The sequence below is a fragment of the Amblyomma maculatum genome, chromosome 6 (assembly GCF_055883805.1).
Source record: "Amblyomma maculatum isolate TAMU_Amacu chromosome 6, ASM5588380v1, whole genome shotgun sequence".
Taxonomy (NCBI): domain Eukaryota; kingdom Metazoa; phylum Arthropoda; class Arachnida; order Ixodida; family Ixodidae; genus Amblyomma; species Amblyomma maculatum.
This window is the reverse complement of record NC_139349.1, coordinates 36,477,786-36,538,733: the sequence shown is the minus strand read 5'-3', so window position 1 is coordinate 36,538,733 and position 60,948 is coordinate 36,477,786. Positions and strand designations below refer to the sequence as shown.

Genomic DNA, 60,948 nt, shown 5'->3' with positions numbered 1-60,948 from the left:
TTATTAGTGAAGAGGCGAACTGTGGATGAAATGCCTGTAGGGAGGTCGTCGATGAGAACTGGATATAGAATTGGTCTAGTGACCGAGCTCGGTGATACACTTGAAATAAGATCAGATGTTTTGGAACGATCGATGGTTGCCAATAACAGCAAACTGACCCAGTCGGAAAAAACTACAGAAATTTTTTTGATGTTACGACAGAATTTCTGTGCGGTTTTTGACGGGAAACCTGTTGTGACAACAGAACGTTCTGTCGTAGCATCAGACATTTCTCTAGTTACAACCAAAAAGTGCTACAGAACTACAGACAACAGAAATATACTACAGAAAAACTACAGAACTACAGAAAAGTACTACAGAACTACAGAAAAATCTGATGATTACGACATAACTGCAGGATATTGTGTCGTATTCTGGACAGAGTTCTGTAGTTTTTTTCGACTGGGGAGTGCGGTCTTAGAGGAAGGAAGAAATCCACGACAGTATTAAGGGGTCCATGGAGAGATACGGGAGTTTAGCCATCAGACGCTCGTGTAGGACCCGGTCGAATGGTTTAGAGAAATCTAGATAAATTATATCAGTTTGGAAACAAGAATCCAGGTTGAGGTGCAGGTCTGCAGTAAATTCGCACAGCATGGGGCAGAGGGTTGACGTCTTTTTGAGATATAGCGTTCAGGTGGCAAATGTACACAAAATGTGATAGAGACATCATTCTCGCGAACCAGGCCCAAACGGAGACCATGGGCTATTTGAAGATCGTACAATCTCGCACTCCAACATGTCGTCCACTTGCTCGGTGATGACACGGCGCTCTGGTGATGAAACACGATACGGTCGCTGTCGCAGGGGTTGATGGAAGCCGGTACCAATGCTATGGTTGACGACTGCATCACGGAAATTGGCAGGCATAAAGAGAAGAGCGGAATTCGTCAATAGGTCGAACAACTCGTCACGGTGAACCTTGATCCGGATCGGTAGCACGGGACAAAACATCAGACGTTAGCAGTTATGATTGGCATGCAGGCTTAAGAGCAGCGAGCAGAGGAGGATGAACAGTTTTCTTCTGTCAGACTTGGAGCAGCTCAGTAGGTTCGACGCACCCAAGGCATTCGCCATAAAACATAGTCACAAAGGAGGCATGAGGCTGACGACAAACATGACCGTAGTGCCAGAAGTCACCATACGAAAAGCGAAAGAAAGCGGCAGCTGTTTGCGGCGAATGAATAACTTCGATGGGGTAGCAGCACAGATGTGTTGGTGAGGGCGGTAGACGAGGCGCACGTCAAGGGGACGAGGACTAACGAGTGACCAGGAAGGTACACATCGAGAGCGACAAGAAGTTTTCCGGGCGCTAAGCTGGCAGTTCGTCCAAAGGAACGTCGTGGGGATCAAAGAGGCTAGTTTCGGCTCGGGCACAATCGAAACCCGTAGAGGGCTCATACAGAAAGTCTCATCCTAGAATAACGCCGTGCGATCAAGAGAAGAACACCTGAAACTCAATCGCGTATAAGACATCTTGTATATTGACCGAGACTGTGCACGATGCAAGCAGTTCGACTTATTGGGCGTTAGCGGTGCGAAGCGGAAATCTCCTGCATGGCGTCATCACTTTCTGCAGTCGTCGACAGAGATTCGCGTCCATTATTGGCACAGCGGCACCAGTATATACGAGAGCACAAGTTGCGACACCCTCCACAAACACTCCAATAACATTGAGGGATACATGACACCGGAGCCCTTTTAGATTTCGGCTTATACGGAGCTCTTGCCTCAAGAACTGCGCGCTATAGTTTTCCGCTCAAGCAGATGACACGGAACTATGCCGCAGCGAAGGGGAGCGGGAATTGTGACGGTCACTTGAAGTGCATGGCGAGTCAGCTTGGACGCGTTGTGGTGGCATGGGAGGTCCATATCCTTATGGAGACAAAACATCTGCAGACGTGAAAGAACAGCTTCGGCAAAAGCGCAACACCTGGCCGGCAACACCGCAAGCATAGCAAATCAGCCTGTTATCCATGTGCTTGACTGACGATCATAGTTGAAGCCCACCGTTACGAAGGGAGGCGATGCTAGTGCCGGTGGAGCGCGATACGAGCGATGACAATGCCGGAGCGCCGACTGCGGCGTAGCTGGAGGAACTACAGAAAAAGAGCCCCTCAGTGGTAGATGTGGTGGTCTGGCCAGAAGCGCAGCGTGCGTGAGAGGGTTAGAAAGTTTGAGAAACACTATTGCCAACCAAAAATATTTATTAAAACCCGATGTTTAAGGACCAACTCGGTACCTTCCTTAGGGGCGACTGAAGTGTTAGGCCGCAGTAGCAAGCAGCGTCCTTTGCTTCCCTTTTCCCAACGCGTGGTGGAGTCCAATTGTGTATGCGGAGGATATACCGTTCCCAGGTTTCCTGTTCACTGCTGCTGCTGTCAGCTGGATAAACCAAGACTCGACGTGTCGTCTTTTGAAAGGATTGGTTTCCACGGCAAGGACGCTCACCTCCTCAATAAGCGATTTTGGGGTCGGCGCGTTCGCAGTGCTCGGCGAGGGGTTTGCTTTCTGAGTTCATTTGCCGGACGTCATTTTTGCGTTGTAATATTCAATGACAGAGGTTTTTTGTTTCGCCGATTATAAGGCCGGGCACTCGGAGCACGGGATTTTGTAAAAACCGCCACGTTGTTTACAAAAAGACGCCCTGAGTCTGGTCAATGCATTCGCGACCAGCCATATACTCTATTCGGCACCTTAATGCGTTGAGAACGTCCTGGAGGTGATCGTTCGCTAAATCTAAAGCGCGCCCTTGACCTCCTCATAACGACTTCCAATCAAAAGCTCATTGCTTTAGGTATGGCCAACACGTTTGCAGAGTTGCAGGAGGCGCACTTGAGCAACCAATACTTACGGTTAAACAAATCGTCTGCAGACAAACGCTTCATAGACCACCTGCATATTGCTTACAATGCGCAAACAGAGGAATGAACCAAAGTTCCAGAGGACTGGCGCTACGCGCCCAAGGTTTGACCTTTGCCCCAGAATATGACAAAAGAGACTCACGGATCCACTCACGGCGGCGGATTCAAAAAACGTTACGACTCTCGTTACGGACTCTTCTACACGGATGCTGCTGACCCACACCATGCAGGATGGTACACGGCCGTGTTTTAGGAATTCCCATTCCATTCTATCCATTTCATGTTTACTACCTTGAAGAAAGAGGCCCACTTTCAGTTAATATAAGGTATATTTAAGAACGTGTTTGTCTTTAATAGTGCCGTAGTAGTTTGTCATCCAGGAATTAGTGCTAGCGTATTGAATAACGTCTCCAGCAGGAGCGCTAAGAAAAAGTAGCCTCAGTTCGCTGCGCTGCCTGTGTGCAGGGGTCGCCGCTGACATCGATCGCATGCCACATCGTTGTGGCCACTACCGAAACAACGCTGGAAGCGGTCGGCGGTTGGCGCGAGTGTCTTTACGACGAGAGCCTTGATTGAAGGGGGGCGTTTCGGACACGCCCCCTCCAAGGAAAGCAGCCGAGAGGACGTCGTCGGCCGCTCCAGCAAGCCACACTAGGCTGTATCAACAGGCTGCGCTGATTGAATCATTGTCTCGTTCAGTCGACAGAGGGTATGTAGCTGGAACAGAGCGGACGGATAAAAGGAGGGAGTGCGTCGGCCGTGCCAAACATCTAACGTCACGCACACGGCTGAACAGCAAATATGAAAACAAAACAAAAGAAATCTTGATTTATCTAAAGTTAACCTCGCATGTGTAGCCCGAATTTAGCTTGCAATGAATATTTATCGCACTCTGTACCACTTTGCATGTTAGACAAAAAGTGAGGCATGGTTGAAATTTGGGGGCAAAATCGTTATTCATACATGGCGGAAGAGGGCAGGCATATATATAGCAAGCGCTTGAAACACTGCTTTAATCGACTTTTTACTGCTGCTGATCCCAGGAGTATAGTACTCAACATTTGCATTCTTACGGAGACAGGCTGTACGTTATCCGATTGCACAAAATGACGCCAGCTGACCAAGGCAACCTATACACGTCATGAGCAAGTTGTCTGTAACGTGCTCTTCTTTTACGAAGTATACACGGCGCTCCTTTTTTTCCCTGGTTTCTATGGCTCTTCCATACCAGCGGCAGCTTACCATTAATACATAGTTTCATATACGCATCTTCGCCCTCCCAATTTACTACGACAAAGTCGTTTTCATTTATAGCTGCTCCTTTATGATTTGCTTTGATTCATGAATCTTATACCTCTGTCACACCGTCACTTTCGATTCTCATTTAATTCGATCTGCATTGAGGTTTTCAAGAAGGATTGAAGAGTCCCGTGCTACACGGGCGTTTTCAATGAGCATCGAGGAATTTTCCTCGTGTGCGCTTTAGAGCTCACTGATTCTGCAGCACTGTAACGAGGGTGTCGACGACCGCTTTCGAGTGTGCTTAAAATCTCAAGAGCAATTGAGGAAGCCGCTTGAAGTCAAGCAGGCTCGAGCTCGATTGCACTATAAAGTTGCCGTGTGAAAACCTCGTTCTGTGCTGTGCGATGTCAGCGCACGTTAAAGATCCCCAGGTGGTCGAAATTACTCCGTAGCCCTCCACTACGACCCCCCTTTCTCTCTATCCACTTTCACTCCCACCCTCATCCCTTCCCTTACGGCGCGGTTCAGGTGTCCACAGAGCAAGTGTGACAGATACTGCGCCTTTCCCTTCCTATGAACCAACCAACCAACCAACCAACCAACCAACCAACCAACCAACCAACCAACCATTAAGTTCAATGCAGATCGAGTTCAATGAGGATTGAAACTGTCTGTGTGACAGGGGTATTATATAATGCGACCGTATTTAGCCACAACAGTATGCCTCAGCATTATTTTATGGACGATACGATAGCAGTGATGATGCTACATTTTAATTTCATAAATTTAATTATGCCTTGGTTTGTTACTATCGCTGTTATTTCGCCCTCTTCGTGCCCATTTTGTCAGGTGTGTAGAAAACTGGTGTTTTAAAGGCACACAGCTGTGACGTTTGCTTCAGAATAACACACGCGCATGTGAACCTCCCTCATCACAACTCTTCCGACTCTTCGGTTCACAAGGTCTGATTCAGAGTCGTTTACTAGAGCTCTAACAGTATAGAGGCATTAAAATTTTAGGACTAAGGTCCTCGTTATGCGGCATAGATTTTAAGCTTTGTCATAAGCGGCAACCTTGAAGTGTTTGAAGCATACGGCGGGGCTTGATGGCTTTAGACATACGCGTATATTTAAATCCCAATTAACCTTTGCAGCCATTCTCCGAGAGTCTTGATGACCCTATTAAATATCATAGGATTTCGTAACACTTGCTTTAAATGATAGGGTATGCATATGGTATTACAATCGTGCAGGAAATCCCTTCAGTCACTACGCTCGTGGTCCCTGGTTGTCTAAACAAACTGTGCACGTCGTACCACTCGCCACCCTCGCTTAATCCATTTCCAATAAATAAGCATCATCGTCTGCACATCCACATTTCTGTAACAAAAATAAATTAGAGGGTGTCTTAGATGTCTCTTAATAGTAGAATGGCGAAAGCCTACCTTCCTCTCCTATCATTTGCCTCTTATCGGCGTTCGTTCCAGTGCTACATACACTTATATTGCTTTAAAAGAAAGGAAAGGCGCAGTATCGGTCACACTTTCTCCGGCAAGTGTGAGTTTGGACGGTACACCATTCACTCCAGTCGCGTGGCGTTCCTTGGCGCGCGTTCAAGTGTGGGATTGCGGATGGAGGAACACATCCCGCGGAATCTTGTGGAGTATGACAGATCTCGCGCACAACTCTCACGCACGGGATTTCGTTCCATGAGCCTATAGAAAACCTTTCGGCTTAATAATGCGGCTCACACTCAGTTCTTTGCAGTGTACCAGCGTAAACAAAGAAACGGTTACAGGCACGTCGTGTACAGTTGTAAGCGAAAGTGGTATACAGTATACAACACCCAGACGGTGGTGGAGCTCGGGAAAGCTGCACTGCAACGACGAACTACCTATAGCATCGAGATAGATAGATGGATTTATTGAAAGGAAAAGGCAGAGAGGTTGGCCCGAATAATTCAAATCTGGCCTGCTACTCTGCACTGGGGAAGGTGAAGGAGAGAAGAAAGAAGGTCATGATGGGTGACGATGTGGGAGAAGGTATATGAAATATATATACAGACACAGCAGCATCGAGACAATCATGGCGGGTTGTCATTTTATCGATATGCATGCGTAGCTGTCGCTGTCCCTGTCACCATGTGGTTCTTCGATGCGGTTGTCCCGAGCTCCGCCACCGGCTGCTTGTTGTATACCGAATTTTCTCGCGACTTTACATTTAGCACTGCGAAATGTACTGTGCACATCCAGACTTCCGCTGTAAGGTCGTTGAATGCACCTTCTTTTGTGAACGAGTGGATCATTATTGAGGTCCCGGGTTCAGGCGTCTGAATGCAGTGAACGCACCAAACAATTAAGGCCCACGCACAAAATAATCGTATTCAATCCCTCCGCACCCGCTAGTGCAAATGTGTTGTGGAATAAATTATCGGGTGGGAACGTATAGCACATGCGGGAGGCGTATAAGCCTTTTGCACGTCATGTTTAGGCGTGACTTGCGTTTCAACAGGGTCAGGTCTTGAGCGCGAAAACAATGGAACGGAAAACTGCCTGACGCCTTTCTCCTTTTGCCTATTTTTGTGCGTATAGCGTGTGGGAGACACGTCAATGACGTTACCTGGCGGCCTTCTTCAGGGGAAACAAATTCTAAATGAATGCAGAACATTTGTATTAATATGTTTAGTGCGAGCAGTGAGCTATATTCTCAGAATAAGAATATTTGAGAAGGAATGCTGTTTTATTGCGACAGGCAGGAAAATGCCATGAGCTTAAGCTTGCAATTTGCTATGCGAGCAGTTAAAGGTGACTATCTTATCCATGCCGCAGAGGTGTAACAAATTGATCTTACTCGCAGGTACAAAGGCTGAGCCACGGTAAATGATATGTGAGCTTTGGTTTTTTCTTTCTTTTTTTGTGTGTGTTGCTTTAACTCAGGTTACGAGAGACGCTGTAGTGCAGAGCCTCCCGAAATTTATATTATCTTGGTGTTTTTTGACGTGCACTGACATCGCACAGCACACGGTCGCATTGCCTTTCGCCTCCATCAAAAAGCGGCTGCCGCGGCCATGGGGCCCGTATTCCGAGTTTGCGTCGTTATCAAAAGTGTCGATATCTCCCCGACCTCGAGTCATCTAATTGGTGGAAACGCCGGAACATGATGTTGCCACCTCTTCCAGTTCCGCAGTTGCAACACTAAGTTCCGGCATTTCGACCAATCAGATGGCTCGAGGTCACGTGAGATAGCGACACTTCGATAACGACGCAAACTCAGAATACGGGCCCAGATTTCGATCCGCGTCCTTGCAAACAGTGGTCGTGCGCCCCAACCACTGCACCATCGTGACGAGGCAGTAAGTGGAATATGTATTTGGGTGAATGCTTCAATGAACAGCAGAAACATCCCTTGTTTATGAAAGACTCTGTGGTATTTCGGGAGGCATGGTTCATACCTATTCTTCCTTTGGTCTGCGGTGCAGGGCAGCAAACCAGTTTCTTTACCGGTTAACCTCCCTGCCTTTCCTTCTCATCTTCCTCCTCCTCCTCCTCCTCCTTGCATTGACCTGCCTCATTTTCTGCATTGTTTGCTAGGGTGATTTGACCCAAGAAAATTATTTCGTTTCCGTCAGAAGTGATAAGAACCGAAGTGCACATTTATTCGAGGCTCCTTACCAACGATGGCGCAGAGGAATGCGGCGACGGTGTCACCAGAATGGTCATAGTGCAGGTCCCGTAATTTACTACGACAGTTAGCGTATTAAGGTGCACAACATAATGCGTAATATAGCTACCCAAAGACGCTACGGATGTCGTAAACGGAGTCCCATGACATGTTTGTTGAATGTAAGTTACCCAAGAAATGTGTATTCCTATATAACCAGATTCGTGAGCTTTTGTGGAGATATTCTGTTCATATATGGTTTACTTATCATGAGAAAGGTAGCTTAAGTAGCACATATTGGACTGACGCTATCAATTGTGTAATAGATTGAGAAACGTTTCGCTAGCATACCTTGATTTTATTCTTTAGGAATGGAGTATATAATTATGAAGTAATAGCTAAACTAGCACTGCACTACACACTTCATCTTTCATTCTTTCTGTTCTTGCATGCTCACGGATGCGCCGCAGTGCGAGATGGGAATTTCGCTCCTCAAGACACCTATATCTACCTATAAACATCATTTTACTTGTGTTTAATGTTCACATGATTGATAGCATGATACTCAACATGCTACTGACAAAATCATTGTCCCTGACGCCCAGCCGTGGAGCAATGTGGTCACTGGGCACTGCTGCAATAAAGTAGGACTTGAATGTTGTCACCGATTAGCTCCGAATTAAATGTCTTCATCATCAGCCTGACTATATACTCACTGCAGGGCGAAGGTCTCTCCGATATTACTCGAAAATTAACCCGGTCCTGTACTAGCTGTATATTTCACTTCACTCATGCGAACTCCTTCACCTCATCCGCCCACCTAACTTTCTGCCAACCCCTGCTAAGCTTTCCTTCCCTTGGAATCCAGTTTGTTACCCTCAGCGACCATCGGTTATCCTCTATTCGCGCTACACGCCCTGCCTATTCCCATTTTGTCTTCTTGATTTCCACTAGAATGTCAGTAACTTGAGTTACTCTGGTGTTTGATTTCTCTGGCCGGCTTTGAACGCTTGCTATCGCTTAGCTTTACACCTACCATTTTAGGTTCCATAGCTCTGTGCGTTGTCCTCAACTTAAGTATAACCCGTTTCGTTAGCCTCCGTTATCCTTTTAGTTAGGACTAATGTAACCAGACAGTAGTCATAGGTTGTGTATATGACAAGCTGCTCTCGATTACAAGGGCTACATTCTTAGGAACCTTGCAGAGTATACCAGCACTGGCTAATATTATAAAAGCTGTGGCGAAGCTATGCTAGGCTATGCTACGCTATGCTACGCTATGCTACGCTATGCTACGCTATGCTACGCTATGCTACGCTATGCCACAGTGCCATCTAACCGGACTAGAGAAAAATGGAAAAGTTTGGGAGCATATGGGCTCCTAATTGCTGTGATCGTCCCGGCACGTTTCACGCTTACTCTGCTCATCGAGAGTTTTCCATCCAGAAAGCACGTTTTTGGCGACCAGAGACACTGTAGATGAATCGCTTACGGCTGCCGCATCACATGCAGTCGGGCTTGTTTGCTTTAAATGTAGCTTGAAATTTCTGTTTGAGAAGTATACATGCGTAGCTTGGCTGGTTGTCTGTGTATCATGAAGCGACTAACCTACCGCATGAACACAGTTAGGTTCACAAAATATATATATATATATATATATATATATATATATATATATATATATATATATATATATATATATATATATATATATATATATATATATATATATATATATATATATATATATATATACGGACATGTGTACGGCACAAATAATTTCGTATGGACTGGCGTTTTGGGACGGACGATATACGCCATCACAATGCCGACTAAGTTCTGATTTGTCGATTTGTTATAACGAGGCTTGCTTTGACGACTGCGGACGGACCACATGTTTGTTCTTCGGCGTGCACTGGTTTCGAATATTCGCTGCATTGCAAACATTTAACGGTATAATACCCAGAAATGTGCCGCAACAAACACAAACACATGCGAAGAGACACAACATACGCGCACACTACCAACTGTAATATGGATCTGAACACACACTTCCTCTTCACCACTCCCCTTCTTATTATGCAGCACCAACTAGCCCCTCAAGCTGTCATTTTGATTTAACGGCGTGCACGGTGACTTCACGTGAGGGCGGCAGTTCAAAGGAAAAGCCTATGGTTGATAAACCCTTTAATATCTCTCTGTCATTTGGTACACACAGCCCACGTACGCGCATCACAAGACCGCGTATCAGAGCTGCTTCGCTCTTAATACGTGTCTCTGACGGCCGATATCTTTACTGGTTCAGTGGTTCCGGCACGAGCGTCCGACATAAACGCATCGAACCAGATGCGAAGCTTTTTAGTCATGAAATGCAAGTTAAATAGGTTTTACGCGTGCGTATAACTTTATTCTTGTCCATCGCACCGTGTTTAGGGCACATATTGCTCTCCGAACAGTTCGCCGTGCCTTTATTCAGATGCATCGGTGTTCTTCCCTCATTGCACTCACTATGCACCGAGTGCAGTGTTTCTAGCTTTAAGGTGCACTAGTACAACTACACCCGTGTTGTCCTGCGGTGATGTCCAAAGGTTCAGCTGCGTGCACTGCTTTTCCGGTTCGACGATGTTCACTCCATCTGGTATACACATATAACCGATGGTTTTGCTATACATGTGCGTGCTTCGCCCATCGATGCTGTCCCGTTCACGTGCCGTGGTCTCCTATAGTGCAACAGTAGATGTCGCTGAGGAGGCGCGACGGACAGCGCGCACTCTGGTGGTGAGCACTACAAAACCATGTTGCGCTGACAGTTCGTTTTGCTGCTGGACAGTGGCTTGGGTGACTGCATGCACTGACGAAGACTTTATAGCATTGTCTGCCAGGAGTCGCTAGTCTTGTCTCTTCTGGCGAGGTTCACACACGCTTCATACTGGCTCAGGAGCGCTGAATGCTGTTCCCTGGGACGGCGCCAGCCGCCCGGGTAGTCTTGTTGGTGTCAATCCGATTGGGATGCCTGGTACGGGAGTCGCCAGCGCTCTGCGTTGAAATAAAGCAGAGCATAAAGATTAACAATATATCGCTGGCACACTGTCTAAAGTGTTCTCAACGATATTCGTAATTTAGACAAGAAAAGATGCAATCTGTAGATAAAGATGCGTAAAAATAAGCGCTTTAACATATCTGGCTACCGGTATGAATAAACATGCTTTATATATGACAGAACATGCATGCAGAAAAAGGCTGAAACTCTGATCAAGCTACACAACATTGTGTTTGTCCTGCTGACAGCTTGTTGATATACTTATTTAAAGCGTGGTTTTGACAATGTAGGCATCGCAGACTAGGTTGCGTAGCATTCAGTTTGTGAGCAGTCACAATACATTGACCCGATATTCATCACGGACGAATAGCTAATATGCCACGAACAGAAAAATTCAACAGCTCTCGACAATGGCATCGTGGGAAAAGCTTCTACAAGCGCATAGCCGCGGAACAAATGAAGTAAATAACTACTGGCTTCCAGCCAAACATTTCGACATGTTTAGACAATTCCAGCCGTTCACGTTGATACACATAGCCGTTCACATTGATTGATTGATAAAGGTTATACTATCACGTACAATACCAAGGCCTTATATACTACCTATACCAATATCTGGTGAATAAGCTTTTCACAGGTCAGAGGACTGTGTCGCTTCTATTTTGTGATTTAACAGATACGCGTGCTCTGCCTGGATAGGATGCCGCATAAGGCTCAATTCGCACACCAGGGGCATCACAGAACACGTTTTAAGCTAGCTAGCCAACCCAAGTTACTGCGCAGATGCGGCACTGACTAAAGGCGAACTGACATCAGCTCGTCATCTGTTCGGCGCATTTAAAAGCAGGACATCGAAGAGCGTACACGTCTGCCGAGTACGCTCCCTTGGCGTGGTGTGAGCGGTGTGTGTTAAAGCAACTGGGCCTGTACACTGCGGGCAAGAAACCCCTTCCTTGTCTCTTTTTCCGCGCCGGCGGCGTCGCCTACACGCGCCACTGGAGCGGGCGCACCATTTGCATGCGTCGGCGCACCCCTTGAGTCCTCCCATTTCGGATCGGCGCCGTAATTGAGCCTTCGGCGCCGGATGACGCCCGCATGTCTTCCCGGTGTTGGGAGACGATGACACCCTGCCGGGCAGGCGCCGCGTCTGCCAGAATGGCGCCCTATCACGCCCACCCGGCCGGCGCCGCCAACACTGTGTGTGTGTCTTCTCTGAGGAGCACATCTCTCGAAGAGTGCACATAAGAACGCTGTACGCGCAATCAGAACTGATGTGGCCTCTCCGTTGTCTACGAGGAAGAGAAAGGGTTCTTTTTAGAACGTGTATTTGTCGGGTTTCTCTCTTATCGAACACCACTGTATAAACAGAAATCAGACGGGACATGGAGCGAACAAATTTTAATAAAAAGTGTGCCGGCTTCTGCACACTGCGCCTTTTTTGTGTATGGCACTGTGCCTGAAGTTGTGCAGTCAAGCCATGTACAACGGTTTTGTTTCCGGAGGTATACTCTCCATCGCCGTAGCATTACGGAACAAAGCCTTGGCGAAGAAATTTAAATGCTTCAGAACCAAGCCGTATTGCCTGAGCTGTTCTCATTCCTAGTATGATTCGCATATTAAAAATTTGGCTGCATTTATTAATTGCAGGCCACACGCGACGCAAGAAAGGAGATGAAATGATTGTTTTAATATGGCGTTCCATTTATTTTGACTACTGATCTATCATAAGGCACCATGCAAGCTCGTCACAACGCGCCAGAATCAGGTGCTGCGACAAGAGGAGTCGGGAAGTGACAGAGCAGCACTGCTCTTGACTGTATATGGTGTAAACGCTCATGCGCATGACTTCAGTCGGAGCCACTCGAGCACCGTATGCGAGTCCAAGCAGGTACTACCGGATGTTACTTTGTTCACGTAGTAGCTGCACATGCAGTAGAGTTGCTACCGGGTATATCGAAGTCGAAGGGGATTGCGAATAGTTCGACATATCGATAATTCGGTGTATGCATACCACGCCGTCAGGTAAGCCTCTCTTTAGAAATCTAAATACGGTGCACTCAGGTTAGTGCTGCGCTTCTATAGCAGCAACGCGCTGTTAGTGAGCGTGTACGTCAGCCATCCGATCGCCACAGGTACGGCAGCGACCCGCAAGGCGCAGGCGGCGCACCGCAACCGAAACGTCGCCCCCCTCCCCCCCCCCCCCCTCCCTCCCAAGCGTCGAATGAGGGACTACACTGGACGCACATTCGTTTGCTGCTCTTTGGCGCGAACTCGCGCACCGAAGATGCGACAGAGCAGACATAAGCTCGGAGTTTGCACTGCCCGCATGTCTTGCCGCACGGCACAAATGCGCTTATAGTTGGGACTCGCACGAGAGCTAGGGACGTCCCCCTGAGAAAGGCAACCGCAGATCATGTCTAATTTGGTAGTGGTACCTGTAAACAAAATAATAAGTCAATTGAAATCATTGCAGAATTTATTTCCGCGTCGCCTTCAGCAGCGAAGCAGGCCACCCTAGAGCCGCCTCAAGCATTCGGTTAGCCTTCACCGCATAACAACTGTGCACCGAACTCTGGCTTCCCGGCGTGACAGCAGTGTTGCGATGAAAAAAAAAAAAAAAAAAAAAAAAAAAAAAAAAAGCCTGCCAGGCTGAAGACTATTTTCAAGCAGACCAGGCGATCTCGTCGCCCAGCGAGTTTACCGCGTTAGCGCAGTCAGCAGGTGTTAATGGCCGCGTATATGCAACCCGCCGCCATGCGCGGAAAGTGATCTTAAGAGAGCTGTTAGGAGAAGCTCCCTTCGCCGTGGCAGGCCATGCAGTTCGATATATCAAATGTCCGTTCAACGGTAGTGCGGCAAACGCGAACGTTGCTATACTTCAGCTATACAGTCTGTGCGTCGGTTAAAAAGGTGTGGAGATATGCTGGAGTGCTTCGAGGACCGACGAATGCAGAAGGAACTTGGTGTTGGATGATACGGACGTCAATGTAAAAGGTGATGAGAGAAAACAGCGGCTAATAAGCCGCTTCGTCATTTTCATCACTAGATGTGACTTTTGTGGTGCCCATGCGCAGGGAAAGAAACTTGGTGGACCTATACGCACGAGAAACCAAAGGAAGAATTGTTGTGACGTCACCGCAGCCCGCTCGCGAAATTGATAAGGGCTGGCGGCACATGTGTTTAACTTGTTAACTTTTTCAAGCTTGTAAAAGCTCGAACCCCCCCCCCCTCCCCCTCCTCCTCCTTCCAGGTGGGCCCAAACCCAGTTTCGAAAATTGCAGCCTGCAAAGGTGGTTCATGTTTGTCTTGGTGGTTGTTACAATGGTTGGTTGGCGGTAATGAGCAGAATATTTTGCTGTTGTTTTTGTTTCTCTGTTTTGATGCTATACCTAATATATTTAAGTTAATGTTCTTGTTGTAATTGTTGTTGACGATTGCATTGTGTTCTTTACAATTGTATCACCCCCCCCCCCTCCACCTCTATGTAATACCCTCCTTTGGAGGGCCTTTATGGGGTAACCTGAATAAATATAAATAAATAAAGGTGCGGTTGCGTGTCATTGAAGAGCGGTGCTCCATTTATGCGAGCCAGTTGGAAATATTGCTCCCTTTAGCTTCGTGATATTATCAGAAGCTTGAAAGCGCCTATTTGGTTGTATATTCGTGGCTCTCATGTGACGTGTTCTACATTACATTGCGTTTATTTACCTCTGAAAAGCAATCATAAGCGATTCTTACAAAATCATTTCACCTGGGCGGAAAAAAAGTAGGAAGCTTCGGTTTGTAAACGGGCATCCACTGTTGCCGTTCTTCCGATCCGTCACTGAAGCAAGCATCACCTTGCGTGTTCCACTCTCTTCCAATCAACATAAAGGCCGCTTTCCTTTCCTTGCTCGGCTCGCAGCCCGCGCTAACAATCAAGCTGACAACAGCTGCTGCATGCAAGACGCCCGGCCACCTCGCAAGGTTTCCTCCAGAGAAAAAAAAAAAGACTATAGTGACCGCGGTACCACCTCTGCTTGTCTTGCTAGCCTCCTCTTCTCGGCCGTCCACTTCTCGCCCGAGGTGGCAAAAGCTTTATTAGCGAGCGAGGGAGCTCAATTGGACAGCGACGGCTCGCAAAGTGCGATTACGGGCTGGCGGCCCCCTCCCCTCCCTCCGGCCATGGCGAAGATGGACCTCTGCCGACAGCGGCGTCGGCAGCCAAGGGTCCTTGAGGAGTCGCCCGCGGCGCCCGATGGCCGTTCAACCCGGCAATTACAGACACTGTATAACGACCTGCCGACAGATGGTCACCCCCACGGCGCAGGAGGGCGGCGAAGTCCACGAGGGGAAGGACGGGATGGAAGAGAGGAAGCCACTTTTAGGCGCTTTGAGGTGGAATCGACGCGCTCGGCACTGCTGCCGCTGCAGCAGCGCAGAGGAATCTCGCGCTCTAAGAAGCGCGCTGCCACCGGTAGCCGCCACCGCTACTACCACCTCCTGCGGGCGCCGAGCACCTCCTGCTCTCTGCTTTCGCGGCTTCCGTTCCCACTTTGCCTCCAGGGGCCGGAGGTGTAACCTGACTCTCTCGCGGCGACGAAGCGACGCACATTAGCGCAGAGATAACAAGGTGCCGAGAGCCGCCGCCTGCTCGCTCTCTCACCCTCCTCTATCTCTGTGCGCACGGGGCGGGCGCGGTAGGTCCGATTTGTCCGGCACGCCAGCTGATTAGCGACGTCGGCTCCTGGCAGGGAGGAGGCGGACTGCGCATACTACGTCGCCGCCATTCCACTAATCCTTTGTAGAAGAGCCAGAGAAGAGGAGGTGTTGAGACGGCGCAAACCGGCAGTTACATATGCCAACACTTCGTTTCCTCCTTTGGGCTGCTTTGTGTCCCTGTTTACTGCGACGTTTTTCTGGGCCGTATTCTTCCTCCTGTTCCCTCGCTGTGTGTGCGAGTGTCTCGTTTCTTTTGCGCTGATTAACGGGCTGCAACAACAACCAAAAAGGAGAGCGCCTCTCCACTCGCCCGTGTGAGCAGTAGAATGGGGCGCTGAGTCCCTTGTGCTGTGCACCTGTCCCCCGAATGAACGCGGAGAGAACGTACGCTCAAGGCAAGTAGCATCTCTCGGGGCTTTGCTTTCTTTTGTCAGCCGTTGTCGTGACCTCCGTGTGGGCTTGGAGGACGACAAACAGCGAATTATAGGAGGACTCCTGTATTCCGCGCAGCAGTGCAATTTGACGGCCGCGGAGCCATTGCGCTCTGGTCGAAGGCTGATTTCAGGCTGGACGGAGGAAGCTTTCAATGCGCGTAATTACGCCCGGACAATTTAGGCCGATGGACCATTGGTCGCCGTGATGCTGCGCACACCAAAACAAACAAATCTGTGGAAACACTACCACTGATGGCCGCAGCGGTAGTTGAGGACTCACGGCAGTGTTTGTGCAGGTTTTCAGCAAAAATGTGGCAGCGACGGTTGTCAGTGCTTTGTGATTATCTAAAGAGCAGAACGTCCTCTTGCACAGGCGCCACGTATATAGCAAAGCACACATTCCCATCTCCTCGCTAGCCATGTGGATGAATTTATGCTGAGGCGGACGCTTCTCTAAACACAGTTATTGTTAACGAATGCCTAGCATACTATACATTACTCTAGAAAAAGAAAGCAAATTCGCGGCCATCTTGAACAGTAGCCTCCTTCCTTTCCGATTTGTGGTGGACACAGATGTCTGCATGCATATGTTGCTATTTCGTTGAAGTCTATATCTCTCCTTACATGGCTTGGAGCATGAACGGGATCCGCATTTTCCCCGCATCACCTGATGGAAAATGAATTAGGCTTCAGAAAACCTACAGCCGCATCTTTACTTTCCACGTACAGGGACACAGCTGACGTCGCAGTATATGCCCGAGTGATGGACGTATTACGTGTCAAAAGAAACCTGTAATCTGTCAGCCTCCCATTTGGAGGGCTTCCAAATAGTTTGGCCAACTGGAGTCTGACATGTATCTGGAACATCAACATATGGCTGTATCTAGATTGCACCGCCGTCCAAATGTATATGGTCGGCCCGATGACCGTAACAGATTATTCTTTATCTGCTGATCGCGTTACTGGTCAAGATATTGTTGCTGATATTGTTGCTGGTCAAGGCCCGCTGGCCTTCTACAACCTCTTCCTTGTCCCGCCACGCCATTCGACGTAGTCGGCATCGACTTATATGGTCCCCTACCTCTCTCCGATGGGGGTAACCATTGGATTATAACGGCTGTCGACCACCTCACACGCTACGCTGAGACAGCACCTGTACCGACTGGTTCCGCTGAAGAAGAAGCAAATTTCTTTTTGCGATCAATTGTATTGCGTCATGGCGCTCCTCGGGTGCTCCTAAGTGACCGCGCGGTACAGCCTTCTTATCGAAAGTCGTTGCCGAAGTTCTTCACGCGTCATCCACCCTTCATAAGACAACCTCAAGCTACCATCCCCAGACTAACGGTCTCACTGAACGATTGCATATATCCATGTACATCACACCAGATCATCGAAATTGGGATACTGTTCTACCATTCGTCACATTCGCCTATAATACAGCAGTACAGCGAACTACCGGTTACTCTACATTTTTCCTTGTTTATGGCCGTCCTCCCACTACAATTCTCGACGCTTCCTTCTTCTCTACGCCCGACTACTCCACATCAGTACCTGCCCATTTTTTATCTCGTGTGGCCAGATGCCGTCATCTTACCCGCCTCAACACGGCAGCGTGCCAGGAAGACCGCAAGACTCGCTATGATTCTACACATCGAGTGGTCTCTTTTCGTCCTGGTGACGAAGTACTGCTTTATACACCATTGCGCACCCCTGGCCTTAGTGACAAATTCCACCACCGCTACGTAGGTCCCTATGAGGTCATAAGCCAAACTTCCCCAGTGAACTACAAAGTGACGCCTGTTAATCCCCCAGCTGATCGACGCCACCGTGGAACTGAAATTGTTCATGTGTCTCGCTTGAAACCATTTGTGCGCCGCGATGCATCGGTTAGTCAGGAGCGGCCAGGCTGGCCGCTTCCGACCCCCCGGGCAGATTGTGTGAGCCTTCTGTGGACGTTCTTTAATTTGTGCATGCCATCATCTTCCTTTCATTTGTACATACCATCATCATCGTCCCGCGGCGCCGGGTCCGGCACGCGCCTGGGCTTTGTCATCGGAGTAAAACGCCAGACACGGCATCCCTTGCCTTGCCGTCTCGACCTTGCCGTCTCGACCTGGCCTTCTTCCACAATATATATATCGGTTGTAATGGCTAACGGCATTAACACTTCCTTGTAATTAGACACCCTTTTTCTCTTTCCTTCTGGATAAATGTTCTATTAGAGCACTGGTGGTCGTTTATTCAACAACAGAAATCACTTGTAAGAAAGTTGGTGTAATATATCCCTCCTCTATATTATTTTCCGCAGTTTAAATATTGGCACCGCTTTCGCTCCGTGAATCCCGTGAATGCTCTCTATATACCTACTATGTCTCAACTTCATAGCAGCTTCAAACGACCCCCGCCACCCTGCGCGCTGCCCTAACAGCAAAACCGAGGAGCAGTCGTGTCTAATAGGCAAGACACAAGCTGCTCGGGACCTCCCGAACGGTGCCTTTCTCAAAGAGTTTTCTCCAAGGTGGTCTTTTTATGCAATTTGAGGCTTCCTCAGTGGTGTGCAAGGGTGCTACGGACGCGCGAATTTTTATGTAACTCTTAATTTGCCACGAGGGCGCCCCTTTCACGTCACGCACCGTTCTATGGTCAGTCGGTCCCTTCCATTCCTTGAAGTTGCGTGTACGCCCTGTATACAATGTCGCAAACAGATTTGAAGACTCTCTCAACTTCCCCTTTGTTACCATTTCATTAATCACCTTTCCTCCACGGCTATTGTCCTGGCTGAGAGCAAACGCAAGAAACTATAGTAAACAGCAGGGTACAGGGAAGAAGAAAAGGCAGGAGAATAAACAACGTCGGACAATGGGCGAGCCATGTGCGCAAAGGCGACATACCGCAAACGCTGTAGCATTATAAAGCTAGCTTGCTAGAGCGTCCCTTGAACAAACTTTGTTCCTTGTTCGATGATTCATGTTATTAAAATTTTGGGCGTCTTCTGGACAAAAGAAAGTCCGCTGTAGCTCGTTGCAGGTGAGGAAAAGAAGTCAGTTGCGTGAGTTTTTCAGCCAAGCTCATCATTTGCAAATTGTTGCATACACCACGCTTTGTTCGTCGCAAGGCGGATGCTGTTTGCCTGTTTGCCGCTCTTACTGGACGGACACATATACGGGTGCTATGAAAGATATGTGCGTATACGAATAACCAATTCTTACCCTACAAGAAGCGTTTCATGAAACAATGTGCACGCAGTTCCACAATCCGCGCCGAGGTACATATACCGATATGAAAGCACACGCTTCGTAAAATACATGCATCGCGTATACCGAACAGTGTGATACCGTATGGAGACCTCAGTGTCGGCAAAAATGAACGTATAGCCTTCAGGGTATTTCACTCGTGGCATTTCTTTCTGTCCGCATCTCCAGTCGCACACGCGAAACCACGGAGCATGTTAATGCCAAAGAGGCCTTACATTGCTACCAGCTCGTGTTTCATCGTCGTATTCAGATAGACCTTCTTCGCAAATGGGACTGCCGCCGCGGGTAACAAGAGCCTACTAAACGCGCGAGCTCGCAGGAGCATGATGAATGCGAGCACGCAAAACGACCCCAGCAGCTGCAGGCTCCGTTTCCCTCTTTGATGCAATAGCAAGACCACCATACCATACCTCAAGGAGGTTAAGGCAAGCGAGGAAGGGGAAAAGAATGAACAAAAAATAGCAGGGGGGGAGGGGGGGGGGGGGGCAGCGATCAACGAAAATGGACGTTGTGCAAAACGCGCACGTCGAGGCGCGGCCTTTTGCGAAGAAGAAAGACAAGCCGCCTCCGCCGCCGCCAAGGCACAACAACATTCGCGGTGCCCGTTCACGCGCGCGGCGTGTCTGCTGGCTCGCTCTAGTCTCAACGATCAACCGGCGTGCCCTGTGTCTTATCAGGCGAGCCGATCAGGCATAACCGCCGCCAGTGCACGACGCTCAATGACCGCCAGCATCCACGGGCAGTTCGGAGACTGCAGATCCGGAGAGATTTGTAATGACAACCGTTGGGGTTGGCCCACCATGCCGTGTGGCCCGCGGGACTTAGTAATGGAAGGCGAAGAGCACGCATCTATAAGGAAGAGGAGGAAGGCGCGGATGAGGTGAGGTTCGTGCTTGCAGGTGTCCGCTTTCTCGCACCCTCCCTAAATTTCGTGTCTTATAGGGTGGATGTAAGTAGGTATCGTGCGATTTGGCCCCGCATTACATGCGAGGCACGCGGAGGCGCGTTGGTCGGCGTGCCTGCCAGTGAAAGAAGTGAGACGGCGGCAACACCTCTGATGCGCCGCGTCGGCTCATGGTGTGCGGGACAAAGCAACCGAGCAAGAAGAGCTGCTGCGGTCTAGCATGTGTAAATGTGCCATGGCCAGGTGCAGCGTCACCCCAAAGGCACGAGAGGAATAAATTGGTGCGCCTACGCCGCGGTTCTTCCCCGCCGTAAACTGAGTGCATATCCGCTCTTCGTGTTGCTTTCCTCCAAGCATGTGAAGGCGTGTGTCTATCTATTGGGGCACAGCCCTGTGCTGGATCTTTGGCCGGATGGCCAAAGAACGGTGGGTACAGCTGACCCTATAGTTATATAGGGGGTTTCTCGCGTTTTCCGCGATTAATCTACACTATGTCCAGCTTACGCACTTCTCCTCTCTGCACCATGACTGGGCATGGCTGGACAGATAAATTCAAATATTTACCTTCTTGTGCTGCAGGACTGAATAATTATGCGTAAGAGACGCGTAAAAAAGTGAAACACATTCATTCCATATTCAACCATTGCGAGCTGCGAAAATTCATTATTACATCAACTTTTGGCTTTCACTTTTTCTGTTCGTATTCTTTTCCAGCCATGTAGTCTCTCGGAGATAATTCACAGTCCACAACCCAGCTCCCACTCTGCGCCTTGCCTCATAAATTCGTGGAGGTGGCGCTTGCCGATGAGGAGCCCTGCCTACGGCGCTCTTGCGTTTCATTCCGCAAGCGCAGAGTGCGAACTATGCAACCAGTGCTCCGTCTTCCACGGAGCGCTCGCGGATCACCATAATGACGACAAGACAATGGGTCTGTCTCCGAGACATGTGGCTTGTGCTGTGCATGGCTCAGTGTGCAAGTGCAGCTCTTAGCCGTCGCGGATACCTTTTCAGGCCCGATTCCAACATCCACTCCAGCGTCAAATACCAACATCCACTCCAGCGAACGCCGCCTTAAATTCCGCCTGTGGCTGCCTCTGCAAGAGTCATTCAGTTATACCGAGTGAGAGTGACATGGTTCAGCCATCCACGCGGCGTCAGGCTCTGCATGCGTACGGCGGCTACACTAAATTTTGTGCGAGTTTGTTACGGTGCCCAAATACTTTCTTGGGCTTGGCGCGGCGGATCCGCCTGCGCCGCAGCTCGCAGGCATAACGCTTGCTTGTTCATGAATAAAGAGCCGATTTTTAACTTCCCACGATACTTTGCGGATCATACAGGGTCAAGTATTTATACGATGGTTATCCGCGCATTCGAAGTGAGTTATATATAGGAAGAAATCGTACGGAGTTTTAAAATGAGAGTAAAATAAAAACGAGCCAGAAACTCATGCATGCAGGATTTCTAGTATATGATTACGCAAAAATAAATGCTGCCCAATTGCTTTGTGTCAGAATGCCCTGGAGCCGACTCAGTCCTCCAGCACGTTTAAGTCCTCTCAGTCAATCAAGCAGAGCTTTTCACCGGACGCAAAGTGTGACAAAAATACACAAATGAAATACTTTTACTTTGGATTCCGATTCTCTTCATTTTATTTCCGACATCATTCCGCCAACATAATGTCAGCTATATATTCTGAATCCAGATCGAAATGTTGCCCACGCGTACCGATTCCATACCAACAAGAATATATTTAATTGCGAAAAGGAAATTTCGAGATGTCGAGCTGAGTTGTATCTCTCATTTTAACAATAACCTTCTCTTGTTGAGCGTGATAAAGTCCAGGCCCACATATTGCAACACGTAAATCGGCTTGCATATATTTTCTCTTCACTATACTCTTTCTATAATAAGTAACTCGACTATGGTATAAGTCCCCGCCTACTCATTTATCTTCGTGTTTTCCGGTTTTTCTGTTTGTTTGTTTTTTGTTTTGTTTTTTGTAGACAGCCATAATGATTAGAGACGTGGTACTCGTTTTTCTTATCGACATGCAACCCAGGCATTTTCACCTTTTCGCGGAGTAATTGTTTACCATTTCATCCCGTAAGCCCAATAGTTAAAGCTCCTCAAGTTGAAACTCCTTTGGCACTGAAGTACTTTCGCTACTCTTTACTCCATAAGAACATCGCGGAATGTCCAAGCGAATCATTCAGGTTGTACATATAATAATAGCTTATATATTTCTATAATATTAAGGTTTTTTCATGGGGTCCTTTCAAGAGCTTCTGCCGCACAATTCATACACGTTTGACATAGTGATTGATTCTTGGGATTGTTTAAAAGGCACTCATTAAGTAAAGAGACATCTTTCAAATACACATTCCCCTGATAAGGCCTTACCGGCTCATAAAGAATTCGCTCTCCGCTTTCTCAAATGAGCGTCATTGCGAGAACATAAGCTAACGGTTTGCAGACACAATGAAATGCGAAATACTTTTTAAGTTGCGTGTTATTTGAGTTATATAGTGGAGCTAAGACTCAGCTTTGTAGAGAAAAACTCGTGGTTCGTCATTTGACAGCCCAATACACAATGTGCTCGAAATCGTCACTTATTCGCACGACATATATTGTCACTATGCGTACACAGGCATATATATATATATATATAGTGACTTAGTGCGCGCAATTCGGCGCTCTTTATTGGAAGCGTTTTCACGCTGATCAAGTGCGTCATCGGCAAGTAAGTGCGAAACGCCAAGGCGTCAGGCGCATGACACGAAGGCATCGCGATAAAAGGCGTGTCTGTACCGTCGTCGCCTGCGTTAAATCTTGCATATGCGCATTTACCTCCCCGGTGTTCTTGTAACGTTGACCATAAAGCGCCGCACGCCCTTTTGTAACGTGTCTAAAGGTGAAGTGATGCTTAACTTGGCCACGAATCAGAGTTGTGTTTGCCAGTTAGGCAGTGCCGCGAACACCTGACGTCATCAGGATAATAGACGCACTCTGCTTGTCAACCATGGCTGCTTTTATATGACCTCAAATAGACAGTCTAGGTGGCTGCTGAACGGAAATAAAATAAATTGACACCGACGATCACGATACTTGGTCATGTAAAACTAGCTCTTTAGCCTACGTCAGAGAAAATCTTCGTCGTTAACGTCGTGAGTGTGAAACATGCATCTGTTCTTTAACGGTACATCCGCGCATGCAGTTCACAGGGCTTCCGGTTCAGCCGCGTCACCTAACGACCAACTGGTGAAATTTTCCGCTGGCGAATTGTATGTATATATTGTATATATTGCGACTCCCACGTCTTTCGATAAAATGAGCAGATGTGTCCAGCGCCCCTGTCTGGTCAGTTGAAACTGGGATAGGATGGCCTCCCCAACTAGCTGCCCTCTGGTTACGTCGCAAAGTCATAGCTTTACCTTTCGCAGTATAAACCAGTGCAGCGTTACTATGGGTCCCGTTCGCAACGCCCATTCACTATAGATCCACCTTTAGTCAGCTTCTACCAAATAGCTTTCGTGGCATATCATATTTGCAATAAAACGGCCCCGGAGCTTTTCTCTATTGGCTCACCAGAGTCGAGCCCTTGTGATAGCTGCGCGAGTTTTAATTTGGATAAAACCAGTGCATGACTAGCCCCGCGGCTATCGGTCCAGATATTCTTTATGTATTTCGTTGCATACAAATAAAGATCGCTTTAACTGATCCATTGATTGATTGATTGTTTGATGACTAACAAATTTGTCGTTTGTACCCTATCTCATGTATCTTTGAAGTGTGTTTGATTGTTGGTGAAGTGATATATCGGGATATGCTAAAGTCAGACAATAACAAGTTGTCGTGGCCGACGGGCCCGGTCGAAGGTCCTGGGTTCGCATCTCTACCTAAACTTACCATGATTAATTTCCAGCTCAATCACTTTCCTTTTGTTAGAAGAACCTCTATTTGCGCCAATCAGAACATTTTGACCTCTTCCTGAATTACATTGACGACAGAAATATAGTGCCGAGTTCTCAGGGCATCACGCTGCAATACATGCATACTCTCCGTGGTTTTCTCACATCATTGACTTCATAAGCGTGATTCCATGGCAAGCGATTTCCAACACAGACAGCCAACCGTGGGCTATTCTCGAGGGAGCAGCTTCCAGAAGCTGGCGTTGTTTATTCCAGGTGTGCAGCCGATAAATTTATTAGAAATAGGTGTACACTATGTATACACCAGCCAACACTGTCCGTTTCCTCCACTAACGTCTTGCTCTTAGGGTCAAGACGTATGGTGAAGGAGACAGTCATCAGGTCATCAGTTTACAGACTATTAACACGTATTCACTCTATTTGCACTTGTCAATAGAAAGAAGATAACTAGCCGCCTCCGTTTCCAATATGTATATATATATATATATATATATATATATATATATATATATATATATATATATATATATATATATATATATATATATATATATATATATATATATATATAAGACGCTGCGAAAGACAGCAGCACAAGAGGCTGTGAAAGCATGACAGGACGGGCTGCAATTTTCGTGTAGTTATACTTTCGTTGCATGATCTGCTTTGCTTTACCATTGTAGTATAAATGGCATCTGGTGATTACTGTTGCCGTGGTGATCACTGTTACAGCGCAGGTAGTTAACAGTCAACGCAGACACAATAGAAGAGGTTTCACCCTTCCTGTAGTCCCTTCTTAACCAGTTGTAGCTATAGTAGCATATTGAATTGTGCAGTATTGATTCAATGTCCACAAAATGGAACAAGTTGCGCCCTGACCTGTAGCCTCCTAATTGCTGACCGTCTTCGTGATTATACTCACCCAGGTAACTACAGCTTTCAGGAGTAAATACATTTCGACATATATTCATTGCCGAAAACCTTTTGTGTGTGTGCGTGCGTGCGTGCGTGCGTGCGTGTGTGTGTGTGTGTGTGTGTGTGTGTGTGTGTGTGTGTGTGTGTGTGTGTGTGTGTGTGTGTGTGTGTGTGTGTGTGTGTGTGTGTGTGTGTGTGTGTGTGTGTGTGTGTGTGTGTGTGTGTGTGTGTGTGTGTGTGTGTGTGTGTGTGTGTGTGTGTGTGTGTGTGTGTGTGTGTGTGTGTGTGTGTGTGTGTGTGTGTGTGTGTGTGTGTGTGTGTGTGTGTGTGTGTGTGTGTGTGTGTGTGTGTGTGTGTGTGTGTGTGTGTGTGTGTGTGTGTGTGTGTGTGTGTGTGTGTGTGTGTGTGTGTGTGTGTGTGTGTGTGTGTGTGTGTGTTTGTGTGTGTGAAAACATTAAGCACTGAAGAAGAGCTATAGCTGTGAGGAGTCCCGCTAAAGGGGCTCACCGTGCGTCTCTTCAATGGCTGAACAAGGAGTTCTTACTTTACGCAAGTTTACACCTATAATTGAAGTTTGCGGTACTATACGAGTATACCAGAAACAAGTAATTGTAGTGATTGGACGGCAATATAGAGTCGATCTTAAACCAGGAGGAAGCCTGCTTCCTGCTTCTTTATGTCTTTGCGGCAAGGCAAATGGGTAAAGTATCGCGTATCCTTTAGAGAACAGTGGTCCTTGCCTGGCGAGGTTACTTCCTTAAACACTATAGCCTGCGTATGGGAGGATCCTTTACCGGGGAGCCAAACGGACGAGCTGCTAAACGCTCCCTAACCCGTTTAAGCCGATACGCTCTTGAGAATCCATCAAAGATGCGTATAGAGACAGAGAGAGGCAGAGCGCCGGTCGAGCGTCAAAAGGGGGCAACTCCGCGGTGGGAACCGCGCTGACTCCAAAGATAACGCGGTCGATTCTCGACTTCCGTTACCCGGTGCGCGAATGAGTCATCATCTGCGCCAACGACTCTGCCGTGGACCCCATCACTCAGCAAATGCTTTTACAAGTAGCCATTGAGCCGTTAGAGTGTGGAAATCAATACACCATCGGCTCGCTCGACGCGACGCCCATTTTCACACGGTGCAGCCGTTCCAAGTGGCAGCAACACAGGCGACGAAAGGCTATGCACGTAGTAGCACTGTGATGCGCTTTAGTGGCGGCTGCAGGCCTCCAGCGCGCGGTTCAGAGACGCGCAGCACAACTTCAGTTCATGGGAAAGCGGCCCTGGTCGCGCGTTTAGAGCATACGCGCGTGCGCGCGCGAAAGAAGCGAGGTGTTGCCTTCCTTCGTGGCCTGCTGCTGAGGCGCACACAATGGGCCATCAGGAGCCACAAGCGAAAGCCGCCAAGACACAGGCGCACTGCTGCGCGCACAGAGGGCAATGCCGGGGCGCAAATCGCGTCGCGCTGTATACAGACGCCGGGGCGGCGGCGGCACCAAACTAAAATGTTTCGCGCGCCGTGCCGGTAGGGGAGGTGGCTCGCTACCTCGTTGTCGGCTTCTAAATGGCCCGCGCTCTGCGTGTTCGCAACGAGCCGGGGGCGTCCACGCGTGACCGCCCGATTAGGCCTCGTAGCCTCGCCGTCGCGGCCGGCTTGCTGCCTGCGGCAGCTGCTTGTCCCTCGCCGCAGAAAGCCCGCGCAACTGTTGGGAATGCTCGCACAACGCCGCGACTCACGTCCGGAGCCTGAGAAGTTTGGTCCTCTGGAATCTCGCAAGCGCGGCTCTATATTAGTGAATACATTTTCCCGTGTGTATCGTGACATCTTGTCTCGTAGCCTCATAATGCATGCGTTTTTTTCGTGTCTATACTCCGTGCAAGCTGTCAAGCAGGGCTGTGCTGTGCGCACAAGCGTATGGAAGTTCTTTGAACATGACGTGTCAGTCTGAAGTGCCGCTTGACATGAGTCCGCTTCACAGTAAAGACACCATGTACTCGTGCTTCTTTTTCTTTCAGAGCGTTTAAATTATGGCCGTTAGCATGCCTCTTCAATACACCTCAGAGTGATACCTGTCAGTCAGAATCATGACAACAGTGCATATTTGAGCTTCCGGGTTCCAGGTTACACAGAAGTGGCGACAGAACACAGAGGATGACATGTGCGTCACTGATTGACAACCTGGAGATGCATAAGCGTGCCGGGTATAACGCTTCGAATTACCCGCTACTTCTTTTGTTTTGTACCGTTTCTATTGCGCAACAGTATCGCCATACCAGGTACTTCTCAACTATGAGGACTGACAGTACCGAAGCTACCACGCGGATGCAGTTTGATGTGTTCTCTCTCTGCAAAGAGCCGGGAATCGATGAAGCATGGCATATTTTCAGAAACGATCAGATGAGTACAGCGTCTTCGTTCGGTCACGACAGTAATCGAGGAAAATGGAGCAAGAACATTAATCTCTTCATAATTTACCATCAATGCATACACAAGTGCGCAGAAAGTAAATAGCCTTTCAGCGTACAGAAAAACGCCGTGAAAAAAGTATATATATAAGGAGGGGGAAAGAAATCAATACAGACACGCGGAAGGGAGGCGCGACCAAGGGGGGATTTCCATAAGCCTGGTCCGGTATTCAGCACCTTGACGAGGAGCCACTTGCAGAGCAAGCAGCGCACCCGCATCGTTGCCATGTCCGAGGAAGAGAGGGAACGGGTGCTCGAAACACCGAAAGCACCGAAACAGGACGCGAAAAAACAAAGAAGCAAAACAAAATGGAAGAAAAAGAAGGCCGCTCGGATCACGCCGCATCCCTGGCGGGTGATGGCCGGGCAACGAGGTGCCGCTTGCTCTCACAGGCAGCTCGTTGCCTTCGACAGCCCCGGGGCGACGAGCGCCGGTAATGGTTCGGGCGTGTTGTTGGCCCGAAAGCAAACAGGCGCCGACAGGCTCCGGAAAGAGAAACGGCCGCTGTCGGGCCGAGTGTTAAATGCCTCTCGGCCGCGCGGCCAAATTACAAGGCGCCCACCCCTGCAGCGCCCCCCTCCTCCTGCCTTCTCCGCACAGCCTGTTCGCACCGCCGCCGCCAACAAGGCGGCCGAATGTGTGCGCGTATATCGGCCGGCTTCGGACGTCCCATACGCGGACAGGCGCGCTGGTGAGCAGTGTACCTCGGTCATACGGCCACTAATCGGTCCGTGCCCTGTCCGTGCTGCGCGAACGCGCTATGTGAAACAACAAGACAGAAAAGATATTAACGCCACCTAGTATGTATATAGAGGCGCCTATGCGGTGTCGAAGCATGTACCGCGTCGAATGAGCGATCATGAAGCGAACGCTTGTAGTTGTAGACATGGGTAAAGGAAATCTGTGGCGGGCATATCCTGCCTTACTCGCGCCCCGTATTGCTTATACTACCGCCTATGCTAAGGCGCTAATGTGCTGAGCGGCCTGCGGGGTCGCCGCTGGTTTGCCAGTGCGCGCCACCCGGCTGGAGGAGAGAAGTAAACGATTACACGCCAACGCTGCCAAGGGTGCGATTTCGCGCATACGAATGTGCGTCTGCAAGTTGCCGCGGCCGACAAATTGGTATCCGTAGCCGCGCCACCTCGAGAATCCCGTGTTCCTCCCCCCACACTCACAGCCCACCACGCAAATGCAGGACGAACTTATTATCCCCCCCCCCCCCCCCCCCCCCCGTACCGTTCACGTTTGTTCTTTTAGCAAGGTGATCCATTATTTAGGCGCTAATGCGCGAGACGCAGCCGCGAAGGTGCCTGAGTCATTATGTAAAAACCGGCACGGCACCATTGTTAGCGGCCGAGTAAGGTGCTGGCTCTGAACTGCTGGCGCCGAGCAGCAGGCATTGGACTGCTGTGGGTGCAGCTGATGGCTAAAGAGAGACCACGGAAGTCTATACAGTAAACTTCGTAGAAGGCCGATTAAACAGGCTATGCGTCAACGAATTCACTTGCGTGTTGTTGAAAGCCGCCATCTTGAATTTCTACAGCAACATAGCAGGACGCGCATCTTCAGCACATCAAACAGGTCATGCTTTCGCTCACACACACTCGACATGGTTGAGAGCACGCAAAGACGCAACGAGAAGCAGCTTCACCAACTGCCCAGAGAAGAAGGACTATCAGGATTGTTATCAAAATTTCCACCATCAAATCATTACGAGAGAACCTTTCGCTGGTCATTGCGTTAGGGATACTTCTCCGTGAGATGCGCGGTGAGAACACGCAGTGAAAAAAGTCGAATTGACTGGCAAGCCTGGAGAATGAGATGAGACCAGCAACCCTAGCTCGGTAAAAGAAGACGAGCGAGTGGCACACGCAAGATTTCCTCAGGATGGGCAGTTCGCCATGGCAATGTATGAACGCCGTTTGCTCTCGACTTAGCATTAACTGACTGCTATTTCAAGCGGTAAATAACTTGTCATTTAACCGCGCGCCCCAACAAATCCTTCATATACGGTCATAATATGCATAGTTCTGGATTGGCTACTAGAACTTTTCTGAATGGAGCCTGCATATATAGACTCGATGAATAATACCCCGAAACATGCATTTAAAGTGACGCGAAAAAATTAGGCAGTGTTCCGCTATAAGAAACGGTGTCACGAAGGTTAAAAAGCGGCCTCGAAGTAAGTTCGCCGTTAGCTTGTGAAGTACATCGAGTTTTCAGAGAGACAACGGCAGAGCATTTCCTTTTCCCTTCAAAAAGCCACGGAAACGGTCCACGGAAAGAAGTTTCTTCCCGCATATTTCCAATTAAGGTTGCACTGTTTGTTGCAGCTACAGCACTCACTGCCTAATTTCATCTTCCCACGTGACTCACTTCGACCTCTCCCACATTCGCTTTTTGTAGAAACCCATTTGCGTTAAACTATAATTAACGGTTAAATTTTAATCATGCTGGAATCTACAAATCGCTTGCATAAACGCGTCAGCTACTCACCCCGGACCCTTGGGATCTGCAGCTTGCTGCTGTTGCTGTTGATTTCTCAGTGCCACCCTGTTCACGTGCACTGGGATGGGAACCACGATGCGCGGTGCGTCCGAGTGCTGCTGAGGTCCACGTCCCGCTGTGAGGCCCGCCTTGACGCGCTTCCACTTCGCTCGCCGGTTCTGGAACCATATCTTGACCTGGACCTCGGTGAGCTGGAGCGCGTGAGCGATCTGCGACCGCTCAGTGAGCGACAGGTACTTCTTGGAGTGGAACTCCTTCTCCAGCTCCAGCAGCTGCTCACTCGTGAACGCCGTGCGCCGACGCCGGCACTGCTGCTGTTGCTGCTGCTGCTGATGATGATGTTGCTGCTGCTGCTGCTGCTGGGACGCGGATTGACTGTGGCCGTGCGGAGCTTGGTGGTGCGGGTTGGGTGCGGCGTGGCCGTTGCGTTTCTCGACGCCATCGGCGCGCCCCAGGAGGCGGGCCTCCGCCGCGGCGATGAGGCTTGAAGACCGCGGACTCCCGGCACCGTCGTGGGGAGGACCGAAGTCACCGTCGCTGTCCGAGGCTGCGGCCGAGTCGCCCGTGTGACACCAGGCCAGAGGGGACGGCGGACAGCTGGACACTGGGGACGTGTCCCCTGCGGAAAAAGTCGAGTTCGCATAGTTCAGATACCGTATTAAGTGCAACAGAATTTGTATTTATCGACCGTCATCATCAGCCGCGATACATCTACTGAGGAGATATAGCTTCTCCCAGCAACCACGTCAGTTAACCCTGCAGGTCCTGTACCAACTCCGACCATCTTTTCCCCCTATAGACCACAAAATGTCACGAGCCCGCCTGACTAACTATCTGTAGATATTTACATATGTGCCTTCCATTTTAATCCACTTCGTTACCTCGGTGAAATATCGCTTGCATTACGTAGACCGCACATTCCCATACTTTCATGCCTTTAGCACAGAACTTAACCAAACGTGCTCGTAAAACGTCACTCTATGCTTGTGGGGCCGAATTGTGTGCGCGTGCGACAGGCAAAGAGAAAATTCCATAGAGGCATATAGGGCAAGCAGCATATCAAGCAGTCCAAAGATATCGAGCTGCAACTTCTCTGTTTAATGAGCCAAAGTAGCACAAAACAAAACACCGTGGATGTGATATTTATTCAAATCTCCGTGAACATAATTAGCACGTGCGAGAAGCTGGAACAAATACTTGTTTTATCTCAGAAGGACAATTTCACCACATTCACAAAGCTGACAGAGCACATTGCCGCCACGTGCACGGCAGCAATACTGATTTGTGGTTAGCCGATTCGTATACGATATAAAGATATTTACTACCGCGATTTTCTAACGAATGAGTTTATGATAACTATTTTCAAAAGCCGCCTCACAGCCTATCATGAATTGGCTGAGGTCATGCGAGAAAATGCATGTAAAGAAAAGAAATTTGATCCTGGGACAGCAACGGCAAGTGCCTGAGGCCTGAATTCTTTCTGCTATCAGAAGAAGAACACCAGCGCAACCGAAATACCGCACGTGAGCGAATAGAGGTGAACACGAGGGCGGGATATTATCTTCTGCCTCGCCGACCCGCCGGTGCATCAGGGTCATACTCATGAAATAGGAAGTTCACTGCAGGTCACTGCCATCAATACATTCATAACAACAGCGTTTTAAGTTGCGTCAAAACTGAGTGATGGCAGTGCAAGCTGTGCCTATACATGTAAGGAAGTCGTGGCTTCGCGTGACGCATTCTGCAGAAGCGAAAATAATTAAATAAATATGCGTTTTTATGTATATATAATCATTATATCGTCCCTGTCCAAAGCAGATTCTATCAGTGCGTTTTGATGAGTCTCACCAAAGTTAATTTAGTCTACATTCTGAATCTAATTAAGCATGCAGAGCAGCGATGAAGACGTTGCTACGCCGTGAATAGCAAGCGCTTCCTGCAATAATACCCGCACACTTTTTAGTATCATGTACATCTTCATACACATAGCTTCATGTCGGACCACATTATGTATTACTTTTTTTTTTCTTTTTTAAAGATAAACCGCGCGTGGAAGAAATGTGTCTTGCCTCAACAGCTTCCGATATTCGTGAAAAACGACCGTTTCGGTAGTTGTTTCTTTATTTGTCTTAGAAGGTGTTAAATATATGATCGGAAAACCTTAGATAGTTAAGGCGATGGCTAACCATGTTGCCAACTTCAGAAACCCCGTTCGTCCGCTGGTGATTCGTAACATTATATGTTCAAACGGCCTCTGCATCGTCCGAGGAAAAACAAATGTATGTTCTACACCGTCACTAATCAATAAGCGGTTTTCCGGTGTCCTCTGTGTAACACACTAGCCAGAAAGACATGCAACCCGCTCATAATAGCAGTAAATCAGAGCATTTAAGCGTGCTATATAATACAGACGCTAAAATGCCACTTTGACGTTCGCCGTATACGTCACCGCAAAAGTGCGTGCGTGCCAGGATTCGGGTGGGCTCTTCGCCTATGAATCATTGCCGAGATGCGCAGTGGTCAGTGCCATGTTATTGAAGAGATAAGAGAGCAGCCCGGGACCGCGAGCAGTCACCCGAACGGCTACTTCGCCGCACACGAAGGAACGGGAATAAAGGACGCCGGCCGCACAGCCGGAGAGGAAGAAGGGGGCGCCACGGAAGAAGAACCCTTCCTCTAGATATAATTTACTTTGCAACATTTCCACCTAGCGTAATAAAAAAGAGGCACGCTGTATAACGAGCTCGAAAACATCGCAGGGTGCTCCCCTCGCCCACGCTCGCACGGCCGAGAGCGTCCCTAATGACCGGCAGGCCTTCGTCCCGAGGCTGGCGTGCGATTGTCGACTTCACAGCGCGGCCGAAAAGAGGAGGCGCACGATGCGGAGACCGCGCGCTCCTCCTACACAGAAAGAAGTATATATGCGGCATTAAAATGAAAACTTGGCTCAGAGCGGCGGCGGTGGGGTCCATTAGCGGCCCTGCATGGCGTGTCCCACGGTCGCCGGCGCAACGGAGCGTGGTTGTAGCCGCCTTACAGGGACACGCAACGCGGGAGCGAGAGTCCCCGAGCGTCCGTTGTCGTTGGAAGGCGTGGTTCACGGCCAGGGCTCGGCGACAGCCAATGGGTCCCCCGGGCTAAGCTCGTCATGCGCCTCCCTGCATGCAGTAAGCGGGGACGTAAAGCGCATGTAAGCGGATATAAAGCACATGCATGTGCGTAACTGGCTCTAATGAAGATGTTAGTCCCGGAGACCGCACATGTTGTAGTCGGCTTTGCGATGCGGACCCCGATAGCGCGATGGACTTGAGCGGTCCTTGGCTTCGAGCCGTGTGAACGGCTCTATACATCTCTTGTGAATGAAAGAGCTCGTGCATCGAAAGAGGGCCAGCAGACGTATTGAGTCACGCCCCTTTCTCCGTTGACCCGATGCGTTTAGGTTCAATCGACCGTGTATGCATGTAACGCCTTAGGACATGAGCAGCTTGTACCCTCCCTGCTATTGACATCTTAATGCTGAGGAATGAGCCAGTTATCTCCAAATTATTAGCCGCGGTAGGCGGACACGATGTGTACCTGGGTGCCATATTTATTTATTTTTTTTATTTATTTATTTACTCTCAAGGCCAAGGCATTACAGAGAGTTACACAGGATAATAGTGTGAGATTTTTCGTTAGGTCTTTGTTTACTCGTGTATTTTGTGATACTTTCACTGGAGGCAGACGATGATACGACTTGTTTAAGGAGATTGTTTCAATTTAAGAACTTCGTTTTAGAAAAATTGGGCTTTCCCATCGCCTAAGTCTTTAATTGCAGGTGTGTTTACTGCATAGCCATGTTGTTATATTTCCGTTGCACATTTCTGGCTAAGTATGCACCATTCGAGCCGAACGTCGCCAACTGCTGGCTGCTCATTTTGCAGCGGAAGTTGTATTTTAGCTTTGCTGGTACGTATATAACAGCCGTCATATAGCGTGAAATCGCTGGCGGCGGCCAGCTGTCAGTATAGTGTCACGTGGTGTCGTTGAGTGCATGGGCCACGGGACAAACCCCATCCATTGACGTGGATTGTTATTTGTATGCACGGAACTCGTGCTTAGGCGTTTCGCTAAGCACTAAGCACGAAAGAAACATTATTCGTATATAAATATATATATATATATATATATATATATATATATATATATATATATATATGAATTTCAGGTTTTTGCCTCGCTGTGAATATTGTTCTTCGGCACCCACACCTTGTCGTTGGTACCACACCATCTGAGACGGTATAGTGGACGATAACTGGCAACAACTCGTCTTGAGGGGAAAAATGAACTGAAAACATTATATAGGAATTTGCATATATTTCGAGCAGGGGAAACAACAAACACGATAACATGGAACTGGCTAAACTCTCCGGCATGGCCGAAGAGACGGGGGATCAAAATCTATAGCTCAGAGCATATATATATATATATATATATATATATATATATATATATATATATATATATATATAGGTCAATTGCGCACATAAGCCTGTATTCGAGGTACCAAAACGCGTGCCCGTGAGACGCCCCCTGCGGGTCTGCTAATCTATAGACGTTTCGGTCTCTAATGTCAATCTGCTTTTCAGATTAAGCGTTGGAACAGGACAATTCACAGGAGCCGAAAGGCGGAATAAATCAGCAAACGACCGAAGAGGCCATTCAGTTTCTTCATTTTGTGAGAAAGCCAGCAAAACAATCAAGATGTGCTGCCCATTAGCGACTAAATACCGTGTCACACGAGCAAGCAAAAAGTCTTTCAACTAAGCGGTCTTTTAGCGAGTTGAAAGGCTTTTATTCAAAAGGAGTCGCATAGCAGACACACGGCGCTGACGATCTCTTTTTTGCGTTTCCTACCGAGGACGCTATCGAAAGCGTGGCGCTAGATCTTGAAACAAACCCACTCAGAATAAACCAACGTATCGAAACTTATAAATCAAATACGTGTGTTATTGCACGTTGTTTATAGTAAATTTAGGTACAGTATGTTCAGAAACGTTAAATTAAAGAAGATGGCACTCATAAAAAAGTTAAATTGGTTCACAGGAAGGGAAAGGCGCAGTATCTGTCACACTTGCTCTGTGGACACCTGAACCGCGCCGTAAGGGAAGGGAGGAGGGTGGGAATGAAAGTGGAAAGAGAGAAAGAGGAGCCGTAGTGGAGGGCTACGGAGTAATTTCGACCACCTGGGAATCTTTAACGTGCGCTGACATCGCACAGCACACGACGCCTCTTCGTTTCGCCTCCATCGAAACGCAGCCGCCGCGGTCGGGTTCGAACCCGGCAACTCCGGCACAGTAGTCGGGCGTCTTACCACTGCACCACCCCGGCGGGGGCACTCATCCGCATCGGTGGTTAGCGTCACCAACTACTTACGAGAGGGCTGCCTAAAAACTACATTATTGTGCCTATAGTTAACATTCCGTGAAGCATAAAACATATTTTTATAATGTATAAACGTGATACGAAAATGCACTTTTGCTTCTTTATTTATTAAAATATTATCACTGGTGTCCACTGGGTTGTAGACTACTCCTTTCCATCCGTAAAAGAGGTCGGCGATCTACGCTTGCGGAAACGACCGCTTCTGGAAAGGCGATTGAACAGCTGTCGTGTGTATACGGATGAAACTGTTTTTGGGGAGGTGTCTTTTTATCCAAATGCCTTTACAGTGCTCGTGTGACACGGGTATAGCAGCACAAGAATAGAGAACTTCACGTCTATGACTTCAAGACTTGGGACTTTACGACTATATGAAGGTATGCCAAGATCCAGTGCATGCAGGAATTGGGGTAGCGACGTGCTTTTCGCAGAATTCATCATAATTTACCAAGAGTGAGCTTACGACGACTCTGAGCGCTATTAATTCATGTTTAGATAAACATGTGGCCGTGGCAGCTGCATAATAAACTTTGATTGAAAGAAAGCTGCGGATTGTGCTTGCGCCTGTTATCCAATGACAATGTATGAGTGGTGATATAATCACTATCCATTACAATTACAATTCTCCATTGTTTTTTTTATTCTAACCATGCTGCTTTCTTCAGGTTTCGCTGCTTTTCTATATGTTTTGTATTCTCAGACATATTATTACTTCTTCGGTGTTATGTTTTTTTTTTATAATTTTTTTTTTTTGCACAGTATGGTGGAACATTTATTTGCGAGGTTGTACTTTAAAAGCATGGAGAATTCAGCCTCATGTCGCTTGCGACCAATTTCAGTCCCCCCCCCCCCCCCCCAGAAAAAAAAAAATTGGACGAAACGTCGGAATGCTTCGCGCTTCAGGGCTTTAGAAAATGAGTTGTTCTTCGTTTAAAGAATTGATATGGCAAGGCCTCGTTCATGTTTTGTTCATGTTCTGATTTCTAACAATGTCTACACCCAATGATCAGTGTATTTTTTTTCTATGAATTTCAATCCAATATAATGCCCACTCCTGTAATAACCCCACTGGGTTGACAGTATGTTGAAATAAATGTTGAATAAATAAATAGCATTATGAGTACAAACTTTTTGCAGCAAATTGTATTCGTCGTGCCTGAGAGTTTGTTTCTGTCAAAATGTATTTTTTTTTATTTCGAACTTTATTGTTAGGAATTATTTGAAGTGCTTGCTGAACCAACCTGTATATCATTATAAGCTTGTTACTGCAGAAAGTGCGCTCACAAAGACGAACATCCTGCATGGAAGGAGACAATACAAGCTTGCATAAAATCTCCTAATGAGACATGAACCAGAAAATAAAACACCCACTTTAAAGCCTATTAGTTCCGAAATATGGTTCGAAAGCCGTCCTACGCACTGCACAAATACTCGCGAGCCCGGCACGCGAATGTAATGGTTGGCGAGAGGAGCCATTAGTGACGCGTTGGAATGCAAGCTCGTTTAATGAGGCGTTGCACGCGAACACGCGTGAATATAAGCAGCTTGTCGCGTTACACGCTTCCATCAGCGCCCGAACGTTCTGCACTAACACAGGTGCTTTCCAACCGTTCGTATTCGAGCGTCACTATATTTCAAGCGAGCGCGCTTCTATGTGCCGAGAAAGACTGCGAAAACGCCTATACTTAGCCGGGTGTCATTCCTGACACTCGCCTATATGGTGCCAACAGGATGACTTCATCCGCGTGCGTCTGGCTTCGTGACACGGATGATTGGACAATTCGATCCCTGCTTTACGTGAACAAGTAACTGGCATATGCGTGCATGAGCCCTGAGTAGGCATCAGTGTGTTGGGCGTCCTCTTTGTAGGTGTTCAATGTGAAGCGCTCAGACAATAGTTCACTTAACTACGCATATGCATTAATGGCGTTAGTCTGTACGCAAACTGCGTACCCTAATGGCAAGCGTGCACACGCCTCGTGGCGAAATGGATGCTGTAATGGTTTAACTCGCGTCATCAGTGATATATAGACTATTGGCGTCGGCCACCGGCAGGTGAAGGTGTGCCAAGTCGTTGGGACGAAGGGGAACCGATGATTAAGTGTCTTCATTCAGCCGTGTGTGTTGGGCACTGGAATATACATAAAAAGTTTTAAGGGATGTGGTGTTTAAGCGCATGGGCCTCACTTTGTTTCCAAGTGCGCAGTGACCGAATTAAGGAAATGGCGTATACTTTGATACCGGTGACAGATCAGGAAACCAGATATCACCCACAATGTATATGGGACGCAATGGCAAGCCATGGGAAATACTCGTGATTTGTTGAATGTTTTTAGCAGACATCTCAGGATGCTGACAAAATTACAAATTCTCTTAGTTTTCGTGTTTTATTTCGAAGAGGACAGCGAATATGACAAACTTTAACCATTTTGTCATACACCTACAAGGCAAATTATCTCTAGAGAGTTGTCGATATATCATGCAGGCTATAGAACAACCTTATACAAGCGCCGCGGTGTGGTGAAAATGTTAGTCTACCGCCATCGGGTCACGCCTGTATGCTGGGTGATTTTTTAACCCTTTACAAGCATGCATTTTAAAACTACGAGATATACGTCTGCGCGCCCTCTGCAAGTGAGATTTTCAGCTAAGCACATCGTGAGTAACAAATCTTGATGGTTAGACGAATATTTAACTTAGGTAATGAACTTTCTGTTATCATTCTATATATATATATATATATATATATATATATATATATATATATATATATATATATATATATATATATATATATATATATATATATATACCAAGCTCTCTCTAGCAGCCGGTTGATCGGCATAATTGAATGAAATGGGGAAAGTCGGCGTCCTCTTTATATTTGTCATGCATGGTCTCTATGTACAAATGTTCGTAAAAATATATGCCCAGAACAGGCACTGCTGGGTAGCAAGTTGAGAACCGACTCCCAGGCCAAACACAGATGCTGGTCCATCAGTCTGCAGTATAGTTACAAAAGCTGATTACTTTTCAGTGCTGCAGTTTTTGTTCGCACGACGCCTTGTTTTGCGACACGCCCCTTTCATAGACGTAAACAACCACTCGCTGTACTTTCCATGCATCAAGGACGCGAAATTACAAAGGGTGCCTCTGTGAGCCTCATGCGTCTATGCTTATGCCTATAAATCTAAGATGAATTTCAGCAGTATACAGCTGATATCTGAGCCTCCCATTAAAATCTTATCTCCCTACTGCACACGCGCACAGGCCGGCGACTGCGTAGTCGGGCAGCACGTGGTGCTTAGACCGACCGAGCGTTGCGTTTTGGGCTGCCGACCAGCGTTATTCCGCCCAATTAAGGCAGCGTAGCCGCCGCAGCACGACCGCAAAATCACGAACTCGCCGAGAGCGTCTGTAAATATGCGCAGGCGCGCGAGCGCGCGTGAAGCGGAAGCTTATCCACGAAGCCGGGTTTCGCGTCAATTATCCGCAATTATTACCTTCGCGCGCAATCGCACTCCCGAATGGAAGGCAAGAACTGGATGCGGCTTGGGCGTGAATATACCGCGATTTTTCAGGAGCTGCCGTGAAAGGAACTGCATGTAGTCTGACCAGAAGCGGCGGTTCAAGTTCTGTGCGTGCATCGTCGATTTCGGCTTGCTTGTGTTCGTGCGCGCATGTATATTTCAAGCCTGATTCACGCTCCATGCAGAACCATAGCTGGAAATCGTACCCGGACCTTCATTTCAGCGACATATTTCATTGCTGCACATAGGCACGTATACACGATTCGATTGTGGCATGCGAAGATCCGGTTTTTATTGAGAGGCGCTGCAGGTACAGCTATGCCAAAGCAGCCTGAAGGTTTTAAGTGCGGTCGCTTAAGCTCTGCAAAAGAGGAAAATGTAAAGTGCTATGAATGGGTGAGGTATAAGAGGAGAAAGCTGCATAAAGCTCTCGTTATTGTGCAAACCATGAAGCACGTAGATTTTTTTTTCTTTTTTTGTGTGTGTATTCTCACATTTTCCCTCCCAACTACACAGCTAACAATTTCCCATTAAACATATTGAAAGAGCAGGCTTCTAAAAAATAAACCGTGCAAAGCCAGCGCCGAACGAATCACCCGGCCTGATTGTATACGCATGCAGCTATTCCTATATATATATATATATATATATATATATATATATATATATATATATATATATATATATATATATATATATATATAAGCACATTGAATGGTGCTTATATATAAATATATATAAGCACTCGAAGCACATTGAATGGTCGCCATGTTCGAGCTTTGTTGGATACTGGCGCTGATTATTCTATTTTGAGCAGCCAGTTTGCCGCGATTCTCAAGAAGGTTTTGACTCCGTGGGCTGGCACACACGTTCGCACTGCGGGTGGTCATCTGGTTACTCCTCTAGGCATGTGCACGGCCAGGGTTCAAATTCAAGAGTCGACATTTGTGGTAAGCTGCCTCGTTCTGAAAAGCTGCTCACGTGACCTAATTCTGGGCGTAGATTTTCTTCGTGAATATGGCGCAATTATTGACCTCCGGGATTTTAAGGTCTCGTTTTCAACTGAGAAAGCAGTGGCCCTCAGCAGTACACAGCGACCACTCAATGTGCTTCGAGTTTATGCGGACAGTGTCACGCTGCCACCCCGAACCAGCACCTTCGTTAATGTCAAATGCAATGCACTTCACGATGGTGATGCAATAGCCGAAACTAACCTCTCGTTACTGTTGACGCAGGGAGTCTGCGTGGCTCGCAGTTTGATCCATCTTAACTGTGGCCAGTCCAAGGTACTTGTTACCAATTTTTCGCACGAGTATCGACACCTTTTTCGGAATACTTCCGTAGCTTTCGCGGAACGCATATCTGAAGTCTCCGAGTGCTTGTCCACAGAAACCGTGCCACCGCCCACATCCCTCGACAACCTCGATATTAGCTCAGAGCTATCGGTGAGCCAGCGTGAACAGCTGTTTTCATTGTTACTTGAATTCAGAGAGTGTTTTGCATCATCGTCAAAAGTGCATCAGACTCCCATTGCCAAGCACCAGATCGTGACGTTCGATGATGTCCGCCCAATTCACCAGCACCCCTACCGCGTCTCTTCGACCGAGCGCGAAGTTATTAAGTCACAAGTTAAACAAATGCTCGAAGATGATGTTATAAAGCCTTCAAATAGCCCATGGTCCTCCCCAGTCGTTCTAGTTAAAAAGAAAGACGGCACGTTACGTTTTTGCGTCGATTACCGCAAGCTGAACGCCGTAACCAAGAAGGATGTATACCCCTTGCCGCGGATTGACGACTCTCTCGACCGCCTTCGGCGTGCGAAGTACTTTTCGTCAATCGATCTAAAAAGTGGCTATTGGCAGATTGAGGTAGATGAGCGAGATCGTGAAAAAACGGCCTTTGTCACACCCGACGGACTTTACGAATTTAAAGTTCTAACTTTCGGACTTTGTTCCGCGCCGGCCACATTTCAGCGGATGATGGACACTGTCCTCGCCGGGCTTAAATGGCAGTGTTGCCTAGTCTACCTAGATGACGTGGTGGTCTTCGCAGAATCGTTTTCACAACATCTTAAACGCCTGCGGTCAGTACTCGAAGCCCTTCGATCCGCTAACTTGACGCTTAAGCCACAGAAATGTCACTTTGGCTACCAAGAGCTTAAATTCCTCGGTCATGTCGTAAGCGCCGCCGGCGTAAAGCCCGACCCTGACAAGCTTACTGCTGTTGCGAAATTTCCGATTCCACGTGACAAGAAAGCTGTTCGCAGATTTCTCGGCTTGTGCAGTTATTACCGCCGTTTTATCGATAACTTCGCTGATCTTGCTGAACCGCTGACTCGGCTCACCCGGGGAGACACCCCTTTTGTTTGGAGTCACGAGCAAGAAGCTGCTTTTACCGAGTTGCGTCTCCGTCTCCAATCGCCGCCTATTCTAGCCCATTTCGATGAGCACGGTGAAACAGAAATCCACACTGACGCCAGTAACATTGGCCTTGGGGCGGTTCTCGTGCAACGTCAAGAGGGTGTTGAACGAGTCATCGCCTATGCCAGCCGTGCTTTATCCCGCGCCGAGATGAACTATTCAACTACTGAGAAGGAATGCCTCGCCATAATTTGGGCGGCTGCAAAATTTCGCCCCTACCTTTATGGTCGCCCATTTAAAGTGGTCACTGACCACCATTCCTTGTGTTGGCTGGCCAACCTGCGTGACCCATGCGGCCGCCTGGCGCGATGGAACCTTCGCCTACAGGAGTTTGACCTTACTATAGTCTACAAGTCTGGACATAAACATGAAGATGCTGACGCGCTCTCTCGTGCGCCCGTCGAGCTCGCTTCACCACATACGGGTGACTCTGGCAGTTTTCTCGGAGCTGTTGATGCTTCAGATATGTCTCATCAGCAGCGTGCTGATCCAGAGTTACGAGCCCTGATCGATTATTTAGAAGGTCAGCCAGCCACAATACCTAAGTGCTTTTCTCGGAGCCTCTCAACTTTCTGCCTGAGAAGTGGTGTACTCTATAAGCACAGCTCTAGATCCGATTCGAGAACCTACCTCCTCGTGGTACCCGCAGCTCTGCGAGAGGAAATCCTTTCCGCGTGCCACGATGAACCAACTTCTGGCCACTTGGGCTATACTCGCACACTTGCTAGAATACGAAAAACATTCTACTGGCCTAACCTTGCAACTGTCGTTAAGCGCTATGTTAAGAGCTGTCGGCAATGTCAGCGTCGGAAGGTTCCGCAATCAAAGCCTGCAGGCCTTCTCGTGCCCATAATACCACCACGCGCACCGTTTGATCAAGTCGGCATGGACCTTCTCGGTCCTTTCCCTCGATCCTCCGGGGGCAACCGCTGGATAATCATCGCCACAGACTACCTGACTCGATATGCCGAGACCAAAGCGTTACCTAGTGGTACAGCATCGGAGGTTGCCCATTTCTTTGTACACCAGATCATGCTGCGGCACGGTGCTCCGACCTGTATTATTACTGACAGAGGGACTGCCTTTACTTCACAAATGATGGCCGAAGTTTTTCATCTCAGCGGTACGGCGCATCGAAAAGCTACTGCTTACCATCCGCAGACCAATGGGCTGACTGAAAGGCTTAATAAGACCATTGCGGACATGCTGGCGATGTATGTCGACGCCCAGCACAAGACTTGGGATGCTATCCTACCATATGTGACATTCGCGTACAATACGGCAGTCCAAGAGACGACACGCTTCACGCCGTTTCGCCTAGTTTACGGCAGAGAGGTTCGGACGATGCTGGACGCAATGCTCCCTTGCGAAACAGATACCGAGCTTTCTACTGACGCCGAACACTTTGCCCAACATGCTGAGCAAGCACGCCAACTAGCACGCGTCCACATCGCCCAGCAACAGGACAAGGATTCACGCCGGTACAACCTCCGCCACAAACAAGCTTCCTACAACACCGGGGACCAGGTGTGGGTGTGGACTCCTGTTCGACGCCGTGGCCTATCAGAAAAGCTGATTTGCCGTTACTTCGGACCATATAAAGTCTTGCGGCGCCTCAGCGACGTTAACTATGAGGTCCTCCCAGATGGCCCAGAGCAGAGAGGCCGTCGGCTACCTCGTCCAGAGACAGTTCATGTCCTACGCATGAAGCCGTATTTTACGCGGGAACTGAAAGACGGCATCTGCAAACTTTTTTTTTTAATTTGCTTTTGTCCACCTGTGTGCACGTGTGCCGTGTGCGTCACGCTTAAGGAGGGAGGAATGCCAGGGGGCGCTCGCAGCGAAAGACGTTGAAGTGGCGCTCGGAGAAAAAGGACGAAGTGAATCGGCTCCGGACTATAGACGGACGTACCTAAAGCTTGGACCTTATAATTCCACCTGCACCGGCTCTGATAGCCTAGCCCTAGTCGCCAATATCGTGACAATATATATATATATATATATATATATATATATATATATATATATATATATATATATATATATATATATATATACTATATATATAAATGCGGAAAAATTTCAAATTACTACGCCTGGTAACACTTCGACCACCAAGCAAATGTTATTTACTAACATGCTCAAAAGCAGCTTAATACACGCTTGACTACAGCTGTCGTAACATTCCCCCAGACCATTATCTTTAAAGATCTGCTGGTGGTGAAAATTATTCGTCGCCCTGTAGACTACGCCAAATCTTTCTTTTTTTCTTTTCCCTCCCACATTTCTGCCTTCACTTAAGGCACTGTTGAAGTGTCCCTTTAGCTTTGAGACAGAGCGCCTTTCATTCCCCCAAGGACACCTTTACTCGATCGCGTTAGAGGCCTCAGTATACGATGCATGTCCGGCGCTGTCGGCTTTGTGAACGAAATATCACGAGGGCTCAGGCAGTTAGCTGGCAAATGTCATTTCCGTTCACTGATCGTTTCGCGAGTTGTGTGACGTCACAGGACCACATGATATGGAGAAAGCTGCAAATTCGAGTATATATAGCTCCTCTGACATGACAATTGAACTCACCCCCAGGATCCTGAGTCATACACGATATATCCCTATATTCTGCGTAGGCACGTTCGTACGACTAAGCATATAGGATTTCGTATCAATATCGAATCGTCTTTCACGTAATGCCGTAAACTTACCAGTGTATGCTGATGAGATGTATCAGTTAACAGAGACACAAATTAAGGGATTACTGATTAACCGAGATGCAAAGTGCATGTTCCTGCGCGAATATGAATCCGCCAGTGACAGGATACATTAATGCTGGCGCGTCGTACCCTTTAAAGCAGAGCTGAAATGTCCCACAAGCGATTTCCATATTGTCGCCTTTGAATACAGCGGGTATACTGGCATAATTAAGATGTTCCTAATAAATCACCTGGCTCTATCAAAGCGTATAAACCGAACGGCTCATTTTACAGAGTTATGAACTGCAGGAAAAATATATTCTCTTTCCGGTTCACCGATATATGGCAATCCAAAACGAGACTCCCTGTCCCATGCAGTACAGAAAGAAACAAAGAGGCGACGGATCTTCATATCAAAACAAAACTTTTGCTTAGTTTCCAAAGCTCTCAGATGACTTTTATCGATGCTCTGGGGTACGTTAAGCTTTCGAAGTTCTCGAGAATCGCGAGTTTTGGGAGTACAATGTGAACATGCGTTCCCTCTCTCATTAGCAAAGGTTGTGACACAATGTTTATTGTTATTCTTGATTCCACATGGGGGGGGGGGGATGAAGCAGAAGCATTTAATGCTGCCAATTAACAACTATAGTTAAAAATTTTGAAACTCGAAATGATGTGCTGCGTGCAATACTTTCATAGAAAGCAGGTTAAGGCGTTCTCCATGCATGCATGCATGCGTATGAAAGGACTGATTTTTTATCACTTGTGCCATGTTTCAATTATGAGTCGAGTTTAGTTCTCTAGTGGTTGTCACATTGAAATTGGCCGTGATTAATGTTGTGGGAGTAGTGCGGCAGTCCACGCATTGTTGCCAATGCAACTCAGCCGTGCATAAATCGGGCACAAAAAAAAATGGTGTGAAGGTGCTTACGCCTTTATTGCAGGGGTGTTTGGAGACAATACACCCGTTGCAAAAAGGTGTATAGGGACATCTTTATTTGTAGGACGGTGTTTAAAAACACCTTTATTTGTAGGATGGTTATTAACACCCTTGAAGGGTGTAAGCTCTGGGCCAAAAGATTTACGCCCTTAAAGGTGTAAAAAATTTTAGAGTGATCTAGATAGATTTATTGAAAGGAAAGGCAGAGAGGTTGGCCGGAATGAAAAAAATCTGGCCTGTATACTCTGCACTGGGGAAGGGAAAGGGGAGAAGAAAGAAGATCATGATGGGTGACGATGAGGAGGAAGGCAGAATATATATAGGCGCGGCAGCTTACTTTACAAGCGCGAATTAAGTCCAGTGGCGTGCAAGAAACGGCAAATAGCCCGCACTGCCTGGACACCCTTCCACCTGTCCTGCAAAGCGCCCAGCAACAGTTCCTCCAACAGAGGCCTCTTGTCCAAATGCTTCAAGGAAGCGGCTATCACATTTCTTTCACACGCGTACACTGGACACACCAATAATATCAGTCTCGGGGATGCCACAGGTTGAACATTACAGAGTTGAACATTACCTGTCCAATTAAATGTAAGTACCTGCGCGTGAAAGCCACGCTTAAAAAAAGTTTATGTAGCAAGCATGCATGATGACGCGGAATATCACGCAGAACATAAAATTTCAATGTTTTATCGAGCGAGTGTTGGTGACAATTGATATGTGATGATGTATAGCTTTTCGCCACTTATACTGGTGTGAGTGGCAGAGGAAGCGCAACTGTTCCCACTCGAATATTCATTTCGCGAAGGGGAAATAAATGTAAGCGATTGCTTCTCAGACAGTCATTGCTCCCTGCAATTGTGCATATAGTTTTCGCGGTCAGTGCGAAAATGGCACACAGAGAACGCCGCTCGCCGCTATAGGCAACTATATAAACGAACTGGGGAAGTTTCTTTGTTAATGTTATCTTCGAAGGGCATGCGGTAGTAATGACGTACTGCGATCGACATGATTAAACTTTCCATCTCTCTATTAAGGTCTTAGTTTGTTTCTCCATTTGTGACATATATATGGCCAACTGAGAATTGTGCCTTATTATCTGCGCACCTTTCCTTTTTTTTCTCTCTCTCTCTTTCTCGGTAGGCTTATATTGCTTATTGAAGTGCAGTCGGTGAGCGAGAGTAAAATTGATGTCTTAATCCTCTGATTCTTCGCTTTGAAGTGGATTTCAAGCTTTGCAGAGATGTTAGCAGAGAAATGGCAGACACAAAATCTCCTCAATATCGAAGTGCAGCATTTATTAACTGCGAGCGCTTTGAAGCGCTTGAAGTCTTTTTGATAAAAAGCCGTCATATTGAAAGCGGGTGACAAAGAGGAAAAAAAGAACTGCTCAGATTTCACAATCTCTTATGTGATCCATCTTATGTGCGCTTTCGGGCAATGCAGAATCGTAGCTTTCAGAATACAATCCGCATATCTTGCTGTATTTAACATTTTTATTTCTTAGTGTGTGCAGCCATCTAAATAGGTTGTTTTTCATAAGTTTTTCATAAGTTCATGTGTATTCATATCAGTTTTATTTTCTTAAATTGTTCCATGTAGATGAAAATGTTTTGTGCGGAATGTATGATTTTGAGATGAAAACTTTTGTATAGCCATCTTAGTAGGTTGTTTTCCATAAGTTATAAAAACTGTTCATGTGTTCATATCAGTTTTATTTTCCTAAATTGTTCCTTATAGATGAAAATGTTTTGTGCGAAATGTATGATTTTGAGATAAAAATATTTCTTGTGTAATTAGTATATGGTAGAAGTAATTGTAACCATTTTTCACTGTAGGTATTATGCGCGTTTTTATCCTAAAAGTTTTAATCCTATCCGCACTCGCAAATTATGACTAACAGCTTACCGGTATCGCTCAAGAGGAAAGTATAAAACAGTTACGTTTTGCATGTACTCACCTATGGGGCTGAAACGTGGAGGCTAACCAAAAGAGTTCTACTTAAGTTGAGGACAACCCAGAGGGCTATGGAACGAAAAATGGTAGGGGTAACATTAAGAGATAGAAAGCGTGCAGAGTGGGTCAGAGAAATAACTCAAGTTACCGACATTCTGGTGGAAATTAAGAAGAAATGGACATGTTATACGATTTATGCTTGAACATTTTACGTTCCTGGCGAAATACACGGCTGCAGGGTATACACTTTATTCATACTGGATGGACGTTTCCGTGGGGAAAATCAAACAATTATCACATCATGATGTGGTACATGAAATAAATGATCGTGTGATATGATTGTGCGATAAATAGCATCCGCTGTTGCCTCTCGTGCACCTACAATGTGTCATATACAAACACAACACCCAGATTCTTTAATAATTCCTTTAACATATCGCAGCTTCTGAGCAAATATTTCACTCAGAGTGCACGGATGCGAAGTTACCTTCCTCAAAGGAGATACAAATAGCGTGACGATGCAAAGTTGAAAACGTTTTCAGCTTCCAAATGTTCCTCACGACATGGCTTATACGACATATATAGCTTCCTATATATCCATATTCTTGGAATACTAAAGCTGGAGCTCATTCGAGTAAATATAGACATCCAGAAGAATGCAAATGTTGCAGATTTTTTTTTAATCTCCCCGCAATAAACACGTCCCCCTCACTGAAAAAATCGTTCACTCGAAGCGGTACAATGATCGGCAAGCTTCTCTACAGAGAACAGAAAAATCGCTTATTGTGCGTGAATGCTCTTTCAACGAAACCAAATATAGGGCCGCCTATGAGATGGACTTATTCAACAAGTGGAATAATTTCGGTCCTTCAGAAGTAAACAAATGGCGGAACCAAAAAGAATATTATTTCCTCTACAAATATTGGTGTTCATATACATACATATTACCCTTATCTATTTCGTGCTTGTATCCTGAGCGCGAGTATCCTTTATTATTTTCCAAAGAGGGCGTGCTAATGTCTAAGCATGAATAAATTGCTCAATATTCAACTTTCAGTTTTTCGTCTCAGGGAAGGAAGATACGAATTTACCTTTAAAGGAAACGACTTTACACATACATCCAATTTTGCTGCTGCGTCTTTCTAACTTGTAATAATTGAATATTTAAACGAGGTAAACTTTTCTAAGCTCGCTTTTCAAGATTCTAGAGTAATTAAAGCATACCTGAACGCGACTTAGATAACCGTGCAAATTAACCGGCATAAAATTAAAGACATCAACAATGCGTGTTGCGACTAGCCAAATATTTATAAAGTATTTATCAGGTAATGACAAAGTGCAATTCGTTCGCTAGCAATTATGATTGCGCTACCGTTAATGCACATTAAAAAAGTTGTGTACCATGAAATCACATAAAGTAAGGAATGAATATAACTAAACGCATCCGACTGAAAAACGCGATATCTTGTAAACCACGCGATATTCTCAACACTGTCCACGGTTCTCCCCAGACTTTTTCCTTTTTGTCTGTTTCGTTATAGTTTTAAACGCTTTGGCACTTCTGGAATAATTTTCCTGAGTTTTTCAAAAAGCCACTCTGGTGTAACACAGCCTCCCCTCGTCATCTGACTTCGTTAATTGTCCGCTTTCTTTCATACTTTCCATTCCTTGGGCAGGTGGTATATCGATATAGAAAACAAGTCTATACTTTCTGTATCAACAGCGATTTCCGTCTCCTACAAGTAGAAAAGTGCTAATTTTGCGCGCAGTATTCCAGTAGACTTCTCCATAGACTTAGATAGAAGCTAAACAAAGCTAACAGAAAGTGGGGCATGGATGCTTAGCAATTTCGGAGCTGCGTGTAAGAAAAATTGCATGCAAAATTGCAAGCGTTTTGCGCTCTAACATAATTGAGGAAAAGCATTACTTTCAGGCAGTATTTATTTTTTTTTCTTTAGAACTGAGCTTTATCGGGGCCAACCATGAATCGGTGTGTTGCGCATCATGCTGCGTGTGATTGCTTATATAACTCATTGTCCGCTTCTTATTCTTTTTCGCCAGTTAATCACGCGCTTCAACCCGCTTGAGTGCGCAAATGGACTAACTCCTCTATAAAAAAAAAGCTCCTATACACTACAGGCATCATTGAACTAAATGTATAGAGCTAATTCGTGTCAAACATCACCATGAAGACACATTTCGCATAGCGAGGTACAGACAAAATATAGAATACACTGCGTGGTTATTTGATACCAAACACTTGCTGTCTTTGGAGGGCCAGTTGTGGCGCACCACTCTGAAGTAACCAACTTTCGCTGAAATAGAGTCCCTCAACTGACTAATCGGCCAAGCAACTTCCTTTATTAGTGTATAGACAGGACGGTGAAAATCTGCACATCACTGAAATCTCTATGAACAAGATAGGGTTACAGGCAGAGGAAGAGCCCTATTATAGTTTGTGCTCCCGAACACTAATAATTCATTTTAACCAGGATTCGACCTAGAAGTTAGAAAAGGTGCTGAAATAAACCTGACGCTGCTGTAAGCACTTACTTCACTTCCTTTTCTTTGTCTCCCATTTATACAGCCGCTGTCTCAAACGAAGTGCATTTAAAATCAGAGAAAACAATCGTCTATGCGGAACGAGATGCGATGGTGTGCTGAGCACATTGAGCCTTTCCCAGAGCTGCTTCAGGATCAAAGTTTTATAAATAACTTTTCGTTACCCTATTGATTTAGAGCATGAAATTAGACTAGTTCGGTTTTTTTTAAGACAGAGTTTGAAACGGGTGGCGATGCTGATTCAGCACTCTATAAACGAAACTAAACACAAGCGCTCATTCTTAGCTGTTGAAGCAATAGGAATGTGGTTGTGTTTTTCCGCACACGTTGACCTTACTTTAATAACCACCTGCAACACGTCAGAAATAATATAGGCGACAAGTTCAGTTTCGGATGTCAACAAACACAAAAATTGGTTATCAGAAGCAACAAAAGTGTTACATTAAACTTATGAAATCACACCTGATATAAAACGTGTGCTAATGAGTATAAAGCATTGCAGTGAATGCAGTTTTACGCGGCGCATTAAGAATCCTCTCTGCACAATAAACTGTTGTTTTACTTCTTGCTAAACGTCTTTATCTTTGGCCTGCCAATGGAGATAGATTTAATGCACTAGCTAATAAACTTCGCGCGAGGTTCCCCTTCGACTGGGTAATTCTTTGCATCAGAAATCAGTGAAAGTGTTCCTTAGTTCACCTCCAGTGCATGTGCTGTGGTATGCTGCGAGTTCTGCATTGTTGTTCACTGAATGAACAGTACTATCACACAATGCAGAAAATTAAACAAAATCTAACCTAATACTACCTTGAGTCCTCTAGCGTAAAATTTTGATTGCTCCTCTGAAATTAAAAGTTCGTGATTACGTCTACTGAATTCAGTAACTGGAAGCTAAACATCAGTGCTCAAAGCCTTATACATGCTGTCTCTATCCAGCAACAATCGTTACATCTCTCTATAATCAAACTCACTAGATAAATGATCAAACACCAAATAGTGCCCGTCTACTACCAGAATGCGATGGCTTTAGTTTGTTGCGCTTCAAGGAGGCAACTTGACGGCACGTACCTGTGGCCGGCTCGCACCTCGGCTCGCATCGAGGCGGCACTGCGGCAGGAAAGAATCCATGTGGGTGCAGTGCACGCATCCAGTCCGCAGCTGCTGCAGCCGGCCACATGCAGAGCAGGCTTGGAGCTGCCGGCACTGCCGGGCTCATGAGCGCCTCGATCGAGAAGCCCAGGCCGCGCTGTTTTGGCGGCGGCGGCTCGCGGCTCAGCGACGATGGCTCCATTCCTCGCATGGCCGCACCACTCCACTAACAACTACTACTAACTCGCCTGCGCCTCTGGAGCCGGACCAACTGGCTCCACCGCTCGCCTGTACTTCCGTCGCTCTGCCGGCCTACGCCGTCGCTGCGGCGGCCGCGCTGAACCGGGGCTGTTCCCAGGCGCGGACCGCCTTTTGGCCGAGGCACCGCCCTCCGCTCAACCGCCGCGGCCGCCACCGCTTCTGACGTCGGCGGTGCGCTGACGGCGACGGCGCTGCCACCGCTCGCGTGTACGCTCGGCGGGCCGTCTCTCGTTTGCCAGGTGTCCTGCCCTGGCCCGACCCGTGGGCTGGTCTTCGGTCGGGCATCGCCGAAACAACGGGGCTCTGGGGAAGTTCGTCCACAGGTCTCTGCTCTGGCTGTCGGCGAAAGGTTCGCAGCTACGGGCCCCTCCTCCTTTCGCTGGCGTTACTAGTTGTTTTGGTGGACAGTGTAGGGAGAAAGAAGCCTGCAGTAGCCGAGCAAAGAAAAATGGGAAATGTGCACTCATCCGTTTCTTCGCTTGTCCAGAGCTCGAATACCTGAGGACTGAAATGCGTTCCTTTTCTAACAGATAGCGGTAAAAAGCTGTATTATGTCACTAAGTGAATGAATTAAACTTTCCTACTAAATTCATTCATTCATTCTGCAGGATAAACACGAATAGTCAGTGTTCAAAAAACACTGTCTGGATAGTGTCGCTTTCTCTCAAGTGTCAGATAATTCGAAAGGTATAAATATCGGCTGTGCGGAAGAGCAAAAATATCGGCCGTTCCACTTAGTGAGATTCGGATCCGTCTGGAGCACACCTGGCTCAGATCGACGGGTAATCGTCCTCCAAATGAGTTCTGTTGGCGTGGTGCTGTATTTTTACCCACATGTACTCATATGGGCTCGTAATGATGCACGAATGAAGGAAGCCAAGAGTCGGCGAGGCCAAGGAAAGCGCAAGTCATTATTCTTTTATTTTATATATGTGCTTCGACATGAGTTACAGTGCACCTATGTTTGGAAGACAGATAATTAAATAAGAAGCAAAAGAAAAATTGGCAGTGGCTTAGCTCTGGCCAAGCCTGGTAAATTGCGTTAGCAATGGCCGCATGGCTACGCTTGTGTGTTCGCTTGTGGCGTAGCCTGTGTGGTTCGATAGTTTGGCTATGAGTAACACATGACACACATTGGTTACGACTGGGTGATTCTTCAGCGCGCTGTCTTCGCTTGGTGGCACTGCGGCGTTCCTGCGCAGTCATGTGTTCATCAGTAGCCGACGAGGTGGAAGCACTAGGAGAGCTAGAATGTAGTCGCCGAGCTTAATTCATCTTGTGCACGACGCTTAGCACGATGTTCTTCACGTTCTTCCACTCTCTTGCGCACGTTGTCGCTCCCTTGCCGCAGCTTGTCGTCGACACCTTTCTTTAGCAGCCTGCATAGCAAAGCAGTCACGGCGAGGCCGAAGCAACGGCGAACCATCTGTTCGGTGCCGCAGCAGCGCGCGGGGCTTTAGCGCGGCGCACCGACGTTGCCGCCATCTGGCGGAGCTCAACTGTTCAAGGTCAAGCGTGGCGTCCGCCGGGGATACGCGACGGCTCGAAACCTGGCGCAGTATTGCTATCGCAATAAAAAAAATGCACCACTAGTGGGATTCGTACCCACGACCTCGAATATCTCCCGGTGCTCTTACCAACTGAGCTATACAGCTACAGCGACGGTTGTCCGGTGGTTTCTACTTTTTGGGTAATAATGTTAACCGAACCTTGATGACAATGATGACGACAATTGCGTCTATACTTCTGTATGAACGACTCCCGGTTGCAGCCACGTCGATTTCTGCGCACCCTAAAGTGTGCCCCCTGTCCTCGCCTTGTGCGATTCTTTCTTGATATCGGTAACACTTGGCTGGAAAAAAAAGAGCCATGGCTCCGTTCATGAAGACAAGTGGAAAATGGAATTCACTATAGGTGCATATCATACCAACGTTGACCACGGTATACTGGGGCCGTCGCTGTGAGATATCCGAGTGACAAACACACACGCACGCACACGCACGTACGCATGCATGCACACATACACACGTATGCGTGCACACACACAAAAACACGCGCATGCGTGCACATGCACACACACACATACACGCACGCGTGCACAGAAGCACTCAAAAACACGTGCACGCGTGCGCGCACACACACGAACACACACGCACGCGCACACACAAACACACAAAAACGCATACGCGCACGCAGACACATAAATACACGCCCACGCGTACACAAACACACACGCACGCACACATGCACAAACACACAAAAACACGCACACGAGCACACACACACACACGATTTTATTTCAGTGCAGGTGTATATAAAGCTGCATTCTTTTGTTGTATAAGTCGCATACGCTGAATCACTACTTTTGTCTGGGACATGTAGTTGGTTTATTGCTATCAGCGGAGTAACCCGGCGCCAAAACAAATAAATAAACGCGGTCACGAGAAAGTCGACCGTCCTACATGTGTTGTTTGTTGTCTTTCATGTGGTCATTCCTTAGCGCTGTATCCGTCGAGCGACAGAAGCCTTCCAATCGGAGTATATAACGATGCTCTTTTTGATTGAAAACAAGAGCTATATATGGCTGAGCGAAAGCCTCAATCGATAGCGAACGCCAGAACGTTGTAACTGACGGAGATTTTGGTTTAACGTTTATTAATTTTGTTCTGGTGTTTCTTTGTGCTCTGTTCGCTTTGACAAATGCACACTGTTATGATAAAAAATCCATGGCAATTATTTAGCTTCCTGCTGCTCTTTGGAATGTGGGATTCAATAATATGGTGTCTCTTGTAATAAAAATTTATACGGAAATAAAGAATGATATCAAAAGCCGCACATGGTTGGTTGACGAAACATTAGAATTTAAATAAGGAGGCATTTCCTGTTTAGTCCGTGTGCGTCGGTAGAGGGGGCAAAAAGGGGCAATCTCCCCCTCCCCCCCCCCCCCCCTTCACTCACTCAAACCACTTCCTCCACTCGTTTCAATTAGCCCCCTTGCTGCGATGCGACGGGGTTGGCCCCCTCAAGACAAAATCCTACCGAGGCCCATGCATATCGCATGGCTATAACCTGGTATGAGTCTTCTGCGAAGAAAGTGACGGTGGAAAGCAGTTTGAGGGCATGTACCAATTAGTAAGGCCCTGGCAAGAAGCACAAGTTTCTAAACGCTTTACGAAGGTTTTAAATCAGAAGCTTAAAATATCCAGACCCAAACTGCCTTGTGGACAGTGTAGGCTGCAAAGATTGAGGGCGCATATATATTAAGCTCTCAAGCAAGCCCGGCTTTGCATCCAAGGCAGTAACGCGTGAGCAATCACGATTGGAACGACTGAACATGCATGACAAGGGGTAGGTTTCTGCAAGGTCTTGCGATATGTGTGAGTCGTTTTCCGAAAGGAGGCGTATACTCTACAGCTCATAGCAAATATTCTAACCCGCTTAAGACGGTGTCAGAAAAGAAAACTGCGAACCGCGGCGTCACTAGCTCACAACCCTTTTGAAAGATGTCAGCTGGTTTTCCACATGCTGGCGAGCGTCGTGGGCACACCTCTCTCCTCAATATCTGAGGTAAAAATGCGTTTGTTTGTACAGTTCAGTACGTTCGTGCACTACTTGGCCAATCAGGACGGTGGCTTATTGTTTAAGACACTCGGCAACTGAACCCGACAACGCTGGTTCGAACCCAACTGAGGAGGCCATGTTTGATGGAGACGAAACTTAAAGGCATCCGTGTGCTATGCAATGCCAGTGTTGTTGTTGTGGCTGTAGGAAGAAGGAAAAGAAAATGCACGGGCCTGCTACTGGCTCTGTAGCTGAGCCACCTCCGCTGCCTCGTGCGGACAGAAGATAAAATAGAGAAGAAAGGAAAAAGAAGAGGGAGAGAAAGATGCGCGCCGCAACAACAGTCGTCGTCCACCACCGAAGCAGTGGCGGGTGCAATGACGGCCTACAACAGATAAAATTCGGTGGCTGGCTAGGAACTGCCACCCTTCACCACCTCCCTCCGTCGCGATGCCAGTGCAGGTTAGATCCCCACCCCATGTGGTCGAAAATATTTCGGAGCCCTCCCCCGCGGCACCTCTTTCTTCCTTCTTTCAGTTCCTCGTTCCCTTCCTTTACAGCTCAATTCAAGAGTCCACACAGAAGTGTGACATATATTTATGAGCCTTTCCTTTTCTGTAAACTATTTTATATTTCACATGTTTTAAAACAACCGCACAACAGTCAAGTCAGAACAGCCACCGTTTATAATAGATACAAAACGGCAGAAAAGAAAAATAAGAAGCAGAACGAAGCGGAAACTTCAAACGCAGTAAGCAGGCAAGCAAAATTTTAGCCAATCGAACCCGCGCCCGCAAACAAACGACCGCTTTGTCGCCGTTTTCGGCCAAGCCTTCGCGGTCCAGAAATTAGGCGGCTTCAACGGGCGCCGCGTGCCAGCATCTGACCATCGTCTCAGCCCCGCAGTGGGCTCACTCCACGGACGTGCGTTGACAGCCATGACGAGATAGATTCTCGCTCTATAGGGCATGCCCGCGGCAAAAGCGGGAAGCGGCCCATCGAATTGACTCTGCCCGGGGCTCACCACGCCCAATCATACGCCGACAAAAAATCCACAGTATCGCTTGCCGCATCGCGGGAAAACAGCGAAGAGAAAAGGAAGCGAGGAAAAACAAATTAAAAAAGAAAAAAAAAAAGAAAGCGGTGACAGAATGAACGAAGCGTTCGCACAGCGGGGAGCAAATTACCTGCACAAGCTTGGCGGCGATCATTGAAGACGCGATCACCTTTTTATGGGGACGGCACCGGCGAATAACAGGTTTCACGACTCAACGGCTGCGGCGTGTGCGTGTGTGTGTCTAAGTGTCTTGGCGGGAAGAGTAGACCTGACGTGTGCTCGAGAGGGAGGGATTTGATGTATGTGGCCGTCTATGCGTCTGTTTCGAAAGGAGAAGGATGTTATTTCTGCGTCATGTTTTGCTTGATAGGAGCCGATTTGACAGGATGCTGAGCCTCTCACGGCACTGACGGCGATCGACGCCTCTAAAGTGGTTTCGCGCTCCGACGACGTTGAAGAGAAGCGGTTTCATGCTTTTATCACACCGCCTCCTCCCCCCTCTCTCTCGCCCTGTGTGCATTTAACAGTCTTTTCCTCCTCATGCCCTCTTCCTGCCTCTTCCGCTTCGCTGCCCCTCTCTTCGCGCGCAAAGCGATCGGTTTACGATCGACGTATACGAAGACAAGGCGATGACTTCTATTGCTTCAGGCAGTGGCTGATGGAGCTAGTGTCTTGACTTGATCGGATTTCCTTAATTTTTTTTTTATCTTTTTTTTTTTTTTTTTGCCGTTTAGGAGCACGGAAGTGGCGGAACAGAGCACGAAGCTTCGTGCTGAAAAAACAAATCCAGCTGCTTTTTATTTGCTCGTATAAAGACTGAAGCGCACCACATTTGTATCTCGAAATCTAACCCCGATGATCCCGTAAAACGGATAAAACGGCGCTCTTTTTATTCTGCGGTTTTAGCGTATGTCATCAAGAAGAAAATAAAATAATTTATAGGGCGTACTGTAACTATTCTCTCAGCCGCTCATGTTGCTCGACGTTATATGCAGGTTGGCATGCTTGAGAGGATCGTTCCGTTCAATACTTTCAATACGCCCCACCGTCTAATGTTTTAATGCACGCATAGAGAGTGGAAATCTAACTCCTTCTCATAATAATGGTGCAATCAACAGCGCTATCATCACAGTCAGAGAAATTCTTGAGGCACTTAAGACCCCTTTAGGGCAATAAGGGGAAAGCCTTTGGGCTGCATGGTTCTAATGTATAGAGCCCCGCCGATGATACAGGCCAGGAGAGCGGCTTCTTTCGTGTCGGATTCGAGGGGAGTAACACCACTCGGCGGCGATGGCACGCGCTTGTTGCGCCGATTGCTTTCATAGCTGGCGGCAGATGGCGTGCGCCATGCTTCCTCTTGGAAACCGGGTGAAAGGCTGGCGCTGTCGTCGCGGCCCTACGTTGACATGGCGATGGTAGGAACGCTATATAGACAACGGACTAAGATATGTTGCTGTTGGCACATGATAAGGAAACTTGACACCTGAGAGTGACTCACACATAGCTCATCAACACATCATCATTCGTACAACACCATACGTGGTGTTGTACTACGTTGACGGCCAGAAGAAATTTCCTCCTGTGCAGCGTAATAAAAAAATTATGGATTGCGTAATTTCATTAAAACTTAATTTCCTGCAACTTGTCTTTGTATACTGACACAGCCTTTTATGTACTTGCTAAGTATGGTATACATGCTTGCCAGTTGCTTTCGTCGTTTATATGTTTAGCCTGTCCTGTAGTAAAGCCGAATATAACGGTGGGCTTACATTTACTGCGAGACTGCAAGCCTATGTACAGCTAGACGCAACATGAAAGGGAACACTGGAGCGCGTGGCCTCTGCGTGTTGCAAAGCGCTGCCACCAACACAAGACCAGAATGGGTGGCACAAAGGGTGTGCCCGGAAAGAGCAGCCGACCAAGCTTACTTTGGATACGTGTTTACCACTGATTCTTGTCCCCTCTCGGTGACAGCGCATTTGAAAACGTGGAGGCCACGCGCTCCCGTGTTCCCTTTCATATTTCTTCTATAGTTGTACACCATTCCTTGTCTGCCCACCGGCTATGCTCCTTCCACTATTCCACAATCATTTTCTCCAAAGAGAAGAAACTCTAAAATCGGGTGGAGTTGCCCATGGACGTTTTTTTGAAATCCACAAGCTTACTTAGACCATTCTTTATTGAAGTATGTAGGTATGACTTGAGATCAACAAACAGCTGTGCATGGCATGCTTCGAAAGGGCTAAATCAAGATTACACTGTGCATCTGGCTGAAGCTCTAAGCACTGATCCCGCGGCGCCGTTAGTCTGTGGCACAGGTGCCGAGTATTTTTTTCTGTCCCGTGTGGGCTGGATAAGCGAGAAGCGGCATGGTGACACCGCGTAGCTTTGTGAGACTGAGGTCAGACATAGGTCATAGTTTTTGTCGCACTTACCTATAGGCAAGTGCGACAAAACCTTGAGAGTGTTCACCTCGCCGACTGTTGGCTACTTTCCTTCATGTATTATAACGAGCACCCTCATTTCCCCTTAATTGATCTGCTTGTAGCTTACGGGGGTCTCGGTTCTGGCAGTCTTGAAGCCATAGGTAGCGTAAGAGGGTTCTAGCACAGCTTTCGCCCTCGCTCTTGAGCACGTTCTACGTGACGCTGGCGGTAACAAAGGACGTTCCACGTCCGCCGCTATGGTTGAGGGTGGCGCTGGTGAACACTCTCAAGGTTAGTATACATACAAACATAAATACCCAAGAAAGTAGCAGGGGGGACAGCGGCCGATGTAGCTCAGTTGGAAGAGCACCGGACGCGATATTCGGAGGTCGTGCGTTCGGTTCCCACCATCGGCACGTTGTTTTTTCTTCTACTTTGTGTTTAACTATCTTTCTCCTAAACAGATTACATTACTAATTTCTGTGATTATCCAAGTAAACATTAAAAAAAAAAAGCCATAAAGTACCATCCCCAACGCTTTCCTTGGCCTCGCCGACTGTTGGCTTCTTTCCTGCATATATATATATATATATATATATATATATATATATATATATATATAATATAGCGAAGGGTACGCTTCATTTAAAGAAACATTTTATTAGACTCGAGAAAGATCGGTCTCCGATCGAAACGTCGAGTCTAATAAAATGTTTCTTTAAATGAAGCGTACCCTTCGCTATATTATTTTTTAAGCGGCCAAGTACGTTAAATGTTCTGACATCCTATATATATATATATATATATATATATATATATATATATATATATATATATATATATATATATATATATATATATATATATATATATATATATATTCACAGGCGTTCACTGAATCTCATTGAACACTAGTGATTTCCTTAACCGTCTAGAAACTTGGATCTTAAAAAGTATGCGAGAGATACGCCTGTGCGGACTCTGCAGGGGAATCAAATGTTGTAGAGCTTGATGATGACATGATTAACGAACTACAATTACTAAAAGCTCTTTTATTATTGATTTGAAGCAGCGATATTATATCATGAAATTTTGAAAATTTCTTAATCGCAATGTGGTTCATAATAGAGAACGTCGAAAATAAGCCTCTTTACGCTTGCTGAGAACACTTTTCGGCATTGCGTGTACAGAATATAACCATTATCTCATTTTTAAAGCATCTAATACAGACACTGTTGGTGCATTTAGCGTTTTAGAAGACTCTAACACTATTTTAGTGATATGACTGCGCCTAACGGCGTCATTATAAAAATGTGCGCTTCGTGGATGATAATCGAAAGAGCTTTGATATGACAGATTCTATATTTCTAAACGCTGCCTATTAGGGAAATTTATTAACGAAGCGCACATTGGAAGTTTTTGGCCATGAATAAAGCATTAAAACATGCTTCTCGTAATCAATCATATTAGTTATTTAGTTTATAATTTGTGTAATACCCGCCTATGTAGACCACGTGGTCTAATTAAAGAGTAAAAAAATAATTAAAAAAAACAGCAGATCATCCTCTTTGCGCTTGTAGAGAGCCTCTTGCGGATTAGATGGAATGTGTTATAGCACAACAATCCCAATGGTTAAACAAACTTGCGAGTTTGTCTGAAGCCTCGGTCGACAGGCGGAAATGAGGAGAGAGGGAAATCCCGCTTTCAAGTTTCAAAGTACACAGCAATGTCAGGCGGTTTGGCAAAGCACACCGCGGTTCAGCTTGGCATATACGGTATGCTGTGCGCGCTAACCGACGCACAGCCGCTAGAGGTATATCTCACTTCCTAGCTGCAGGTGCATGGCCGCTCCAGCAGCAGTGTCTCCTTCGCGCTTGCGAGCCGGTCGCTTTGGGCACCAGCAGCAGTCCTTCCGGCCCGCAACGACACGCGGGCCAACGAAATCCAAGCTGTATGATTCCATGGAAGACGACCATTCGTCGGACTGTGTGCGCAACCAAGGTACCAGAAGCAATCTTCAGAGGCGCTCGCGTTTCCCTCCTTCTCTGTCTTTAAAAAGTTACAATAAACTCTATAGTCTACCTATCAACCGAATTAAGAAGTTTGTCGCTCATAGGGCTCCCTCGCCCCGAATTTCGACTGTTATGTAAATGTATTTACGACTTTGGGGAGGCAGGTTAGTTATGTGTTGTACTCTCATGAAAAGCTGCAGTTTTCATTTCATTGCAGGCTTGGCAAAAGTTGATCCCTTTTCAATCGATTTTGCTGTTTAAAACTGAAAGGACGTTTGAGAAATTCATCTTGTGTGAACGCGTATTGATAAATGATGCCTTTATCACACAGAAAGCATGCATAAACGCACACATAAATTTGTCCTTTCACAAGTGTGTACACACAAGGACCGCTTTTCACTTATTTCATACTTGGTATTGCAGCAATGAAAGTGGCATTAAAATATTTCTGGTTGCAGATAGAATTAGTGTTTCTCATGACATTTTTTATTATTCTGTTTTCAGGCCAGCCATCTTCCGATTCAACCCACCCGGACTATGTTTCTTCAGTGTTTCCTTACCGAACACAAGCAAACTCATAGCAAAAGATCGCCAGGTTTCAGCGCGCTCAAAGGAAACTGTGTTCTGGGTTCCAGTGTCCTCTGTTTACTGTACTAACCCTGGTGACAGTTCTAGCCAGACAGGTGATGCTGAAACACAAACAACTTTCACAGAAAAGAAAATTGAAGCTCTGCTGGAAGAAAATGAGTTTATGAAGAAACGCCTTACCGAAATTGAGCAAAAAAGTGTTGGAGACGCACCTGCTGCGAAGGAGGATGGGCCAATTGACCTCCCAGAGATTACCCGAACTGTGGTGATGCAATCAGACAGAACATTGAAGTTTCACACAGGGATCGTGTCCTTAACAATGTTGAAGTCATTGCTGCAGTTTTTGTTGTCCATTTGGGTTCTACAGCCGCAAAAACATGTCTGGATGCAGAGCAGCAGCTGCTGCTTGTGTTGATGAGGCTCTGACTGCGGTTGCTCACCAACGATATTGCATGCAGGTTCGGCATTTCAGTAGGTTCTGTGAGT

At 47.1% G+C, this 60,948-nt stretch overlaps 1 protein-coding gene and 1 pseudogene across 1 annotated transcript; one reads left to right on the top strand and one right to left on the bottom strand.

Annotated features, from left to right (window-relative positions):
* Positions 1-10,728: 10,728 nt before the first annotated feature.
* LOC146185522 (uncharacterized) lies at positions 10,729-50,768 on the bottom strand. The gene is made up of 3 exons (XM_084605546.1): positions 50,537-50,768; positions 29,941-30,571; positions 10,729-10,840 (listed from the first exon to the last, which is right to left on the bottom strand). Exons 1-3 carry the CDS (start codon positions 50,766-50,768, stop codon positions 10,729-10,731), a joined length of 975 nt encoding a protein of 324 aa, XP_084461672.1.
* Positions 50,769-57,805: 7,037 nt separating this feature from the next.
* The window catches only part of LOC146185521 (uncharacterized), a 5,328-nt pseudogene continuing 2,185 nt past the window's right edge, over positions 57,806-60,948 (top strand).

Excerpts from the sequence above, each read along its gene's own strand:
- LOC146185522 (XM_084605546.1), bottom strand. The coding sequence starts at position 50,768 with ATGCGAGGAATGGAGCCATCGTCGCTGAGCCGCGAGCCGCCGCCGCCA. Across the intron at positions 30,572-50,536 it reads GAGGTGCGAGCCGGCCACAG|GGGACACGTCCCCAGTGTCC; the intron begins GTACGTGCCGTC and ends CTTTTTCCGCAG. Across the intron at positions 10,841-29,940 it reads GCAGATCCCAAGGGTCCGGG|AGCGCTGGCGACTCCCGTAC; the intron begins GTGAGTAGCTGA and ends ATTTCAACGCAG.